This window comes from Rhinolophus sinicus, chromosome 2, assembly GCF_057876585.1.
Source record: "Rhinolophus sinicus isolate RSI-liver-muscle chromosome 2, RSI-T2T, whole genome shotgun sequence".
Lineage (NCBI taxonomy): Eukaryota > Metazoa > Chordata > Mammalia > Chiroptera > Rhinolophidae > Rhinolophus > Rhinolophus sinicus.
Genome location: NC_142502.1, coordinates 50796901 through 50868989, shown reverse-complemented (window position 1 = coordinate 50868989; position 72089 = coordinate 50796901). Strand labels below are relative to the sequence as shown.

Sequence of the window (72089 nt, the reverse complement as noted above, 5' to 3'; positions counted from 1 at the left end):
GAATTCATGAAATTAAGTTGAGTAAATGAATTTTTAGACATCATTTTTGAAAGATTTTGAAATATGAGTAATAATAATAGGCTCAATTTATTTCAGCCTTTTTTTTTCTACTTTAATCAAGTTCTTTCATAATGCAATTATTTTGTCTTGGACTGTCGTGCTTTTTACTCTTCCACTGAGCTAAATTTTATGTCTCCTTTGAAAATCAGATCATAATATCTTTCCTAGAAACTTTTCTTCACCCTCCTTGCTGACTTATATGCTACTGTCTGTACCTCAATAACAGTATTATATACCTACAGCATTTATCACATTTTAGTGTTATTACTGAATTGCATCTCTAGTTTCATGTTATAAGCACTTTAAAGATAAAGGCAATGTTTATTTATTTATTTAGGTATTCATTCATTTATTTGTTCATTCTTATTTAATTTCTAGTGCCAATCCCATTGCTGGCAGCCTAGCAGATGGAGACTCTTAACTAAATAATGAATGAATGAACACATGTCCCCCATTTATTAGGCTTTAGATTACTTGATAGAATTTATAAATTAGTGGTATGATAGAATTTATTAAGCACTTGTTTCACAATTGGAATGTGAGCTGTTTGAAGACAAGGACATTGTCTTATTTGTACATGCATTTTTTAGGGCTCAGTTAGAGTTATAAGTAACAGAAATTAATTGTGATAACTAATTTACAAATTAAAAAAGTGTAAAGCTCACAAATTTGAAGGCAAATCTGAACAACAAACTTTGATTTAAGACAAGGGGTAGCTTAGCTCTATGGATCTTAGCAATAAGAATGTGGGGCTATATTCTAGGCCACACTGCTAGATGCTTTTGACCCTTGTCTTTATGTTGTTTTATACTACAAAAGTTAAATTCCTCTTATAGACAACAAGCCTGTGTGTGTTGGGGATTGGGGCATTGAAGGTGAGTAGGGAGACAAGGTAGTGAGTACGGGAATCAGAGAATAAGCAGTTCCACAAAACTAAGATGATTATCAAAAGGGAAGAAGATAGTGGTTAGCAAGGAAAGATGATTGTTACCGGACTCCATCCCTTGGCTTGTTCACAGACACGTACCTTATTTTCACTTATTGAATTCTAATAATTCCAAATTTGAACATAATACAACTTCATGATTAAAAAAAAACAAAAAACAAAAAACAAAAAAACCTAACACTTTCCCCAGTGGGATACAAAAGAAAGCTGTAGTCCCATAGTGTCCACTCCTGTCTTTCAATATAAGAGTCACCCATGTTTCCCTTAGTGATATCATGGCCTCGGTTCCATATTCTGATACTTTGAAATGAATACTAAGTTTAACTATTACTACTAATGATACATACTCATGTAATGTCAGGGAATAGAAAAAATAATTTTTGTTTGTATTTTTGTTAAGTGGAACATCAGTGATAGAATGTAGAGGTAGAGACATAATTTTCCATCTTGTTACGGCAGCTTGTAGCTGGGATTTATGACTGTATTCCTCCATCACTATTCCTTATTCATTTTGTTTTGGTTTACTACTCAAATCACTGGTGTGTTAAATCCAGTGAGTATTCCTTCTCCCTGATATGTAGATATCTGAGACTTCAGAAGCCTCCCTCTATAGAATTGCAGTTGCCATCAATTAAACTTTAGTATTGGTCTTTGTTAATATCCATCTGAAGTTCCTTGGATTTCCACCGTACCATTTTTGGTCCTCAGTGTGTAGCTACAATCTCTTTAACATTCAGTTAGTTACTACAGGAAATAATATTTCCTGTAGTAATGTTTCCTGTAGTAACTAACTGAATGTTAAGGAGATTGTAGCTACACACTTTTTGGTCATGCCCAGAATGTCTATACAGTCTTCTTAGATTCTACCCTAATGGAATAATTATAGGTTCATGGTACATTCATCCTTTGACTATTTAAATATTTAAGTTAGGGTGTGACAAACTTTTTCTGTAAATATCCAGATAGTAAATATTTTAGGCATTGCACGCTATGTGGTCTCTGTCATAACTACTTAACTCAGTGGGGTTGGGGCAAAAGCAGCCAAAAGGGAAATAAATGGGTGTGACTGTGTTCCAATAAACTTTATTTACAATCTAAGACAGGCAGAAGTCTGGATTGGTCCTAGAGATACAGCTTGCTGATCCATGATTTAAATCATCTGAGATAAATCAAACCGAGCGGAAACAAAATATTGAGTGGTCATTAGGTATAATCAGTATTGGCATCAACTGTAAATATCCCCTTATTTTCTCAGGCTCTTACAGTCTTGCTGGCAGGGAAAAATATAACCATACATCGATCGTTTGTTCAACTTCTAAACTACCTCTTGCAGGACTGCATCCTACACTCATACAGGATTATATCTAAATGGGCAATTTCTGTTTTAACTGGGTTTCTAACTCAAAAGCAATATTATAGAAAATATGAGGACATTGCTTAAGAGTTGTAGTAAGCCTGAAGTCATTGTTGAGGAACAACAGGTTGAGAATACCAATTTGAACAGAAAGTAAGTTTCTGTACCACTATGGATAAATTATTGTTTCTTCTATATCTGATGTTTACTTGCAGTTTCATTTTTTAACTAATTTTTCATCTTAGAATTGCCCCTCCCCAACTGCAGTGGTTTTGTCAGGCCTACCAATCAGTTAATTCCACATTCACTATCACATTGCTAGATTCTCTCAGTCTTGTCCATCAAGGAATCACATTTCCTTGGATATTTGTATTCAGGGGTTGTTACCGTGTTTCCCCGAAAATAAGACCTAACCAGAAAATAAGCCCTAGCATGATTTTTCAGAGTGACATCCCCTGAACATAAGCCCTAATGCTTCTTTTGGAGCAAACCTTAATATAAGACCCGGTCTTTTTTTTTCGGGAAAACACGGTAGTACATGAAGACTCAAGGAAAGAGTCCTGAGACTGAAAATCTACCTCTGTAAACGGAGAGCAGGGAAAGACAGAGAAAGAATCTGGCAACTCCATCTGGCAACCAACAGAATTTATTAAGAGAAACTTATGTACCAGACATATTGTGTGTGACTGCCAGATGAAGTGGATGCCCCATACCACTTGACAGGAGCCAAAATTATATAGAATAAAATGTGGGGACAGTCATAGTACTAGTATGTGAATGCTACCGGGAACAGGAAATTACTCTATATGCTTGACCAGATCAGGGCAATGGTGTGTTCTGAGAACCAGCATGTAGTAGCAGTCAGGGATGGGTGTTGATTTATTTATGTCAGAATGAACATGATTACAATCAGTCTCCAAGGAGAGTGGGGTGTTATCCAAAGCAATCTCCCCCTTCTGGTTTGTGTCTAGCTGAGTGTCTGGCAATGATAATGTCTTGAAACAGTAACTCTCCACAGGGGCAGAGACATGACACAAGTAGGGAAACAGAGCCATATAAATCAATGCCACAGTGGGAAGAATCTCAGTCCATCGCAGTGGTCTTCAACTTTAAGTACTGTCGGTGTAAGCTGTCACTGACCACTTTTAGTTCTACCTGTAAAGAAGATGCCAAGAATGTACTCAGTAAAGAACTATGAGATTAAAATATATAAATATCTGATGACATTAACTGAGTGCCTGGAAGAAGATATACTTGAAATGACATGGAATTTTCAATATCTTGAGTGGATAAATTGTATCCGGACATATCTAATTGTGAGGGACAACTGAAAGAGTTCTGCTTAACATATTCCATAGTAAATATCACACCAAAATCTAACTAGTTGGTCTTTTCCTGGTGAGGTACCATATTGGAAGTTTAGGCACAGATGCTTCCACAAGCAAACTGAGCACTCAAGCAGTGGTAGCATCAAGTTAGATACAGAAGAGTAACTTGACATTGTTAAACCCATACATGATCTCTATCCTTAACACATTGATGGCTTTGTTTATGAGGCAAAAAATAATCATTGGGCACTCATGGAATATGGATGCTTGACATCTACAGAATTGGTCATTGTGACATTCTAGTTACTAAGAAGCCTTTCTGCCATAGAAGACTTCTGTGACATTCACATAAGAAACAATATCCTCCTAACTTGGTATAATTAAAGAGTTAATTTCACAAAAGCTTCCCCAAATCTCCTTTTTAAGTATTTTCCAATTTTGTATTTTAATAACACTTTCCTATCTAACCAGAGTATTGGGACTGACCAAGAATTAGTAGAGGTGCTAATCTCAATTTTCCTTGGTGAATCTGAAAACTAGACTCACTGTCTATTGGGTTGACTTCTGGGGGGATTTTCTTTCTCTATGGCCCTTCAGTCCCAGTAGTGAGAGGGTATTAATATCATGATGACTTACTTCTTTCTGGTGTCTCCATATTATTTACAGCTTTCAATATCAGATTTTAGTATTTTATTTATTTTTCAATGTGTGTGTGTGTGTGTATACATGGGTGCTGTGAATTTGCATCAACTGGTCATAGGGACTAGCCATGAAGTAATACATACTGGTGAAAGAAGAATAGCTGTGTGATTCACCAAGAGCTCTTTCTTATTTTAGTGGTAGAGCAACTTTCCCTTCAGTTTGTAAGCAATATTTTATCCCTAGATGTTTGGACTCCCAGATCCCTCACTGGTGTGATAAACTGTATTTTGGTGGAACATGTCTCCCATTATTAGATATACATGGATCTCAACAGGACATTTAAGAGGCCCTTGCTACTTCATGCTGTCCAGGTTTCTTGTACCAGCATAACCAAAACCCTTATATTAGTTTGAAGCAAAAAGGCAGAAGTACTACCTTTCAGAGAAAATGTTCTTAGTTTAAAAATATATATATATACATATATATGTGTGTGTGTGTGTATATATATATATGTATATGTATATATATACATATACATATAAAACCCTCAGGACATTTCCTTGAGGGCTATGGAATTCAGGGTTATGGAAGTTCTGTAGTAGCTTTCCTCACAGATATATATATATATATATATATATATATATATATATGTATGTATATGCATAATTATTTATTTATATATAATCATAATACATATAATTTTATCAGCATGGAGAGATTTGCTTCATCATATCAATAGCTGCACATAGGGTCAAAATTTTATTAATTTTTTTCTGATAAGCATATTACCTCTAGAATAGCAGTTCAAATTAAATTCACGTTCCAGTTAGATTTAGAATGATATCATTTTATAAGACCCTTAATTGTTTTTTGTACAATATCAATTGAGAACTTTATTTTAAACCCTTCATGTTGGCTCTGCTCTCTGCCGTCTCGCTAGGGATTCAGTCTTGCTCTTGAACTATTTGGCAAGGAAGGGGGAGGTAAAATGACTTTCAGTTGGGTTTTCCTACAATAATAGTTCTTACTTCATAGAGTAGAAAGGCATTGTGGGAATTGTTCCAGTTGCTGAGGACAGCAAATCTAATCTTAGACTCAGGAACTAGGGAAATAACTGCATGATGAGTTCCAGGACCCAGTGGACCTACTGTGAAGTCAATTCAGATAAAAATACATTAATCATCTACATTCCTGACCCCCACTCTGAATACTGTAGTGTGATGCTTCTGGGTCATTAGAGGTAAAACTTCACATAAACAGGGATTTAGTAGTCTCTAAAAAGTTGAAGATTTCCCTTTCCACTGTAAATGACCATGGATACCAATAAGAGAGACTAGGCTAATGTATGCTATGAACTTGGGGGATGTTAGCCGGGAATCTGTCTTCTTTTCATTCAAGATGCCATTCTTCTATAAGCTGATTAGTTCTGGAAATTTGATGAGGTCAGGATCACAGAATATGAAAGTGTGCACATCAGCATTGGCCTGGAGAACAATGCCAGATTTTGTTCATTGAACCTGATAGGTAGTTGCCTAATTTTTTTATTATAAAGTAAGACTGATGTGTTGTCTATCAAGATTATTTCTTAGAACCTTATGATCTATTAACTTCAGACAGATTTTATTTAAGTGAGCTACTTAAATCAGGCAGATTTAAAATGAGACTTTAGGTGAGATACTCAAATCTATAATTCCATGGATATGCAGATGGGCATAACCTGGGAGCTAATAGAAATGCTGAACCTCAAATCCCACCTCAGACTTACTCAAACTGAATGTGCATTTTAACATCTTCCACAGGCCACTCATTTGCTTATTAAGCAAATGAGAAAGCACTGTATGAGACCGTTACATTTGAGGTAATTCCTATGCCACCTTGATGCTTATTTTAAGAAAACATTCCTAGTTTGCATATAATAATTCAGTTTTGACTTGAGTTTTCCTTATCCTTGCTGACTGATATCAAGACCATTTCATTTACAGCTCTTCCAACTAGCACCTCAAATCTAGAGAAATCATATAGACATTATTGTTTCTGCTGGTTGTTGTTGCTATTACAAGACCTTAGTATTCCATGGCATGAGTGAAGGCAGATCTTAGGACTTTGTGGAAGAATATATGAGGGAGTGAGTGAATCGAATGCATTAAAGGCAATTATTTCTCCTCTGTATTGTTCTGTGGACTTTCTGTTCCCTCATTATAATTATCCAAGGCCAAATTTTTCGTATTTATGTATGCTCCATTCAAGTTAAAATTATGTTTTATTCTCCTTGGCCAAGGACCTTAAAATGCATTCCCACAATTATTTTCCAAATCTTTGCTATTCTATTTGAGTATAATACCTCTCTTCTTTACATTAATTTCATAGTATACTATCTAGCTAGGTTGAGTTTGCATTCTGATTAACAATTTGAAACAGTAATGTGTAGGACAAAGGAACAATTTTTAAAATTGTCTTCTGTAAAAAAGGAAAAACTTTCTTAGGAAACTGAGGCATATCGTGAAATATTTCAAAGATACTGGAGGTTTCAGTCCCTCATTTTTTCAGTCCTTCCTGTTTTTCCAGATGTGCTTACTCTAATTGTTGGATACAAATTATTTTCTTACCAATACATTTACTGTCACATAAAAGACATGACAAAGTCATGCATTCAACTAATGCTGATTATTCAGTATCACACAGATTAAATTTCTAAGCTTAGTTTTCAGCACTCAGCTACAAAGAGTAAAGCATTATCTTGTGAAGACCAAGATAGAGCTTGCATATTACATTGTATTTTGATGAATTTTGAAATGAGAGTTTTATTCCTACACTTTAAATTATCAGTGCTACTTGAGGTCGTCATCCTCCTCTCCAGTGCTTGCATTCTTCATTTCCCGTATTTTTGTCTTTTTTTATGACAGCAACTACTCACCTCCAGAAGGTATTATATTTGGTGGACACATAAATGTCCATAATTGATAATTATACATTTTGGTTCATTAATGCATTGATTGCGTTGATAATATTCTACTCAGATTTATTCAACTGTCACTCAACAAATGTTTTTTGAGGCACTATGTGCTAGATACTATTTAAACATGCAGAATTTATCAGTAGACAAATGAACAGATCCCTTTCGTTAGAGGAATACAGAAACTAGTCACAAGGAACTATAATTAAATAGTGTATAAAGGAAACACTATTGGAGTAGCACAGGGCATCAAAGAATTCAGTACACAACAAAGTTTTGGGAAGGAAAGGCTCTCAAACAGCTGGAAGAAATCTCAGCAGTAAGAAGTGATAAATTGTTTGTTCATAGGGCTTCTGTTTAATAATTCAGCAATATCTACTTTCTTTGCTGTGTGCTTCTGCTCAGGAAAAGTAACACTTAGCATATAAAGATGATGGGTTTGTCAGATACATATTATAAACTAACATTAAGCTTGGTTTAAAAATGTTAATTCTTTGTAGCCCTTCCGCATGGCTCAAAGACAACTTGTTTATAACAAGCACTTTAAAAAGAGAAACAATTCAATCACTTCTTCAAATATTTGGTTTTCAGTCATTCAATTCCCTTACTGTTCCATCGCAAGACTCAGAGACAACAATGGAGGAGTCATCATGAATGTAGAAATATTCACTATACACATATGATTATTTTTGGTCACTTTTATATTGAGGAGTTGTAAATGATTTTGAGCTAAAATAATTTATCTTTGAAAGGAAGAAAAAACCCCACAAAATTCCAGTAAAAGAAAATTCCCAATCACAAGTTAACAAATATTATCAATAATTTCAATCTATTTCTCCATAGAAGCAAATGTATGATGTTTTTCATGTCCAGTCATAAACTGAGATATAATTTTTCTCTTTCTTTACAAACTAATTCAAAAAATGAAAAATCAAAATATATTATACAGATACAAAATACACGTTTCACTAAAATAATTTGGACATATTTGCTTTATTCTTTTTCTCTCAGTATCTTTAAGTAATTAAATAATACAAACATTATTAAATCCTGCCATCCAGCAGTTCTACTTTTCTCTCACCCTCCCAATAGGTGATCATAATCATTACCAGAATTGGTGTATATCCAAATTGTGGTTATTTACAATGTTATATGTTTTAATCCATTCAAAAATATAGTACTATCATTTATTATGTCTTTACATATTAAATAATTTGCACCAAATGTAGCATCATGCTGTGCAATTACTTTTATAAAGTTATATTTCTAGGATTTATACATAAAAGTGTATTCACACAATATTCACTTTCTTATGCGGTATCCCATCTCATGGATAATTTATGGGTTCATTATATTCCCGAAGAATAGATTCTTTCAGCATGTTTAATATCTACAGTTATTGCTACAAAGAAGATACTTCATTGCAACTTTTTTCGTATGTACAATATTTTCTCTAGAACAGAACCAACAGTTGCAAAGTTGCTGTGGCAAGTTTTGGGCATCAGACTAGTATTATAGTCATGTGTTCCTCCAAAATGTATTGCCTCTTTCACAGATCTTTTGATGTTCTCTTCACCACTAAATTATTATTTTCTTCTTTATCAATAGTTTTTGAACTTTTACACTGTATTGATTAGGAAATGTAATTGTGTGTTTAATTTTTCTAAGACCAATTTCACTTTTTTTCCCCTGGCCTATTATTTTCCATAGTTATGAAATCAGCTAGGAGCTTCAAATCAGCCCCTTAAATATTTTCTAATCCTGGGACTCAACAACTACATGTTTTATTTTTACTTAATGCTATCAGTAAATCTACAGTCCCTTGTTCCACCTATAACCCAATCAATTAAATTAATTTTGAATATACCATGGATTATATTACAGTATCGTTTTTATTCCTTTCCAACAGAAATACCTCTACCCTACTTAACACCCATACTTAATGACAAGGGATGTAACTAGAAGATATTATTCAGTAAATGTTTTATCCCATTTGGTTTATAAAAATAATTATACCCCAGATATCATAGTACATGATTTTAGTGACACCAACTTCCAAATATCATTATGTAATATTCTCTTCACCCCGAACAAAGAGTGTGTTGATAATTTATTTGCTGTTCCACACACAGGAAGCACATATTCCCATTGTATCCATGGAGTCCAAGTCATTAGAGAACAAGAATGAGGCCACACAGTCCAGTGGCATCTATCTCACACATGAACCCAGAACCCTGATATCTTGAGCTTCTAGTACTGATCTATAGGGACATTTGTATTGTTTTCCAAGTAGAGATATTTGAAAGGAGTCTCAGCAGACCACAGAGTACATAAGGCTTTCATTTAAAGGTGAGGGACACAATTCGGTGAGAGAGAGAGTACAGGCACATCAAATGTCCTGGAGACATCCCACAGCACAAGCGCCACGTGAATCCAACTTTTGCACACCTGGACTGCACAGAGTCTCTGGTATAACCTGCAAAAATCTGTGGCAGGAATCTTGACTTGGAGAAAATACCCAGAGAAAGCCTTCAGTGGTTCTTAAAACAGCCAAGTCAGGGTTTTGTAACCCACTGGCCCAGAAGCAAGTCATCAGTAAAGAAGTTGACGTTGCATGTCAACAAGGAGTTTCAGACTTCAAAAGCACATCATAAATCCCTCTGCACTTTTCTTGGCCAAGAATGAAAACCAGATATCCAGACATCCCTAGAGATAAAGAGAGAGCATTCCTACTTCAGCTGTAAATCAACTCTGTAACTACATAAAATTCTTGAATAATCAAATGTGCATTCAATCATCTTTTCTGGGTGAGCTTACAGCCATCTTCAGGCACTGGTGACAGTTGTGGTATTAAATTAGCTTGGTAACACATTCAGCCCTCTTGCATTCCTTTAGTACTCTCCCAAGCTGACTGCCAGTTGTGGCCAATATCTTGGAAAATATCTAATCAATGCCAAAGACTTAGTAATTGCCATGGGGACATGGGAGGGGCATGAGAGTTTCTTCTACAATGGCTTTGTTACCTCAACTTCTAGTACAGCAACAGGAACATAGTAGTCACTAGACAAATATGTGTTTACTTCCATACCAGTGAATGTCCCTGTTTGTTTAAGCAAGCGTCTTTAATTATAATAACTTGTCTCTAAGAGTGTAATGTTTGGTTGACATAGTTAATCTGAGACTAGATCTAAAATTTTGGCACAATTGTACCTAATGTGTCCTCCATGTAACAGTCAGTTGGGGATACTCTAGCCTCAAGTAGAACTTTGTCTGGGTGTGATGTTTCCCATAAGTGGCCCCTTGGAAGCTTCAAATGAGAGTCAGTAATGTTATGTGGCCACTATACCCACCCTCAGGTTATTTCCTTCAGGGCTATGGAAGTTCTGTAATAGCTTTCATTACAGACACATTTCATATGTCTGGAGAAGTAAATAAGCTCTGATATACTGGGCTAGGGCAGCAGCAGTCTGCTTCCCATTCTACCCAGGTATCTGTCTCAGCAACAGTCATCATGATTCACAGCTACAGTGAACATATGTTCAGCTGCAAAGCAACCTCCTACCTCTATGCATTTAGTGGTAGTATTTCTCTTAGGATACCTGGAAGAGAATCAAAATATGTGAAAAATGTCAAATGCTGTAAGTCAAATGGTAGTTCGAGCTGACCAAATATTGGTCAACTGAATGCAGATATGTCTCATCCCATCTTTCCTCTGTATTACCCAGGTGGAGTCCTTATACCCAGTTACAAATAAGAATAAACCCAACTTGCCTTCTCTTTAGAAAAATGGTGAGGTTACTCTCCCAGCATTAGCCATCTGCTAGTACCAGACCTGAAAGGAATAGCTGAGAGTATGATTTTATTGCTATGAGATGTACTGTTGGGGATACTTCTGCCTATTTGTAAGCCTTTTCAAACTTTTCCATGATTTCTTACAATTTTGGTAGCATTTTTATTACTATTTAAACCATACTCCCATAACTGGTAATTTTTTTTTATTGGTTTGACTTGGCTCATCTGTACTGTTTGGACATGAATACATGCAATAGCATTAGATTCCAGGGAGATTTAATAGCATTTGGCAGACAGAGTTATAGAACTGTCTCTTCCACTTGGTAATCGGACTGCATACAGTTAGCCCTAATATGTTTATATGGGGTAAGTTTGACATTGAATGTACAGTGTCAAATATTTTGTTATAAACGTCTTTTGTATGTTGATAGCTAACTCTACTAAGACCTTTAATTGCAATCACAGTTTCTGGGAAACTGGATCAGGAAAGACAAGAGACCGAATGTGTGAGATAGAAAATATGACCCAGCAATCCCTCTCCTGAGTATCTACCCAAAAAATCTGAAAACATTTATCCATAAAGACATGTGTGCTCCAATGTTCATTGCATCTTTATTTACGGTGGCCAAGACACGGAAACAACCAAAATGTCCTTCGATAGATGAATGGATAAAGAAGTTGTGGTATATATACACAATGGAATACTATTCGGCGGTAAGAAAAGATGATATTGTGACAACATGGATGGATCTTGAGAGAGTAATGCTGAGTGAAATAAGTCAGACAGAAAAAGCAGAGAACCATGTGATTTCACTGATATGTGGTATATAAACCAAAAACAACAAAAGAACAAGACAAACAAATGAGAAACAGAAACTCATAGACACAGACAATAGTTTAGTGGTTGCCAGAGGGTAAGGGAGGCGGGGGGTGGGGGGTGGGAGATGAGGGTAAGGGGGATCAAATACATGGTGATGGAAGGAGAACTGACTCTGGGTGGTGAAAACACAATGGGATTTATAGATGATGTAATACAGAGTTGTACACCTGAAATCTATGTAATTTTACTAACAATTGTCACCCCAATAAATTAAAAGAAGAAGAAGAAGAAGAAGAAGAAGAAGAAGAAGAAGAAGAAGAAGAAGAAGAAGAAGAAGAAGAAGAAGAAGAAGAAGAAGGAGAAGAAAATACATAAGTAATGTACTTAGACATCCCTCCCTACCTCATTCAACTTTCCCATCCTAGAAACTTTTTCACTGGAACTCCCCAAACACTTCACTTCCTCTGTTATTTAGTGTGAAGATACAATTTTTAATCAAATTGCCCAGCCCCTCCAAACTTTTCTCACCACTTACTTAAGTAGCAGATATTTTAATTATCCATTCTAGTTTTAAATAAGACTTCTATTCTTGGAATGACAAAGAATGTAATATGTCCATGTCATATGCTTTCATGTCAATTTTTTATACATTCATGGCAGTAAAATAGTAAAGTGGCAAATAAAGTAAAAATATACAGTGAAGTACTTCATCAGACAAAATATATCCAGGTAGCCAAGATGATAGGCAATTTACTATTTTAAAATTTTAATTGCATCCTCTCTGGTTGCTTTTGTCATACAGTAAGCAAAGCTTAAATGAAATTCACTGGAAATTTCAGTCGACAGCCATTCTTAGCAGCCTACCTCACAAGCCTACCTTTAGGATTTCAGTGCAATCTACCTTCCTCTAAATTCCATAACAAGAGGAGCACATATGGGAATTTAAAAAAAAATGTCTAGTTGTCCTGAGGCTGTTCAGCTGACCGTTCTATCTCTCCACAAGACTATAAGCTCAGGGTCAAGATCAGGTAAATACCTAAACACTGCTCTGAGCATATAAACTTAATACCTACTAAATAAAGAAATAAATAGTCCACTGCTCCACCCATCACATAAATTTGACTTTGCTTTCCTCTACCAGACTTCAAAGCCAATTTCAAAAAAGTACAGGAAGCTTCCATCTAGGAACTCTCATCCAAGTACTCCCATCAAGCATCTTGTTTTATCTTGAGTAGGAGATAATCACAGGATTCAGCAGTAGAGTAATGAGTAGGCAGATTCTCAGAGGGCTTTGTCATAATCCTTCAGGCAATCTGTTCATGTATGTGGTGAATTCATCCTAATCTTCTCGATGTTTAATGGTTGTGAATACGATATTTCTATTTTATCAGAGAGCTCTGCTGAGAAGCTCCCTTTGCACGTGAATGTTTCCATTACATCACCCAAAACACTCTAGGTATTACCTGTCTCAGGATTACTTTGTATACTTCCATAGTGGGGGCATTTTCTACAAATGTTCAATAAAAAGCTAGCAGTTATCTTTCAAAAAGCTATAATGAACGGCTGCATCAGGCAGCTTTTGAGTCTAAAATACCAGTGGTCTATGCTGAGTAACATTATTCAATTTTTGCCAAAAGCTTATGTGCTTTCTAGTCACAGATACTTTAAAATCTGAAAAGTCAGGTCATAAGATCCCAATGGGAATTCTTGGGCTACCAATCTTTATAAAGAATTTAATGCCTATTTCTGCTCAAAGCCCCATTCAAATTTACATCTCTTTCTGGTGACTTTGTGAACAGAGGCGGACAGTATTCCTAAGTGAGCAATGGAGGTTTGTCCAAACTCATTTTACCAATCACTGGGCTTCCTGTTCAGAGGCATGGTCCTTAAGAAATCATTCATTTCTCACAGTTCAATGGATAATCCTAGTTACTCATGTCCATGTAGTTGGCAAACATTTCAGAGACTGGGGTGGGCCTTAAATTTAGTTGAGGCTGTGAGCCACTCTCTAGTGATGCTATGGGTTATTAAGTTCTTAAATCTTGTGATTCTTCCAACAAGGAATTATGATCAGCTTTGTAGTACATAGCTTTTTTTTTTTACCTTGATAGTCAAGTGTTTTTATTTCCTTGATATTATTTTATTTATTTATGTATTTATTATTAAGTTCAGGTGTACAAAACAACATAATGATTAGACATTTACACCCTTCACAAAGTTATAAACCCCCTCCCCAAGTCTACTACCCCTCTGACATCATACATAGCTATTACAATACCATTTTAAAAGTTATCAAGTCTAACTCCCAAGGAACTAGATAAAGACAGTATGCAGGTTAATTCAATATCCTTGTAGAAATACGTTCAATATTGAATACTATTCCTTAAAACAAGTTTTGCCTGACTGAACTGTAAATTAAAAATTGAAAAGAAAGCATTACCATTATCTTCTACCAAATATCTTTGGCTTATTCCAATTCCTGCATAGTTCTTACCATATCAGAAATGGCTGAGGTGATCTAGAAAACTACCTTGTTGAATTGCTGATGGTTTATCAGTCTCTATAAATAATCTGACTAGAGGCTCAGCCTGCCAGGGATATTAAAAAGGGAGCTAATGGAAATCAATGTGTTCTCTTCAACTATCCTTAATCAAAGCAGCGATCTTTGGTTGCTATCTAAAAATTTTATATTGCTTAAGGTTTACTACAGGTTAAGACTTGGAAAATTTCCAAGGCTTTCTTTAGCATATCCATTTAAACCTGGCAAAATGCAAACTCAGTTGACATGCTACATGAGGATGGAAAATGCCCAGCCTCCCATTTGCACATAATAGCCTTACCGATTATGCATCAAGGTAATCATGCTATATCTTAGATGATTCTTTACAGTTTCCAAATCCTATTAATACATTACCTATTACTTTTATCTATAACCATGTGTTTTAATCCATTCAGGGTGCTATTTAAAAAATTTAAAAAAAAATAAAATAACAGAAAATGGATAGATAATAGACAACAAAAAGTTACTTCTTGTAGTTTTCTGGAGTTCGAGGACCCCAAGACCAAGGCTTGGGTAGATTTGATGTCTGGTGAGAGCTTACTGCTTGATTTACAGATGGCAAATTTTTGTTGTGTCTTCAGATGGTGGAACTGACAAGGGAATTTTCTCAGGCAGCTTTTATAAGGGCACTATTCCCATTCATGAGGGCTCTGCCCTTATGACCTAATCACATTCACAGGCCCCACTTCCTAGTATTATCTTCTTATAGGTTAAGTTTCAACATGAATTTTGGAAGGACACAAGTATTTGGACCATTGCACCATGGCGTTTTCAACTTTGGGCCATTTAGAGTGTCCAAAATGTGATCACAGAAAGTTTTACACACTAACCTAATATTATTTGGCCCATATCATTGCAAAAGGCCTTACCTCCACCCCAAGTGTTGGGAAAATAGATCTGATTCTGTCTTTTTAAAATCTTCTTAAAATTCAATGGCTACTCAAGCATTTTGCATTATAAATTACAATCTTCATAATTATATATTTATTTAAGCTGGTATATAAAGAACTATTTTGACAGGGAACTTTAACAGGTGTGTTTATGAGTCTTGCTTTGTTATTCATGACCTTGACAGGTTTAAACTTATAACAGTTTAAATTTATACCTTGGATTTGTCTGAGTTTATCATTTTTAGTAATTAGACATAAGTTCCAGTTTTCTGGGATGAATACCACAAAGGTGAAGTACCCATCTCATTGCATCCTTCCAGGGAGTACATAATATCTACATAATATCTATTCCAAAGGTCAAAAAACAATGGCCCACTGGCCAAATCAGGCTTTCTACTGACTTTTGTACATAAAGTTTTAGTGGAACATCATCATACCCATTAATTTATGTATTATATATTATGGCTGCTTTCACATATTTTTACAACAGCAGAGTAGGCCCTACAGAAATCTCTGGCCTGCAAAGCCTAAAATATTTACTATCTACCCTTTAAAGAAAAAGATTTTTGGAGCCTATCTTTTCTATGGAAGCAAGTCACAAAGTCCACCATATCCTCAACGGGAGAGGAAGCATCCTGGAGAAATAAATATACATATAATTTGGAGGGAATTTTTTTATGAAAAATAGATTTGTTTCTTCTCCCTCATTTTTTCAATCATTTATTTCTATTATGGACACATAAATATTTATTCTATTTTTCGGGTTATAATCTAACACAACTGCTATTCACTTCACTGCTCAAATTATGCCATCTTTCATCATTGGAATGAAGTTCATTTAAGAACAGAGTAAACTGAAAACAATTATAATAACATCAAGTCAGATCAATTTAAGTGTGACTTGGTGGCATGGAAATACAGACAGATCCACTTCAGGTATAGGTAAAGTATATTTATGAGAAACTTATGGTTTGCCCCCAAAGAGCTGTATTTGTGGTCCAATTGGCCATCATGGGGACCATGATGTTTTTGAATATAGAACATTTTCCTAAACAGCATCAATTTCATCAATGCTCAGTGACAAATATGGGTTGGCTTAATCAGCATCATCTCTACCATGCCAAATATTATTTGGAGATATTAGTATCTGAATTTACGGTATTGAATCAGGTGGAAATAAAGTTTCTGGAAGCTTATCATTATGACCCAAATCATCATCATTATTTTAACCCAAATAGGGATACTTGATGAAACTGAATTCCAGGACAGTGATACAGCTGAAGATGCATCAAAGATCCAATTAAATGGCCCACTGAATAATGACTGTAATGTAATACCAATCCCATTACTGATGCTTTTTAGCAGGCTTTAATCCTTTCCCAGTAGACTATTAGCTATCTAATCACTATGAAATCTATGTTATTAAAGGCTAGTGGTTAAGTATGCTAGAGAATCAAGCCAAAGAAATGACTGTGGGAACTACTGTGGTAGTGTATAACTGAACAATGTGGTATTTTCCATTGTTCTCTAATGTCTTAGGTATGAGGGCTGAAAAAAGAATTTATTCTCACTGTGTAGCAATTGATTGGGATTGGAGAGATAAAGGAACACTACCATATAGAGTTATCTATGTGCTGCGGTATATCTGATACCTACAAGTGTCTGTAAAAACTGATACTATCATATCTGGATAGCTGGATACATTCACAAACCAGATAGTACCTAAAATTTACTAAATAATAACCCTTATTAAGCACACAGGACACCACAATTATATGGTAAAATGGAAAATCATTTTCCTTCTGTTATGAAAGAATAACACTGTGATTTTAACTGATGTATATGTTATGCTAGTTACTACCTCAGTACTTTTAATACTGCATTAAAAAGTGTAACAAAGGTTTACGAGATTATTGAGAAAATTAAATAAAAACAAACTTTTTATAATTGACGATTCCCAAGATGAGAAATATTTTGGAAAACTGAATAATGATTCTAATTGATATAAAAATCCATGGACACCAATAGTGAATATATTGCAAAAATTATATCTACAGCAGGTCCTCGACTAACATTGTTTCATAATGCAATTTCCTTACAATATTGATGAAATGCCATAGAAACTTAATTCTTATTTATGTTAATTATCATATGGTAAAATTGGTTAAAATCACAGAAGCTACCAATGACACTAAGTGAGAACTCACTATATTTAAATGTCATCGTTAGCACATATTAAAACGTTGAAATAAATCTGGATGATGGAGGAAAATTAATGGTATAGCTGAAAAGAGAATATCAAGGAATAAATGAAGAGATATCACAACTAACATAATTTTTAGATGGAATGTATACCCCCCTTGGAAATTTCAAATAGTCATCATGGGGTTATTTGTTTTTTTATCCTTTTTATATGAGAAATTGGAGAAAATGTGGTAGAGAAATTATAAAAATTATACCTGAGTAAGATGTAGCAAGATGATATTCACTGAAGTCACGGAACAGGTGAATTAAGTTAAAATAGCTGGACTATTATTCATTTCTTCATACTTCTAGAAATTCCTGGACAAGAAGTGGGGGAAAAGGCAGGTAAGTAGGGGTAGTCTCCCTATAAACATACTAATAAGTACACCACCTGATAAGTATGTTGATTTTGTCTTTTAAAATAACTCATATTTATAGAGTACCCTTATCAGGATGTCCCTCATTTAGTATTGTTTATGGTAGACAGTCTTAGGATCTATTGATTTATGTGTATGACTCTCCAGAGTATATAATGCAAATAAGAATCATGGGAATGAATTAGACATTTTTCATAAACTAAAATACATCTTCTATATAAGGCGATCGCAAAAAATTCAGTTAAAGACCTTATATTTTCTTCTGGGCCAAAGAGCACATGTCCAATATGGGAAAGAAAGACCTGCAAGCTTCTTCAATATCCCAGATCTCTTCTTGCTTCACTTCTGATTCTTAATTGCTTATATAGCTGCAATTATTAAAGCTTGATGGTGTGTAAGGTTATGGATATATGTTAATTTGATCTGATAATCAAATCCTGTCTTATCTCAGTACAATAACTAAAAATGATTGTTAGATAAGTCATTAGACATACCAGTATTGACTTTTAATATTTTAACATCAAAATTGTACCAAGTTTAACAGATTTAATGGAGATAATATTTTATCTGTTTATAATTACATTTTATAAATTAATTTTTATGTTTTCCTTACATGTGATATTTTATGAATATTTCAACATACAGCTATGATGATTAAAAGTCAGAAAACAGAACAATAAGCCCCAAATGGTATACAAATTAAAGGAAAAATGCAAAGATAATTAAAAAATAGATTAGTTAAAAATCCATCAAAACTGTATTTTTAAGATAAGCATATCAATAAATTAAAATTTAAAATAATTAAAGCTAGTAGAGTTGATTCTATTTAAATTTCTTATTCCACATGTTAAAAGTGTTGTATTTACTACATTATCAAATAAGCCCCACAATTTCAGCAGTTTAACAATAAAAGTTTATTTCTCACTCAAAATAACAAGGTAGAAGGCAGTTTTCCTCCCCACGATGATTCAGAGAGCTAATCTTTGATTTTGCCATCCATTAGGGGATCATTGTTGTCTGTATCCAGTTGGTGCAAGGGGGATATTAAAGACATACCTAGTTTTTAAAGCTCTTGACCGGGAAATAACATAGATTATAGTAATTCATAGTAGCTCTAACTGCATTGCTAGAACTCGTCAAATAGCCACATTGGGATCATGTGAGTGACTAGGTAGCAGGTAGCTCCTTCTCCATAGCATCTCAATACTATGGAAAGGGAACAGAAATTTTGGTGGACAGTTGGCCATTTCAGCAGCAGGATATGGTTCACTATGTTGTAAGTTCGAAGTTGTAATCCCAGCCCTATCACTAACTTGCTACATAACCCTGTGTACAATTTTAGCAGATTTTAGTCTGAGTTTCCTAATTTATGAATAAGAAAATATTAAACTACATAATCTCCAAGTTTTCATAGTTATACACTTAAATTATTAATTAACTATTTACCTCTCTAGTTACAAATAAATAATTTATAGCAAACATTTTAATTAGGTATGTGCTTATGCGTATTTTAACTACCATGTGATGCCTTCATCACTATTAATGAGGTGCTTAATATGAAGCAAACTGACTTTAAAACCATAGTCATGACATCAATTTGTTGATATTCTAAAATATAAATCCATCCACAAATCTTGGCCCAATGACAAATATTTGTAGAGTGTATTGTCTTCACAATTCAAGGACAATATATTTGAAGTATTGTAGCTAAAATATACTTTCAAGTAAATATATTTTTCTTTTAATTTCAAAGAAATTAGTGAGCTGCTTCTATTTTCAGAAGCTTTTACAGTTATCATTCTAAAGACTTATAAATTTGAGACCTTTTAAAGGAATCATCAATGGCAATGCCCTTTCTGATTAGAAAAAAGAGCTGTAAAAACAATCTTGTTTCATTAGCTGTTTCAGGTTTGAAAGTACTTAAATGTATAGTTCAATTGTAAAACCTTCATTTATGTAATAGCTAGAGAGTTAAAAGCTTCATTAGGTGAGGAGACTATACTTTAATGTTTGATAAACATTACACTTTTTACTATTTTTATAACTATTGTGAAGGAATTAAAGAGTTTCTGTAATTAATTATCTTCTTTAGTTCTATTAGTTTCTGCAAAGAAATCATGTTGTTTTTATTGTACTTAATAAAATCTAACCCTATGATACAATTTTAACATAATATATACAAAACTCATCCCTCCCTCAGGTTCCAAAACCAATTTACATGTAGATGACACAATTTTATGTCTTCTTCAACATAATTCAGTTTACATTTTCAGAAAGCGCAAAATGAGCACTTTTCCCTCATGGTGAACTACAAAATTCTGAGTAGGTACTTCTCCCATGGTACAAAATACATTTGGAAAACAATGATTGTGAAGTTCCTTAGGGATTATAATTGATCTAATGCATAGAGTTGAAGATAATATAATTATTACTTTCAAATAATAATCCATTTTGATTAAGTATCTATATATTACACTGGTTTTCTTCAATATAATATATGCATGTCTATATAATCTATTTAGTTACAAATCTTGTAATCATATAGAAAAATATTAAAATAGTTTTGTAGAACTTATATGAGCAGTATTCCTTATTTTCATATAATTAATTATTGGTACTATTTCTTTCAATAATAATAATATTCACAGGAAATAGAACCTCAAACAAAACATTTCCTAAGGTAATACCCTACATAATTTTGGTATTTTTTATGTTTGAAAAATAAATTGATGTATTTAAAACAATCCTAAATTAAATGCAAAATAAAAATGTTAAATTCTACAATTATTTAACTTTGTAGTAAAAGAACAGACGCTTAGTATCTTTACACAAATTGTTTTCAATATGTATTGAATATGACTCAGAAAATGTATTACAAATATAGAACTGCTTGTAAAACACAATGATAAAAATATATCATAACTTAAAATTGATATTTTAAATGTATATGACACTTTAGAAAGTATATGAGAGAATAAGCAACTATGATGCATGCTGACATTTATAACTCATTGAATTCTATATAAATAAAATGTTTATCATAAAACACTATTAACAGGATGATTACATAATATTAATAATTCAGTCCTTTGGTATCTATCCATCATAACTTCTTCAAAATTCTATCCCATACATTTTATTAATTACTTTAATTATTTTTATGGGATACATAATTATGGACATTTATTATTGATTTATACAATTTAATATTTTATTATTCAATTGTCTAAATATATGTGAAATTTATTCTGGGATAGCCTTTGAGCTAATGATGAATAAATAACAATAGATTTTAAAGAAGACTCAGATTTGTTGTTCGAGGATGAGAGATTAGGTAGTGCCAGAGCCTCTGTATATGATTATAAATTTCATTCCCATCATATTTATATTGCTCCATACCACCTTAATATTAAATGACAATATTCTTTAAAAATTATGAATTTTGTCTTTGGAATTTAAGAGCAAGTTAAAGAAATTAGAAAATATCCAAAAGTCTTCTAGAAAATGACCTTTAAGAATATTAAGATTTGTCACTCCACATGTTTTGCAAATAGACCAAAACCCAGTGATTAGAAAATTTAACACAAGATATATACAATAGAAAACATTTAAAAACAAATTATTAGATGCAAAGTAGACTAACAATAATGAACAAAAGTTTAGAATTTAAATGAACCTAAAATGAACACTTTTTCTATTAGGGTCCTAAACTATTAGACATGATAGACATTTCAGTGCAATTCTCAACTCTATCCAAAACTTCCATTTGTAACCATAAATATAGCTATTAATAACGTGGGCTGTATTTAGAGTGTCCAGATATGGTATAGTTGTGATTTCTGCAGTTTTTGTCATATATTTATAGTACTCTTTGCTACTGTCTTCTTTAATGTTCTAGTTACAGTGCTAACATCTGTATCTTCACCCAATTTTCAATTTAAAAATTATCTTAATTAGAAAAATGTTATTACATTAGCATTAATATATTTTAATTTAGTGATCAAATATGATTTATTAAGTATCATTGTAACCCATATTTTCTGCATAAAATATTTTTAAAATAACATTTAATGGTATATTGGTATGTAGAATAAATTTTTTAAACTGAATTAATCTGTTGATACTTATTAGATTAGTGTTTATGTATAGTGCTAGAAACTACACATACTCCTGACATATGCATAACAATATAACAATAATATATTATGCAATACAATGGTTAAGGCAAAATGTAATTTCTACCAAAATAATAAAGTTGTTTAGTGAAAAGAAAATTGCATGCTTCACTTTTTAAGTCTTAGAATGTGGATAGTGGTTATAATATTGAGTAGTGCAGATCTAAAAGACAAAATTGCACTGAAATGTGCAAAATGTAAAAAACTTAATTAAATGTAAATTACTATAAATGACAAAAACTAAATTCAAACATTTTACATATTTATAAATTTCAATACAATTAAAAGGCAAAGAGCAAGTCATAATTAGTGAATAAGTTGCAAATCTAGATTAGTTAAAATAATGTATTTTATGCAAATACTTGAAAAGTTATTGAAATATTATGTTTCTATGAAAATATTAACAATTCTAATATTTAACATTCTCTCAGTTGTTAGTGTAATAAATAATGTAATGAATGAACATACTTCACATATTTTATTTCTAAACCTACCTAGATTCAAATTTTAAGAGTAACATTTAATATAAACAATTATTTCTCTGCTGCTAACATGTATTTTCAATATTAATTCAGGAACTCTTTTAAAACCTGAATTGACAACAATAAGAGGATTAATAAAATTGATGTTTTTTTTTGTTAGAAAATTATACATCAATAGCTTAATCATGCAATAATCTATTGCATACATATCTAAGATGCAGGGTTGGACACAATTAAGCTCCCCTATTCTTTTAATCTTCCCCATGCTTGTAACTAGTATCAGTCTACAATGTCTGGTAATAGCACCACACAAACTTGTTTAACAATAGAGCACAATAGTCATTTATTTGTTTTAAAAGCACAGGGCTAGAGATGTCTAGATGACTTTTTTAGTCACCTCATGAAGGTAGGTATTTAGGTTTCATGTCATGCTATGCCACTATTAAGTGCCACATCCCAAGTGGCAGCAGTACTATTTGTCCATTAGTTCTATTTGTTTACACACACACACACACACACACACACACACACGTGCACACACACACAAGGTATAATAAAAAAATACTGTGAAAGTTTAAATAAATAAATAAATTATTAGAGTAAAAGACACATTCCTCAAAATACTCCCCCTCGCTTCAATCATGCTTATCCCATCATTCTTGTCACTTTCTGAAGCAGTTCTGGAAGTCCTCTATCATGAGTGTCTTTAGTTGTGCTGTCATGGCTATCTCGACGTCCTGAATCGATTCAAAATGTTTACCTTTCACGGTCATTTTGACTTTGGGGAAGAGCCAGGAATTGCCCGGTGGAAGATCTGGTGAATAAGGTAGATAAGGACACACCGTGATGTTTTTATTTGACAGAAATTGCTGTGTACCAGAAGTAATGTGTGACACAAAGTGTTGACATGATGGAGGATGAAGTAAAGACCCAAAAGAGGACTTCCAGAACTGCTTCAGAAAGTGGTGAGAACGATGAGATAAGTGTGTTCAAAGTGAGGGAGAGTATTTTGAAGGGGATTAATGACAAAATGTCTTTTACTGTAATAATTTTTATTTTTTTTTATTTTTAGACATTCACCGTATCTTTTGATCATACCTCTTAGTTTTCTGATATCTGGAATCTTTTAAAATACAGGTGCTAAACAAATCCTCTTTCCTATGTCTAAGTATATAAGTATATAAGGCAACTGAGTAAAATAACTCCAAGCCAGGTTAGAAGACGTTCAGTAAAAAAAAAAAAAAAAGAAAATATATGAAGAGTCAAGAAATAGTCCACAGAATAAATTGAAATATGAGGAGACAGGTTATTAATGAAATATTCCCTTTTATCTAGTATTAAAGCTATGAGAAATGATCAACAAATTGCAAAGTAAACCAAAGAGTGAAAAATACAGTAGAGGAACCTCCATACTAACTTGCATATATATATAGTTTGTTTGTTTATATATATTTTGTTTTGTTTTTCAGCAAGTCTAGAAGGGTGTGAGTATGCTAGTATATTCAATATTCTATCCATTTATTCACCTAGGAAATTCATAGAATAAATGATATTTCTGCTAATACAAAAATCTCATACAGTTATTGTCCCTGTGGTTGTGGAAGGTAATTCACATTTTTGATTGCTTCAGACAGGCTACCATGACTTTCTAACAACCCCTACGTCACCCTTAGATGTCTCTACGGTTTTTACACATTCAGTGACCTAGAAGCTAAGATTTAAGACCTAATTCTGTGGTACCCTAAATTTTTATTTGACCTTTCTGAGCCTACTTCACTGTTCTGTTGCCTATTTTCTCAGGTGATAAAAGAAGCTTCAGTTTCTGAAGGCTACACAGCAGAGTAAGGTAAATGATCAGAAAGATTAACCTTTGAATAGATATCGCACGTATTAATGCTTTCCTTCTTCACGGTCTAGTGTACAAATGATTATCACCCCTGCAATGTCCCTAAATAGAGCACATGAGCCTCACCACCTAAATTAGCAGGATGTGTTCTCTCCTTAGATCTTAGGAGTACTTACAGCTATGCTATGGCTAGTTCTGCTTCAACCTCACTATTAGAAATAGAAACCCATTTCTTCCCTTCTGACCAGGAAGTATAAGAAAATAGCTTGTTCTTCTCATCTTCCACTACTGAAGCACATCATTACCATCTGGGGGAGATATCTGAAGTGATGTTAATGGAACAGACATGATTCTTTGTGCAAAATGCACCTTATCACAGAACCCATCTGGGAACTTGGGAGGAAGACTAATAGCTTTCTCTGCCTCTGTTTGGGCTGTATCAGTCAAACCTCACGCATACCAAAGAAATCCTGAGGCCTGCTTTTATTATTTAAACCGAAAAGGCTCAGGAAGGCAAGCAATTCACTCATTGGTGTAGACATTACAAAGTAAGTGTAAGATAAAGCGTACTAGAAATTGCCTGGGAAATAACATGTAATATATAAGTGAATAGATACCTCCGATGGAAATAAAACTCAGGCAATATATTGCTTAACTACTCATAGACTGTTGATGGAAAGTATTCTTTGATTTTAAAGCAGGCATTACATATTTTAAGACAAAAAGACAAATATGACTAATTGACTAATAAGCATAGAAACTATCTTTGACTCTCTTCTAATGTAAACATAGAAGCTCCATGTCCAAATAATAATTTAAATTCTTCACTCACCTGAACTCAGCTGGAGCTATAGTACAGCCCAGTAAAGCCTGAAGCACCTGCTTGAGTACGCAGATTACACATGGGGAACTTCAGGAGGATCATTTCCTGGACTAATGCAAATTGTATCCCCTCTCCTCCCCCAAGCGGGGTAATTTTATACCCTTAAGTCTAGTGTATCTCTGTCCCAGTCAATTGCTCTATTACCACATCTGTTCAGAGGTACATACTTAGCTCATGGAACCGTAGAGGGAAATAGTGAATAACAGATTCAAGGACAGGCACAGATGGCAGCAGTAAGACAGAAACATGCTTGGAATCAGTGACTGTCAGTAGAGTATAATCTTTAATCAACTGAAGTATATTTTAACAAGTTTCTTCCCATTAGTTTTTAGAAACAATAAGAAAGAAATGGCTCTTCTCTACTGTCGTAGGGAAATTTAGGAGAGCAAACTATTGTGCTAAATTTTTGTTGTACGTTAAGAATTTATTGAGAGAGAGAGAGAGAGAGAGAGAGAGAGAGAGAGAGAGAGAGAGAGATTTCAGAAACGAATCCAACATTTTTAATGAATATTGAACTAATGCTTTAAGTAGTCAGTTACCCTTAACATTTGACCAAATGCCTGTTTGTATTTTACCTCATTTAGAAAAGTAGTTTTTATTTTATTAAAACTTCTTTGAATTGCAAAATAACCTATCATCTATAATTTAGTCTTTCATAAGCCTTTAAAAAAAGTTTTAATTATTTTCTTTATTAATCATACAAATTTGTTAAAATCTGCTAAGTTGTTAGCCATAAACATGTTCTTATTAATCACCCCTGATTACTTGAGGGCTCATTCCATCTCTTAAACTCTGTCCTTTAATTGTAGAAAAAGAAAAAAACATATTGAGGATAATATTTCCTAAAAATATCTTAGAGTAGACAATTCATATTCCTTTTATCAAAAGCAATTAGAAATGTAATGTAATATTATGTCAATACTTAAAATAATGTAATATAGCAATAAATAGTAATTTTCATAGTTCCTTTATTTTTGTTTATGCAAAAGTCATACAAAATATGTCTGATTATTACGAATTAAAGTTACAATGACAGGAACTATTCAAATACCTGTTAAAACATTTTGGAAGTCATTATTTATGTTATAATAGATGACAATCTAAGGAAAAATATATAACACATTCAGTTCCAATTATTAGAATCATTTGAGAGCTGTGTTATTGGCTTTTTAATGTTGGGAACACTTGCAAACCAATTTCAATTCAATTCACAAGCAATTACCAAACACATCCTATCTACTAGGTACTGTATTAGATGCTAGGGAATTAAAGATGAATAAGGCATGGTCTTTGCCTTTGAGGCAATAACAGTCTTGTATAATGCAAACACATAAACAGCTGCCCATTATGAAAGATGATGAACACAAGAGAGGAGATAAGTATAAAGGTTTTGGGAAGACAGATAAGGGAAAATTGTTTGTATGAAAAGAAGATATACCATAGAAAAGAGATAGTTTTATTGTACATGACTTATTTAATGTTTTAAATACAAGGTATTTTTAGTATACATTTGTATGTTGCAATATGAGCGTTTAAACAATTAAAGTTTTAATAAATCACATATAGTACTAGGTGTATTATTATTAGGTTGGTGCAAAAGTAATTGTGGTTTTTGCAATTATTTTTAACCTTTTAAGCCACAATTACTTCTGCACCAACCTAATATAAACAATGCCTGTTAAATTTGAATTTAGATTAAAAGTAATAGTGAAGTATATTTTTGATGAAGTGACTGACACGAATGCACCAGAAAGCCTAATCAGAGAATTATGCAAGGAGTGGTAGAACTTATAATTCAAAGTATTAAAGAGTATATAATAATCTTTGCCTTTTTTAAATAAAACAGAAAGGTGTCAGATGATATAGAAATAAATCAAGTAAAAAATGAGGAAGCTCTGCTACTGTTTATAGCGAAAATCTAAATGGATAGTATATAGAAACTTTCAAAAAGTAAATTAATAGATCTTAAAGGAGTCATAGAAAGATGACCAAAAGCAAAAATTACTAAAAATGATTTATTCTAAGACAATAGAAATAAAAGATGAGACGATCTGGAGAAATCATAAATTTTGTAAGAGTGTGGGTATGGATTGAAATCAATTGACTTGATGTTTAAGCACTGATCAGATATTACCCAAAAACATCTGTATAGGTTACATAGAATGAGAGTGCATGTGAGAGCTCATTAAATACAAATATGTGGAAGTCATCAGGTTATATAACTAGATTGATTTCTAGGCATTATAATTAGTACCATGTTTGAGGGACTGAGTATAAGGAGAAAGCAGTAGGATACCAACATAAAGGATTCACACCTTATATACAACCTTTAATTAATGTATTCTTGAAGAAAGAACTATAAAAATAAACAAAGGTAGAACATAGATTATAGTGTAAAAAAACAGATAAACTTATATGAACACTTAGCTTTCCAGAATTCAAATATGGCCCATAGCCATGCATAAAAACAAAATAAAGTAAAATTAAAACCAAGAATGAGATAATCATCCTAATTCCACTAAATTAGCATAATCTTGAGAATGAATTAGGCATAGGGAACTTGTGAATCTTTTGTAAACTCTATAAACTCACTGTGCAAATTTTCCACCAATTTGTGTGATAATTTAGGGCATAAAGATAACTAAATTCCATCAAGGCCTGAAGCTCCTGTCCAATCTATCAATCTGACACCCTGATAAACAATGATGGTATTTTTTTAATCCTAAAAGTAAAGCCACTGTGCTGCCTTAATTGAAAAGTGATTAACTTTAATCATAATTTATAGCCACCTTAAGTCATTTTTAAGGAAAGTTTAATTTTAAATAAACTTTGCAATACCACCTCTATAAAATTTAAGACATCTTCCCAGAGAGAGAAAAGTTGTAATTCGACATGATTGGTTCCACCAGCCATCTCACCAAGCAATATGATTTCAGGCAATTGACATAATCAAGTATAAGAATGTTAATGAAAGTTATGGAAAAACTTGCAAATAATCTGAGAATTCTATTGATGTTTTCCTAGACATTGATAAAGAAAATGAAACCATATGTTTTTAAGTGGCCAAACAATGACTACTAAGGCCTTCTTAGACATTCCTAAGAAAGAAAATAAAAAGACACTTAGAGACATACTGACTAATAGAAAGATAGGAGAATGGAAAAAAAAAACAATAATATGTAGTTGTCTAGATGCCTAGTTATCAAGTTGAATTTCTCAAAAAGAGCTCTCTAGGGAATTAAATATTTTTATTACTATCTCTGAGTATTATTTTAACTGTTCAGACCAGCGGCAATGGAGGGCACTATAGACAGAAGATATTGAAAACAAAAATATATTGGAAAGACGCTAAGTTACTGGCAAAATAGATTAAAATACTTTAACAGATGACTGTGTTAGCAAAAAAGTAATGGAAATTGTTTTGCATCATAAGCAGCAACAACACAGTCCAAATCCATGAGCATAGAAGAGCAGTGGAGCAAGCAGTTGTCTTTTTAAATAGTGGGTTTTAATAAACTTCAGATCTGGGGGGAAAGAGAAATATCCAGGAAAGTGCAAAAATAGCACTTTTTCCTCATGGTAAACTACAAAATTGTGAGTAGGTACTTCTCCAGGAAACAAAGTGAGATAGGATGTAGGATTAGATGTTTCACATAGAGCCCAAACATCTGTCTTCTCTTGAGACTTGTATTCTCTCCAAAGAGTAAACCAGGGAGAAAAAAACCAAGAAACAAAAACAACCTAATCCAGGGATAGAAACTGAGGTGATACATGCCCATCTTCAACTTTGTTGAATAAGGAATGTAATTAAAAGGTAAAAATTCTCCATTTATACTTTTTAATGCAAACCCACATATATAACATCTATAATTGGAATTTAAACTTAAAACCAAAATTTATAGCTGAAATTGTTAGCTAAAATAATCAAAAAATGAGGATTACACCTGTTAGGATTTTATTTACTCACAATTCAAAAATAGGCAAAATAAATCAATCTGTTATAAATCAGAAATGTGACTACCTTTTCTGATGTAGAATCAGAGAAATGCACAGAAGGGAATTCGGGGTGTTGGTAATGTACTATTGCTTCATCAGGGTACTTTGTACCAAATTGAACGTGGGTTCAATTTGTGAGATGTCATCAGGCTGTAACCTATTATCTATGCATTTTCCCATGAGTGTATGTTACTTCTAATGAAAAGGTGTTTTTGTTTGTTTGTTTGTTTGTTTTGTTTTGTTTTGTTTTGTTTTTTCCAAAAGGGCCAAGGAAATTATGTCCCATATCATCATTTCTTTTCAAATGAAAGTCAAGGTTCTGTGTAACTATAAATAAATATATACTTACAAAGATTGGTAGAAAAGAAATAATTTTTTCATTATTTGCAAGTGATATAATATTCTACCCAGGAATCAAAGATTCTACAGAAAATGTTTTAGGATTCTAAAAATTAATGAATTTTCATGCATAACACCAATATGCACAAAGCAATTGCATTTACATGCAGCAGTACTGAGTTGGGTGATCATAGAGCTCAACTCCTCTGTTACCTGACTTTCAGAGTAATTGGACTTAACTTTACTCAGTCCTAGGCAAATTGTCAGAACTTGGTTAATATATTTAGTATTTAATTGACTTATCTGAATAAATGAATGAAAGACTAAACTAACCCTTAAATCAAAACATATCTTTCAATTAAAGTAGTTTATCCCGTTTTCCTTGTCTTCCCTGTTTCATATAACTAATCACATTGTATCTACTTCCTGAAATGGCCTCTCCGCTTCCCTGATATTTTTCATGTGATCATATTACAGTCTTTGCATTCTTTCAACTCCGTAAGCACTTACTATTATGAAATTCAATTGTTTAGACTTAGCTGATGATGCTATTGACATGCATTCCATTATGGTTATATCACCTTAATTAGATGGGGAGATGACTCTCTGGGATCGCTACTATATAACACTACGTATGTCCTTAGTTCATTTTTTAGTGTCAAAGATTAACTTGATTTGATGAATATGAAATGGTTAGAAAAACAAAAACAGGCAGTTTAAAGGGGGAGAAATTAGTGAATTATCAAATTCTTGGTAATTTTTAATTTAATATTTTTATTAGGAATTGATAGCAATTGCAAATTTTTAAATTATTTTTAGATATTTTGATTTGAAGAGAAGTTGAGATAGAAAGAGGATTATCCCCATACTTTAGAGGGAATAATAGGTTGGCTATAAGACCCTGTTCACAGAAATGCAATCATAAATATGCCAGAAACTGCAAACCACACACTAGAAACATATGACAGATTTTATTATTTCCTGAACCAAGGTTTAATGTTTGATTAATGTTCTTATGGAGACTCAACCGGGCTGGGGAAACAGTAAATTATTATTAATTAGATATGTGTTATTGGATTCCAACTTCTTAGATACTGATCTGTTTTCATAGAGGAGGGAATTTACTAGGTATATGTAAGTAATATTATAACATTCTACCCAGCGAGGATATCCTATTTAAATAGTTACTGCAATATGAAATAAAATATTTTTAAGTAAAATGACTACAATGAGAGAGGCAACTGACCAAGGGAACATAATTCACAGAGCAGATGGTGCATTGTAGGGGCATCTTGTGCTTAAGAAGTCCCATTTTTATATAACATTAAAAAGTGGTGAAATTATTTTTCAGCTCAGTCTGGCGTAAAGTTTTTCTAAGGTACACGTCTACATTTATTGATAGAAAATGTTTCTCTGAGATGAATAGTGAATCCTGATAAAAAATATAATAACCAACACAACATTATAGCAGAAGAACAAAGGTGGAGAACTAACAATATCCAACTTTAAGACTTACTATAGAGACACAGCAATGAAAACAGGATAGTATTGTAAAAAGAATAGACAAATTGAACAGAATATGTAGCTCAGAAATGCACCAATATAAATATAGCCAACTAATCTTTGACAAAGGAGCAAAGGAAATACAATGGAGCAAAGCTAATCTTTTCAACATATGGTGCTGGAACAACTGGACATCTGAGAGAGAGAGAGAGAGAGAGAGAGAGAGAGAGAGAGAGAGAGAGACAGAGACAGAGAGAGAGACAGACAGAGACAGAGACAGACAGAGAGAGAGACAGAGAGAGACAGAGAGAGAGACAGAGAGAGACAGAGAGAGAGACAGAGACAGAGAATCTAGACAGAGACTTTATACCCTTCAAAGAAAAAGTTAACTCAAAATGAATCACAGACCTAAATGTAAAACAATAAAACTCCTAGAAGATAATAGAAGAAAATCTGCATGACCTTGATACGGCAATAAGATTTTAGATACACCACCAAAGGTACATTCCACTTCATTAAAATTAAATGTGAAAAGCAATATAAAGAGAATGAGAAGACAAATCATAGACTGGGAGAAAATTTTTCCAAAAGACATATCCTGTATGGACTATTATCCATATATACAAAAAAGTTTAAAACTCAATAATAAAACAAACAAATGTTTAAAAATGAACCAATGACCTCAACTGACACCAAAGAACATCTGCTGATGACAAATAAACATATGAAAAGAAGATCCACATCTATTCCATTAGATAAATGAAAACTGAAGAAGCAATGCAATACCACTACATGCCTATTAGAATGACCTAAATCTGAACAATGTGAACACCAAATGCTAGCAAGTATATGAATGCAAAATAGTACATCCAGTTTGACAGACAGTTTGGTGGTTTCTTACAAAATTCCTTGCTATTGACCCTAAGGAGTTGAAAACATGTGCACACAGAAACATACACATTGATATTTTTAGAAGTTGTATTTATAATTACCAAAATTTGAAATCATGTATGGGGATAGAATGTATATAGAAAATCCCTATGTCCTCCTCTTAATTTTGCTGTAAACCTAAAATTGCTCTAAAACATAGTCATATATATATAAATTATTATAATAAATACATGATAAGTATACTGTCATGCGGGGGTGTCATGCGGGGTCTCTGCTTCCGCTCCCTGCACAAGAACGCAGGACATGGTGAGGCCAAAAAGGAACACCCACGGAGCCATAGATAGGGGAGTCATACCACTATACTCTCGCTGGTGGCTGGGTTGGAGACACAGGAGGCAGGAGCCACACTATCCGCAACCCGCCATCCACTTGTCTCTGTCAACCAACCTCACTTGCTAGCTGCAATCCGCGCTTGCCAGCCCAGCCACCATCTTCTTGCTAGCCCCCATCTTTTCTGCTAGCGTAGCCACAGCAGTTATATTAGTGGCCAATGGCTCACTGGTTACAGCTGACGGCCAACTAGCCACAGCTGATGGCCATCCAATCATAGTTGATGGCCATTTACTACCTGAGCCAGCACCTGTCTATGTAAGGCCGAGAGCCTGGAAACTACTTTCTGGGGCTCTGTCCCCACATATACAGTAATTTACATTATAATAAATTAATTTAAAATAAATAAATAAATAAATAAATAAATAAATAAATAAATAAATAATATATACCACACGAGGTCTGAAAATTAAGTTTGCGAACTCATCCTAGAAAAAGTGCTACATACCTCATTGCTGAATATCACAACAGTCACCGTCGATGTATTCCCCTTGGGAAGCTATGCACTGATGCCAGTGCCTAGTTCACCCTTCAAAGCAATTTTGGAACTCTTTCTTGAATGACCATCAGAGCTGTCATCATGTTACCCTTGATGTCCTGAATGTCATCAAAATGTCTTCCTTTCAACATTTCCTTTATCTTCAGGTAGAGAAAGAAGCCATTGGGGGCCAGATCAGGTAAATAGGGAGGGTGTTCCAATGCAGTTATTTGTTCACTGGCTAAACACTGCCTCACAGACTCCCTGCCATGTGAGCTGATGCATTCTCGTGATGCAAGAGCCATGAATTGTTGGTGCAAAGTTCAGGTGGTCTAACTTTTTCACACAGCCTTTTCAGCACTTCAAAATAGTAAACTCAGTTAACTGTTTGTCCAGTTGGTACAAATTCATAATGAATAATCCCTCTGATACTGAAAAAGGTTAGCAACATCATTGCAACGTTTGTAAACTTAATTGTCAGACCTTGTACTATATGAATACTGTATATATATTTATATATATATATATATATATATATTTGAAATGGTGTTCTTATGAAAAATAGTGTTTTATTAAACGACTTTGCAATATGCATAATTTTAATAAAGAAGAAACTCTTTCTATAAAACCCCTAAATTATTTTTTGTAACTTAAAACTATTTCAAATGATATATATATATATATATATATATATATATATATATATATATCCTTTCCAAGAATAAGAATAAAACAGGAATCAGAGATGAGAATGATTGAAACTGACATGATTAGAAATAGGGAAAATTGTCTAATCAAGTATGGCTAAAAATCCACATATTTCCTAGAAAGGGAAAATTATAAATTTACATTGTATATTAGTTTATATTATTTATGCATTAGCATATTTACTCACTAATTTAACAAATGCTTAAAGTTTACTAGGTGTCATATTTACAGAAATATTAGTGAGTAAAAATATACACCATTCTTACCTTTATGGAGCACATTTTCTGATCGGGAAGAAGACTAATTGAGAAAATATTATAAATGAATGTAGTTGTAACAAATGCTATGAAGAAAATACACAGTGCTATGGAGGATCACCCTTGGGAGAGTAACAGTATTAGATGGCTTCCTTGACTAACAGACACTGGGACTTAAAGGATGAGGGAAGAGGGGAGGGAAAGCATATACTGCCAAGGTCGGGGAGGTGGCAGGACAAAGGCAACCCTATTTACTGTGGCCCAACTGTTCTGAAGATGGCCAAAGGCCAACTATATTGAATGGTAATATAAACCTCTTGAAAGGAATTGAGGAGTATCCTTGCTGTAAAACCTGAAAAATTACTGTTATCCTCATTTGTAAAATATGCATTTAATGGGTCAAGTTTCACTTAAAAATCCCTGTGTCTTGAAGGGGCATGGGTGATATGAGAGACTTTAAGAGGCTATGGGGCGTGGGGAAGTGCATGTGGTATAGATGAAACTAGGCAGGTCCAGATGGTTCCAGGCTTGTGGACTATCTACAGGACGTTATTTTGTCTTATGAGAAATGGGAAGCAATTATAGGTATTATGGTCACATAATTTGGTGTATTTTGTAAAGAGTCAGTGAAGGATTCATCATAAGTATGCGTAAGCTGATATGGAGTGATCAGTAGGTTTATATACGAGTAGTAGCCCAGGCCAGAAAGTACAGTAGTTTGACTAGGATGTAGGAGTACAGCGAAAGAGACGTGGAAGGAACCGAAGTCACAGTGGTTTGGGAGGCGCGGGATATGGGCATAACAAGAATGATTTCTACTTCGTAGCTTTTCTAACTGGATAGATGGTGGTGCCATTCATTGAGAAATGGAAACCGAAGGAGGATCCAGTCTATGGGGGAAGATCGTGTGATTTCGTATGGCCAGATTAAAATGAGCCACCACCTCCTTCCACCCTTTTTCTCACTGAAAGTGCTCCAGCAGAGTTGGGTGAATAACTCAGACAAGTTGTTTGAAGGCAGGCTGCAATGTCTGTGAGATTGCCCTCATTGACGTTACAGTCTTTCCGACTGTTCATGATTCTATAACATGTCTTTTCACTGTGTAAAAATGACATAAAAAGAGACTGAGAAAAGAGAATGGGGATGAATAACTAACTATAATTGTATGCTGATTTACTATATATTTTAAAATCAGAAGTTAAAAGTCTCTCATGTAAGAGTGTTTGATCTGGCCCTTTACAACTTCATTTTGTTAAGGAAATGTATAGCAAGCAACATGCTGAATGAAAATCAAACCATTAAAATAGAAAAGGACTTGCTGTCGGGGGAGCAGTCAATATCTTTTTAAAATACTTAAGCTCCATATTTTGGTGAAAAGAAAAAAGTAAAGAAATAATCAAACCAGTTCTTTGCAACATTTTTCTTATTAAAAACGGTGTTTTATTGAATTACTTTGCAATATACATAATTTTAATAAAGAAGAAACTCTTTCTATATAATCCCTAAATTATTGTTTTAACTTAAAACTATTTCAACTGGAACTTAACAACTTGTTTAAATTACACAAAGCGATGAACTATAAAACTATTTCTGGGTTCTTGCATTTTTCCTAACATGAATACACACACACACACACACACACACACACAGACACACACACACGTTATACATACATACATACATACATACATATATAACATATATAAAACATATATATATAAATATATATATATATATATATATATATGTTACTTCACAATTCTATCCTTGGCAAAAAAAAAAAAGATAACCAAATAGAACAGCATTACAAAAATTGATTTACAAATTTGAGTATTTGAGATGGCCTGGACATTTTGTTAGAGGCCAACTTTATCTGAGTTGGGATAAGAGTGTATCTGACAGTTATTTTAGTTCACTAATTGACAAATTAAAGATATATTATTCAATTTGAAGTCTGGCTCCTGTTACCTGCATTCTGTTTGCTCTTTTGCTTTAACTTACGCTCTAACAATCACTAAGAGTACTGTTGTAAACCAGAGAAGCATGTGCAGCTGAGAGCTTCAGTTATCTTGTACGACTGAACCACTGCCCTTGCTGACTGTGCCAGTCATATCTTCAGGGCAAAGGCAGTTGTAAGATTCTGGAAATAAGGATTTGCTCCAATTTCTCCAATTCTTTGGCCTTTTTTTTTTTTTTTTTTTTTAAAGCAATAAAGGGATGAGTCTTTCTGTTCTTGTCATGGCTTAGTGGCTTTGGAATCAGTTTGCAAGATCAAATAAGACTTGGCAAAAACTTTGCCTCTATCCCAACATAATAATTGTGGGAGGAATAATAACGTTTGGAGGAAAGGTGTCATCTTAAAAACTGAGATCCTTCTGTCGAGTGAATGTCATTTTTATACAAATGTTCTTTTGCTCCATTTAACACTTTCTATATATTTCTCTCGAAAAGCTTTTTTGGTGTGAAAAATGCAAATGAGGTTTATATTTGTACAGTGCATGGTATGTGCTCGTTACATTTAAATGTCCCTGTAGCCTACCTAAAGATCTCAATGAGCTGTCTTAATACAGTTATTTTCTTGGAATATAGCTACAGGTGGAACATCTTGCTGTAAAAAAATATTTAGCTTCATATTATATTTTAACACTCTCCTGTCACAATATACCCTCAAGGCCAACTTTTGTAGATTTTGTCCTAAAAAAGAGTAGAGTACCATGGGAATTTAAATAGATCATTTAAAAGTAAATTATGCTTATGATCTCTAAGTGATTTCTTAAGATGCTAAAAATGTATATAAGAACCAAAGTGGTCACCTCAATAAATTTAATTTTTAAAAAACTGTAAAAAAAAAAAAGAACCAAGTTGGTTATGATATTAGAAAATAATATTGAGAGTCTTATTTTCTCTTTTGAACTGTTTTTTGTGTTTTTTTTTTCTCTAAAATTTTTGCGCCCATTTCAGAAGCTGAGAAACTTCTGCTAGAAAAGCAATATCAGAATCATTCGGGTAAGAGTGCTTGGTTTGAATACCAGCTCAAATATCTAGAGGTTTTCATAGCATTAACCAAGTTAGCTAATTGCTGTAAATCCCCATGTTCTGTAAATGGGAATAAAGTGACAACTGCAAAGGGTTACTTTAAGGATTAAATGCGAAGCTCTCTGAAGGGTTCCTAAAAGAGAGTAAATATGAAATATGTTTCTTATTATTGAAAGAGTGGTTGCTACAGACTAAATCAGTGTGTTCCTCCCCCCACTCCTGCCACCCACACCACCAGTCTTATGTTGAAACCTAATCTCCAATGAGATCCAAATCCTGCTATTGCTAAAAGAGTTTGCACGTGTGAGCATGTGCAGGCGTTTTCAGTTGAAGGAATAATTTGAACTAAATGCTGAAATTGTTGACTATTGGGAATGGAAAACATTATCCAAGTTACTTTTGGATTTGATATATGAATAAAATGTATAACCAAATCATTTAAGTGCATTCCAAAATGTGTAATGTTATCAAATTTAACTGCTATCTAACTTAACTTATAGGATCTGTGATAGTTTGGACTTGAAGGGAAATAGTTGTACCTCTGAAAATAATTCTGCAATTTAAAATGCATTGGTCTTAGTCATTTTCAGGCTTACATTTATTAAGAAATTGCTATAGATAAGCATGATTTGTTTAACATCAATTAATTTTGATTAACCACAATACGACATTTTATTTTGCCATTTAGATGCCAGATGTTTAAAGCCCAGAATTTATTAACCTACCTACTATTTACCAGCATTCAAAGTTTTAAATAATAGTTGGATAGCTGGATAATAATAGTTGGATAGATGGGCATAAGATTAAAATTATATTATATTAAGCAAAGAAGTCTAAACTCATCCTTTTATGTAAAACTAGTTAAAAAGTTTGTAAAATAATTTATTTGCCTTTCTTTTTGGAAATAAATACAGTTGCTTTCCTTTGTTTTACCAGGCCTGACATTTAAGTTCGCAAACTTGTTGCAATGATGTTGCTAAACTTTTTTGATATCAGAGGGATTATTCATTATGAATTTGTACCAACTGGACAGACAGTTAACCAAGTTTACTATTTGGAGGTGCTGAAAAGGATGCATGAAAAAGTTAGACGACCTTAACTTTTCGCCAAAAATTCATGACTCTTGCATCACAACAATGCAGCAGCTCATAAGGCACTGTCTGTGAGTCTGTGAAGGAGTTTTTAGCCAGTAAACAAATAACTGTACTGGAACACCCTCTCTATTCACCTGATCTGGCCCCCAATGACTTCTTTCTTTACCTGAAGATAAAGGAAATATTGAAAGGAAGACATTTTGATGACCTTCAGGACATCAAGGATAATACGATGATAGCTCTGATGGCCATTCCAGAAAAAGAGTTCCAAAATTGCTGTGAAGGGTGGACCAGGTACTGGCATTGGTGTATAGCTTCCCAAGGGGAATACTTCGAAGGTGACTGTAGTGATATTCAGCAATGAGGTATGTAGCACTTTATCTAGGATGAGTTCGCGAACTTAATTGTCTGACATCATATAGTCAAAACTATAATAGGTATATTTAATTTAATTATATCGAATATAATTGAATTTCATTTAATTGTTGGTAATTATAATAGTAGTTCACAACATGCTCATATTCAAGTGTGAATTGATTCTGTCATAAAAATAAAATTAAAACATTTGAGGAAAGTTACATTAGTTATATGTAATTTTTCTTTTTAAAAGAAAATTATGCAGAAATGTCATTTTATAAAGAACCAGCTAAACTTAAATGTGCTTCAATAAGTCACTTATACATGAAATCTGAAAAAAAGCTGAACTCATAAGAATAGAGAATAAAATGGTGGTAACCAGGGGATGGCGTGTAGGGGAATAGGAGAGATGTTGTTTGGCATGGAGGTAAAAACTTGCAACTAGTAGATAATTAAGTCCTAGGTAGCTAATGCACAATATAGTAATTATAGATAATAATGTTATATTATAAATTTCAAACATGCTAGAGACTAGATCTTATTTATTCTCACCGCAAAAAAATGAATCATTATGTCATATGATGAGGGGCTAGCTATGCTACAATGACAATTATACTATCGTATATAAATGTATCAAATTAAGAGGTTGTACACCTTACACTTACACAATGTTATATGTCAAATATATTTCAATAAAAAATAAGTCTTTACTGAATCATATGAAATGTATAATTCACATGAAAACAGCATGATAAATACAGAGTTGAAAATAAAAGCAGGTTAACTTTTTCTGATAATATTCCATGAGTAATATTTGTGTTTCCAACAAATATCTGTCACATAATATAATTATATACTTCATAGTTTACAAAAGTGCTTTTTTAACCTCATTTATGTCAAATCAAGCAAACAAAAATATACCCTGAGAAGCGGGAAGAGTAGTAAGAACATGGAGCTCAGTGTTAAGTGAATTCCCAAGGACTGAAAAACAAAAGCAAAAACAAAACAAAACAAAAAATCAAAAACACCACTTTCAACCTGCCAGAGATTGTAGAATTTATGGAGGACATTTATGCAGGCAAAAGTGCTAATTCTTTTATAGTCCAAATTCATTTTGCATTCCCGTTCTCCAGTGTAACTAGCTGTGTGACTTAGGACAGTACTTTAAATATTCTCATGGTAATTTTATCTTTAAAATATGTAGTTTTTAAAACATGGACTCAGAACTTTTAGAGACATTGAATATTATAAAATATGTAAATGACTCATGCATTATAGCTCAGTAAATATTATTTCCCCAGTCACGTGTGTGCAATTTATTTTTTCCATAACCTTTCTAAACAAGGCTATAGTAAAACATTATAATAAAACTCATTATAGAATGTGATGATGCTATTGAGAAAAAATGCAGCACTAAATGACAATATTAATTTTTAAGGCTGGGTCTATCTCCATCATGTATTATATTAAACCAGTTATCCTTTTAAGTTTGTTTTTTCATATGTAACATGTGAATAATAAAATCTACTGCATAACGCTATGTATGTGAGAACGTATTTGAAAAAAGATACAAATTTACATTCCTACCAACAGTGCATGAGGGGTCCTTTTTCTCCACAGGCTCTCCAACACTTGTTATTATTTGTCTTGTTGATGATAGCCATTCTGACTGGGGTGAGGCGATAGCTCATTGTGGTTTTGATTTGCATTTCCCTAATATGTAGTGAAGTTGAACATTTTTTCATATATCTGTTGGCTGTATGTATATGAAAACAACAAAGAAACAAGACAAACAAAGAAACAAAAACTAGTAGACACAGACAACAGTTTAGTGGGTACCAGAGGGTAAGAGGGGAGGGGGGATGGTAGAAAAGGGAAAAGGAGGTCAAATATGTGGTGATGGAAGGAGAACTGACTCTGGGTGGTGAGCACACAATGTGATATACTGATAATGTATTATAGAAATGTACATTTGAAATCTATGTAATTTTATTAACCATTGTCACCCCAATAAATTTAATTTAAAAAAAAGACATAAATTGAAATTATTAAACACATATAAATTGTAAAGTATTTTACACGGAATTGATATTAATATTTATTAGTTGTCTTTTTAGAGTATAATTTGTAAGCAATTTAATATACACTTTCCTTTAATCCTTATAAAACCTCCGTTGAGGTGAAAGCTTTACTTTTATTTCTCCTTTAGTGATAAAAAACAGATTTCAAAAGGGAGAGTGACTTGTACAAAGTCTCTCATACACTGGCATGGAGGACTTGAATACCAGTGGACTCCTTTTAGAACTGTGATAAAACTGTTTGTTTCTGTGGAATCCCAGCTTCTGATTTTAAGAGATACAACTAACACTACTGAATCATTTGTTCTGTTTTACACCCCCCTTTGTTATGTGCTACCAGAGTCAATGTTCTGATTCCAAGGGATAATAAGGATCTTTCAAGGGCAATTTGCTCATGACTGGATGCAATAAGCATGCTTCACTTTTCTTTTACTTGTTTCTGTTCCTCCATTACAAAATACTTCATTATAGACATAGCAGAGACAAAAGATGTGTAAAACATAGATTTCTTGTTATCTCAGTACTGTTTAGAGACAAATTGGTTGGGTTCCACCTGGAAACAGTATAAAGATCTGCCACAAGAAATTGCAAGGGTCAATGCAATATATATAGATGACGTATTATAGAATTGTACACCTGAAATCTATGTGACTTTAATAACGATAGTCACCCCAATAAAGTTCAATTAAATATACATAATATGATATACATAATATATATAATATATTTTATATATAAAAGAAATTGCAAGGGCCAACAAGTTGGTTACTTTTCTAAGCTTATTACTCTTACATTGAGATACTGGGTAAAGAATCATTAATTTCTTGATTTTGGGGATCATAAATAATATTTATATAAGCTTCCCTTTGAACGAGTTCTATTACTTCTAACGCATGTTTTCTAACTGCACATATTTCATCAATTAATAGGAACTATAAAATAAGTACAATAAAATCTAAATTTATAATCCCAAGTATAATCCCAGATATGTATAAACCATACATATTTAAAATTCTGATAATTACATAATGTTACATTTATTATAATACATAATGAAACATCATTAGAGAAAAATTAAGATAAATCCTCCTAAATTAAGTCATGTTTAAAGCAGGCATATATTTTTGTATTATCCATACTTTGTGTTTAAAAAATCACAAGATGCAAGTTAATGTAGAGAAAAGTAGAGGTTAAAGAGTAAAATATGGTCCAAAATAGATAGTTTGTGAGAATCCGAATTGGTATTCAGGCTTATGTTGTTTGCATTTTACAACTTCTTTTTTTTTTTTTTTTTATGTGAGGAAATAGCATTACTTACCAATATAAATGTCTTCCAGTCTCTTAGTCAGGAAATCTAGGTCCTTAGAAGAGTGACTCAATTCTAAAAAACAAAACAAAACATAAAAACATAACCCAGGGTATATTATACCATTTCATAAACTGCAATAGTCATACCTCCCTTTTAGAGAGAACCTCTAAATCCACTTTTTAACCATTTTTAATGTAGATAGCACTTTGAGAATCAGATATGATATGGGTCTGCTCTCCAGATAAATACTATGTATGCTGAACAAACCCTACTTTGTTTGCATAAGGTAGCAGGAAGATACTTGTATGCGTGAAAATCATTTAAGTCTGCAGCACTCAATATTTAATATGGAAAAGAGAATATATGTCACATCCACACAACTTAAAAATTAGATAAATAAATGCTGACAATGAGAGCCTGTGAATGTTTAAATTACTTGGTTTAAATGTACATTCCCTTTAGAACTTTCAAAATACTCAAGAACACCTCACTTTGCTCTAACATTACTTTCACAAACCTCACAGTACTCTGTGGCTCTGGAAATTGACTCCAAACTCGGAGTGAACAGACATCCTCCCAAAGCCATGTCCTAGTGAGCTCTGCCATAGTCAGTAGTAAAGTTTGCAGTCAGCTACGGAAGAACAGAGATCCTCACCACTTGCATTAAAAATTGGCTTACGAGGCGCTTGGCCAAACTTTTGTCCCACATTGACAACATAGCAGTGCTCTTTGTATCATAAGAGGATGGATTCCTAGATATGGGAGAATTACTCCAGTTCTCTAAATCTCTACAGATTTCTGGATGTGAGTGTTAACTTGTCACTCAAAAAAAATACCAAATTCACTCTTCACAATAAAGAGTCAGAGTGATAATTTTTAAAAAGCCTATACAAGCTTATATTGTTTCCATTCTGTAACCACCTCTAATACCACCGAGTGAGATGATGCACAGTACTTAAGTGATATCCAAGTTTTGGAAATATATACATCAATTATGTTTTTTCAAATATTGAAATGACACTTTCAAACTGGTCCACCTTAAAATTCTTAACATCTACACTTAGTATCATGCATTAATAAAAAATGTAGTCCAAAAAATATTTTCCTGTGTTCAATGTTAAGACAGGGAAAAAAGTTATACCAAAGGATAAAAACATGTGCCCAATAATATGTCTTAGCAATCAAAAATTGCAAAAGTAAAATGAATAACTTACTTGACTGTATGTTACTTAAACACTCAAGCATGGATTGTCCTGACAGAACAGTAAAACGAACCCTCTCATGAGACAATGTGCTTGATAAGAAACTACTTGCAGTGTATCAGCAGTGGACAATCACTAAGATACAGACTGAAAGAATGTATTGTTTAGCTACCCACAGAATATGCCATTCTTCCTATAAAACATTAGATTAAAGGAGTAAATAAATAAATAAAAACACAATATATGTACTATTATTCCTAACTCCATAGTGTTTGTGAAATGATGTATTTTAAAGTAAATGAGGAAAGTTTCTACGTAAGTAATGTGGTAGTTTCTGGTAAGATTTCCTCAGTCTTGAAATGAAATATGATTAGAAGATGAACATTAAAATGAATGCTGTATAGCAATTTTGAATTAAATAAACATTCATAACATAATCTTGCAATATTAACAGGCTTGCTAAGGTCTTTTTTTGTTTTTAAAGGCAGTGCTGTCTCTAAGTTTTCACCTGTTACATGTATCTATGCAGCATTATCTGTTATTAAGATGATAAGATAGAACACTTAGGTATTGATTATTCACATTTCTCTCTGTTTATTTCTGAATTTGCACTAAAAGAAAAGCAAAGGAACAAAGAGTTATAAATCTACAGGACTGTAGAGAAACTGAGAACAAATCAGAGAAGCAAATGCAATTTTGGAAGCTAGAAACTGAATGAACAGATGATAGTGGTATTAACGACAAAAGCCAAAGCCTGTTTATAGAGAGAGATATAAACAAGAAGTTACCTCTTTGTTTCTAAGAACCCCAGAAAATTTCACTTATTTGAGCTACCTCAGAATGTAAGGGCAGAATTGGGTATAAAATCAGGAGGGAAGGTTAAAAATCTGCATAAAGAGGTTTACACTTCATCTCTTTTCTACTAAATCACTCAGACAGATCTTATGCCTCCACTACACAAGCTGGAAAGAGGAAGCTCAGTCTGTATGGATGGGGGACCAGAAAGGGAAACCAGACACAAGAGAATGTGTGGCTTAGATAAAAGGCAGAAGCTGAGTAATTGGGTGAACATACTCGAATGCTGATGAGTGGTGAGATACCTAGTCACTTTCCTATGCTTAGGTTCTAGCTAAGCTTACAATCCCCAGGAAGGAAGTTGAAAGATTCTCCTCTAGAGATGTGGATTATCCAAAGAAAAAATATGTGTTAGTCATGCTGTTTTGGGGGATATCAACTGAAGTGCTTGGTTCACACCAAATCAGACTACAGTGAAACATAGCCATAGATAAGTTTCACCCAAGACAGGAAAAGATCCCATCAGTTTTTCAAAACTTTATTTTAAATATGTGTTGTACTCTGTTTTGGTTAATTTTATGTGTCAACTTGACTGGATTAAGGGATGCCCAGATAGCTAGTAAAACACTATTTCCATTATTTCTGGGTTTCTCTCCAAAAGAGATTAGCATTTGAATTTGTCTACAGAGTAAAGAAAGATGCTTGTTCTCACCATTATAGAATGCACTGAGGACCCACATAAAACAAAGAGTAAGAGTAAGGGCAAATTCCCTCTCTCTGTTTGACTTTAAATGTCCATCTTCGCAGCCCAAGGATGTAGACACTCCTGGTTGCAGGCCACTGGCCGCTGACTAGGATTTATACCATCATACCCCGGCACTCCCCCACCCCCATCTCATTATCAGGTTTTTGGACTCAGACATACACCATTGACTTTCCTGGTTTTCCATCTTATAGATGGCAGATTATTGAATATTTCAGCCTCTATAATAGCATGAGCCTATCTCTTATAATGAATCTCATTCTATATATCTATGTATCTCTCTATCTTGTCTCTATCTATGTCTATACAGATATATCCTACTGGTTTTATTTCTATGGAGAAGCCTGACTAATATGTAGTTCTAGGACTATTTACCCTGATTCATTCCTCACCATTTCCACTCTGCTGGGGTCCACATTCTGATCCCCACAGACTGCAATTACTAGGTCACTATGCTGGCGGACTTGGCTGGATGAAGTCAAAGCAATGCACTGTTCCCTGATCGCATTATCAGATATTCCACGATCTATGTAACTAATTCCTGAACTACTTCCTTCTGTTTTAAATAATTAAAGTATTTTGCTGTTTCTGGTTGGAGTTTAATTAAAACCATATGAAGGAATAGGCAAGGGTGACCAAAAGCAGAGAAAATTAATATGAAAGACAAAGACAGAGGGGAATTTCAGAGGAGACAAGGACAACGAACAAAATAATATTTCAAATGAATTAAAATTAACATCCATTAGAAGATAAAATACATTGCATTTATCAAATGATACTAAAGAATTCTATACATAGGCTATTTCAATAAAACAAGAAATTGTCTTTGTCTACAAAAAGTGTGACTAGGAAAAACTAAAGGAAAGCTTATAAGACTAAAGTTGAGAAAATCATACAAAATGTAGAAAAAAAGACAAGACAAAATATATATGAGAGAAAAGATGGCAATATTATATGGCCAAAAACAGGGCAGAATAAGAATTACAGAAGGAGAGATAAAGAAAGTTGCTGGGGAAAAAAATGACTGAAAGAAATTGGATAAGAAAATGTACAAGAATATTAGTACGAAAGTCTTCAGTTTAAAAGAATCCAAATATTACCCAATAAAATAAATGAAAGAAACAGTCTATATCAAAATAAATTATGCTGAACATTTAGAAAACTATGAATAAAGAGATATTGTAAAAGTTTCCAAAGAGACCAAACAGGTCCTATACATAGAATCAAGAGTCAGAATGTCATTTGAACTTTGTAACAGCAATGGTGGAAGCTGAAAGACAAAACAGGGAAAAGCCTTCAAATTTCTGAGGGAGAGTGGATTCCCATAGAAAATTTCATATTCAGCAAAATTTCTCAGGAAATGTGGAGATAAAAGAAGACTTTTGTGAGATGTTCAAGGTCTCAAAATATTACTTTCCATGTACCCGCAGGTAGCCACTGCAGAATTCTCCATAATAAAGAAGTAAATGTAGAAAGAGGAAGGGACCAAGTGAACAACGACAGAGGAGCAGTGAGGAGAATTTATGAGAGGAATTTCCAAGTGGACGGTAAAAGGAAGTCCCAAAATGAGGGTGAAGAGCAGCACATGGACAATTTGTCTTATACTCTAGCCTGAAGCATGAGGGCAATGTAGCAGATAGCTCATGAAGGTTAGGAAAAGGAAAATAGAAACACTATTGGATTACAAATGCATTTGAATTTACTGAATTGAGAGTTCTGGTGATATTAGGTGTCGGAACATGAAAACCTAATGAAATATTTTTGAAAAGAAGAGAAAAGAAGAGAAATTCATTATTTGGGTCCTGAATCAAGCAGCCAGAACCATAGGTTTTTATAATGAGATGGACAAGAGACTTTGAAAAAAGTTTCTTAATGACACTATACCTTAGTCATTGCTATTTTACTACCACAGTAATATATACCATAGTAATACACACTGTAACATATAGAATAATATACACTAAACATATTGTATATATGTTTACATATGTAGTCTATAAAATATGTATAGTATACCACAAATGTATATAAAATACACAAAAGTATAGTGTATATTATTATATAATAATAGTATTTTACCTCAGCAAATATCTTATTTATTCAGTTCTACAACAACATTGAGGTTTTTGGATTTTTTTTTCCCCTGAGATAGCATAAGTAGTATTAAATACTTTTCTTAAATAGGTAATCCTTAATGTCCCTTCCAACCTCTAAATTTTAGGACTCCATGAATAATTCAAATATAAACATTATAAAATATAGCTATTACAGATAAAAAGTACATTTTATTTTAAAGTTATGTTGCTTTAAATGTGTTTTCCCCATAACTCAAAATTAAAGAAATATTTCTAGTTAAGCATAAAATTCATTTCATGGGTGAAAAATGTTTTTCAATAATACACTAAAATAGATAGCTTATGATAACAAACTGTTATGCATATTCAGATGAAATAATTAGATTTATGCTTATAGTTTATAAAAATGAATGTAGTAAATTACACCAACTGTAGTGAATACAGAAGGCTTCTACTGATGGAATAGCATCCTTTAACAACCACAAACTATTAACAACAGCTATATGCAAAATCCCAACACTTTCATTCTGCTCATGGAAAAAAACAACAGTGATTATTCCATTTCTTTCCTATGTTAAATACACTCTTACTCTAAAACACATCCTTTTTCATTACTATATATTTTTTGTGGTTATCATCACAGACTCATAATTATAAAGTTAGTGTATTTAAAAATCTACCACAACAATTTGATATGAACAAAAATTAAGACTTACTTATTTTCCTGGGGAGCCGGGTGAGAAAGGTGAAGGTATTGAGAAGTACAAATTGGTAGTTACGAAATAGTCACAGGGATGTAAAATACAGTATGGAGAATATAGTCTATAATATTGTAAAAACTCTATAGTGTCAGGTGGGTACTAGACTTATCAGGGGGTTAACTTCCTAAATTAAATAAATGTCTAATCACTATGCTGTACAACTGAAACTAATATAAAATAATATGAAATGTCAACTATAGTTTAAAAAATAGTCACAGGGATGTAAAGTACAGCTTAGGGAATAGAGTCAATAATATGTAATAACTATGTACAGTGTCAGACATGTAACAGACTTATTGGGTTTGTCACTTTGTGAGGTATATAAGTGTCTAGTCACTCTGTTGTTTTGTACACCTAAAACTAATATAATATTGTATGTCAACGGTAATTGAAAATACTTTTTAAAAAATAAAAACAGACTTATTTTCAATAACCTCTCTGAGATAGAATGCACAACATATTCTTACACTTTGCAATCTTATGTGATTGTAGTCTCATGATGTTCCTTATTTCAAGATGTCCATTATGTAAATGTAATGCTTTTGCATATAATTTAATTGTTTTCAAAATACTCTTCATTACACAGAGGAAGACTCAAAACACCATATTTCCAGTGGTCTAGATAATGTAATGACCATGTATAGTCGATATCCTTAGTATGCATTGTGGGAGAGCATTTTATCAGAATTTAGTACTGGTTGTCAAACACTGAGAAGTACTATAGTAACTTTGTTTTGTTTTTGATTTATAGGAAGTAAAATTTAAGGCCCAATATTATTTATACTGGTATCTGGTTATCTGACAAAACAATTTTAACAGTAAGCTCTCAGGAAGCAAAATTTGTTTTAAAATTTATTATGTTATTCATCAATAGATATTTTAATTTAAGTAAGAACTATTTTGCATGTACAAATATCCACATAATAACGGTGTTTATCTCCCAGCTAACTTAGAAAGAACGCCGATTTTAAAATCAGGAGAGCTAGATTCTTATGGTTTACTAGAGTCCCTGTCAATAAGTTTGTAGATTCGCAATGGAGAAGATTGCTTAGGCTATTTGTTGCATGGCAAGGATTCAGGTCAAAGTCTGTTTATATAATAATATCAAAATTTCAGATAGTGGGTGTCTAGCATTAATAAAATAACATTTAGTTATTCAGATCTCTGCAAATTAACTCAAAGTGACAAACTTTTTATTAAATGGATATGAGCAGTTACAGTATTGTGATGGGAAGGCAATGGATTTGGTGAGAGAGGACTTGAGAATCATAGTGAATTCTCTGTAAAAATATCTCTGTCTGGATCAGGCATATTTTGTGATTCCTGAGGCATATTAGAGATCACATGACATTAGAGAATATCACTGACAGATTCTGTTTACAAGGTATTCCTACTCCCACCAGGACCTAGACATCATTAAAGCAGGGGTGATAAACCCTCATATATATAACCAATTAAAATGTTTAATATATAAAGCAGTTCTGATATTCATCAAAAATAGATTGAAGCTCTAATATAATGGGTTCCAATAAAGGCTCTGTGGCTAATATAATAAAATACAGACAATCCTGTGTTATCTGTTTTAGTATGATTATTTTGCAGATAAAATTTAATACCAATTTCCTACTCGGAAAATGTCCCGCTTTCTCTTTTAAAAAATGAGATAAATATCTATATCTGTATCTATATCTATCTATCTATCTATCTATCTATCTATCTATCTATCTATCTATCTATCTATCATCTATCTATCTATCTATCTATCTATCTATCTATCTATCTATCTATTCATTCAAAGCAAGCACTTTGAATGTGGGAAATCCTTGTGGGAGTAAAATGGACACACACATAAAATACATGCACACATATATAAAAAAAAAAAAACTTTACTAATGTTATTGACATATGGAACATCAGATGAGATAAAGAATGAGGAACAGTAGGAACAGTAGTATAGCCAATTTATGGAGAGTTTAGCTATTTGTCCTCTTCTAAATGGATAATAATTGAATGTGGGGGGATATTTGCATAATGTAAAAAAACATGAATTATATTAGTATTACTTGAAGAAAATATCAGAAGGAACACTTGCCAATATTTTCCTGTTTTTTATGTTACACATTTAATTAGATAATTTTACTTTTAATTATTATTATATTTGATCTAAACTCAAACCAAAGAAAAAGTATTATGGGATGACTGATAACTTCTTGTAGCACCCATTGCAATTCTCACATGTTGCATTGGGAATTATCAGTGATATTGACTTATGTAATCTGAGTTTACTTAAGGAATATATTGAACCAAGAGAATGAGAAAAAGTGGTATATAAGTGCTAGGATAATGGTTATAGAAAGCATACTTTCTTAAACTATTGAGAGCATATATTTGCAAAATCAAGTTAAGAATTTAAAATGTATTTGTTAAAAGAAAAGTAATATTCGATTTAAGTAGGTATATATTTAAACATTGGCTGCAAGAAGATAAGATTTTTAAATTGTTAATAAAAATTATTCATACAATATTACCCAGACTTTATAAAAGTATGAAGTTCGAGTTAGCACAATACCTGTACTTAGTAAAAAATGCATTTTAGAAGGAGGGTAGGCAAACAGAAGAGGCTGGTAAGGTTTGTGTTCAAATGCTGTATGTTATGTTATAAGAAGAATAGCTCATTTAAGATTCATGGCCTGCTATAAGCTAGCATAAGGAAGTTTAAGGTTTATAATTCTAGATTTTGCTCATCTCTTAAATGTTCACTGATATAGAAAAGCAGGGAAATAAAAGCAATGGCAAGCCAACTAATAAGGCAGAAGTGAGACGTCTAATCTGAAAGAAAAGAAAATGGAAAACAGAAATCCAAGGAGCTGAAGCAGCTGAAATGAAAGAGGTAGACCAGAGTAATTCATATAAGTGTCAGCACTAAAACAAATAAATAATGGATAAATACATTAATAAATAAAAGACAGAAGTGAGATAGCACAAAGATGAACATACTCATACTGTAAAGAAGAAAAAATAAATTCATAAGATATAAACCATATATATCAAGTAAGATTATGAATCATAATGAAAATAATTGTAAGTTTAGGTGACAGAGCTGTGTGTGTGTATAATATGTATATGTATACTTATAAAAGTTTGAGAGTTCACTCTATCTCTTAAATACATGCACATACTTATGTATACATATATATATATATATATATACACAACATACACATATAAGTAGATATACATATATTCATAAAAGTTCAGGAGATAGAGTGATATGTATATATGAGCATATATGTATATATTAGCACATGCACACATATACACATAAGTGCAGGTGTATACATGTGTGAGTATACACACACACATTTCAAAATAAAATTGACCTTTTGATATAAAATTTAACATTTTCCTTCACTCTGTTTAACTCTCCCAAACTTTCTTACACAGCTTTATTTTTCCACATCAACTACCACTTTTTAATTCATTGTATAATTTATTTAATATTTTGTTTTCTTTCTTATTATCCACTAGAATGGAACCTCTATGTGGCTGAAGTTTTTTTTGTGTTTTATAATTTATGTATCCCCAAAATCTTGAATGGCATCTGGTAGTGAACAATATTTGTTTTTATGAATTAATTACTTAATAACTGAGAAGCAGGTGCCAGGGTTATGGAAATAAAAAAGACACAGGCAATGTAATTAATTTGCCATAATCTTATATTTATACAGTTTAGGGCTTTATTTTACTATAACATCAAGTTTCTTTTATCTTTTATAGTAATAAAATACTTGTTCTTTTTGAAAATGTTAGTTATTGTGAGGAAATGATGACAGTTTTTTATGGGCATAAAGTTATTAAAGAACAAAATGTTTGACAATCGTGTATCTATCAGCGCTTTTAATTCTACTGACTTGCGACATAGATATCATTTGCACCTGTGTGATCCAAGGGTACTTTTCGTAGCTTCGACAGTAACTATTTACAGAAAGGTCATAGGGTGCCATTCAGCTATAAGACCTCTGAAGAGCTTGTTGGCAACTACAAGGGAAGTTTTTTCTTAACTTTACTCAATCTGCACACAGACCAACCCATGCATGGCGAGACAGTCTTATGGCACAAGGGACTTGAAAATGAAAACAGGAAGTAGGTAGAGAAATTCAACAAAACTGAAAACTGATTATTTGAAAAGATGAATAAGATCAATAAACCAGGTTAAGGAAAAGAGAACAAGAGAAGAGACACAAATTGCTAAAAACACAAATGAAAAAGGGACTTTTACTATAGAGCCCGTGGGCATTACAAGGTTAATAAAGGAATATTACGAAGAACTCTATGCCCACAAATAGAACAATCTAGATCAATGTACCAATTCCTTGAAAGACACATTCCATCAAAAGTCACACAAGAAGAAATAGATTATTGGAATAGGCAGATATCTATTAAAGAACTAGAACTAATAATAATTATCTTACAAAACAGAATGTACAGGCTACCATGAGTTCATTAGTGAATTCTACCAAACACTTAAGGATGAAATTATATCAATTCTCTACAATCTTTTCCAGGAAATAGAATCAGAGAGAATACTTCGTAACTCATATTATAAGCCAATATTACCTTAATGTCAAACCAAATGAAGACATTAAAGAAAGGGAAACCACAGACCAATATCTCTCATGAAAATAGAATCAAAAATCTTCTACAAAATATTAGCAAATTGATTCCAAGAATATATAAAAATAATTATATAGCATGACTAAGTAGAATAGATATGCAAAACTGTTCCAACACTTAAAAATCAATTGATACTCCATCTAATTAACAGGTTAAGGAACAAAAATCATATGATCATATCATAACAATTTATAGCTCAGTAACCTTGAATACATTATTTAGGTGAAAGGTTCTAGTCACACAATACTATATAATGTATAGTTTCATTTATATTAAATGTCCAGAATAAGCAAATCAATAGAGACAGAACGTAGATTAGTAGATTCTTAGCCTGGAGAAAAGGGTGCAGTGGGAACTCACTGTTAAGTTATATGGGATTTCTTTTAGTGGAAATTAAATTTTCTAAAATTAGACTATGGTGATGGTAGAAAAGCTTTGTGAATATGTTAAAAATGAATTTAACATGTTTAATAAAGAAATTATGTGGTATGTGAATTATGCTTTAATCAGGCTCATTTAAAAAAAAGAATTATTAGAAAGTTATATGTTTTATTCATTTTTGGAAGAACTTGCATTCAATTTTACTTTATATTCTATTTTTTGTTGTTTTTATTTAATTACTTCAAATTTGTTTTAATAAACTCCTTTTCACATGTTTATTTATGTTACTGTTATTTTACTACTTACTTTAAGTGCTACTTCCTTAACTTTAAATTTACTACTTACATATTATTTAAACTCAAGATTAGTTATACTTTTTATTGAAGTATGCTCATCCATTTTATTCTTTAATTTGTCCTTAAAAAATAGTATGTATTTTCTTTTGAGTAGGGTTTTGTCTATAAATCATATTTTATCTCAATTTTTCATTGATTCTCTGAATAATTTTAACTTTTTTAATTCAATAATTGTTTAAAAAGTTATATTTTTAATTAATTTTCAAGTGGATAGGTTTTTTTAATCACAGTCATTATCAAATTTCCACTGCACACTGAAAATATTGTGGTCTATATTGTATATTCTTCCCATCTAACAAGCTATCCTTTGCAGTCAAGTACATGAACAACTTTTTAAATAATCATGGGACTCACATTATGTAATACAATTATATTAAAACAATATTTTAAGAAAAACAGATTGGGCTAATCTGTAAAAACAATATAAACTCACCAGAGATTAATTATTCTATGCAAAGAACTGCATTATAATAAAAGTGAAGATATGAGAGATTAATCTGTTGGTAATTATCCAAGACGCTACTGTATTTTGACTTGGTCATGATAAACCACAAGTAAAACTCTTATTAAAAGTTTTTGGTTAGTTAGATAATTATTTTTTCTGAATTATCAGGTTTGTGTACATTTTAAAATATAGTATTTGAAATACAGTCACTCTCTAAGTGTGTTCAAGAGCGTGTACATTTACAATATCTTCTGTAAATGACAGATGTGCACCTTGCTCCTTATATGTGGAATCTTCAGAGAGAAAGTGGTATCTATGCCCTGAGGTATTCACCCCAGCAGCCGAGCCATCAACTCAGCTCTAAAAGGTGGTTCAGAGAAGAGTGTCAGGTTCGTCAATCATTAGACTTCCAGATATCTAACAGTAATTCCTCTCCTGGATTTCAGCAGAATACTTTCTACCTTACAATAGAGATTCAGATTCATTAGGAGTATAAAATAGAACAGATTTTAGTGCAAGCATACAGAAAAAAAAAAAAAGGCTAGCACTCTCAGTACTATTTTTATACCAATTTTAATTAGAAAATCAAAATAAGCAGATTTTTGACCAAGTTTTGTGTCCCTTAAGGGGACTAGGTTGGCCAGGTTTTTTTAAAAGTTTCATATGATGAAGTTTTGTATTATAAGTCAACCAAGGAAATTGAATGATTATTTGTTTACATCTTAATTACTATATATTTTAGTATCCATTATTTTCTATTGATAAAATTTTGTGATATAAAAATTATGGGACACAAATATATAAACGTTTAACTATGTATGTTTTATGATAATATATGATCATTATATAGACTATAATATCCTTCAATTAAAATCAAGTTTTCTAAGAGAAACAATATATATAAATAAGAACAGCAGGAAAATTGTGCCTTTACACGGAGATACATTATACACATCATTCATACAAGAACTACAAGTAAGTATGAGTATGGCTTTTCTTCATAATAGAATTATAAATCAAGGTTATTTTTTTTTAATTTTTATATTTTCCAATTACTTTAACAAGTATTTTTGCTCACAATAAAACATCCATTAAATGTAATTTAAAAAAATAGACACAATAAAAGATGAACTACATTAGGCTTTTATTGTGAGAGATTTTAACTTTAATTGATTAATTAATTCATATATTGATTGATTTTTTTCAGATAATACTCTAGGCTCTGCCATTTTTCATGCAGATATTGCAGACTTTGGTAAGACAACTCTTAAAATGGTTCCTCCTACATTTCTATCTGCTTCTTCTCAGCCTTCTTTGCAATTTCCTACTCACCACTCCAATTTGTTAATATTGGGTACTCCAAGGTTCAGTCCTTGAACTTCTTTTCTTTACTATCAATGCCCACTCTCTTTGTGATTTCATCCAGGATTATTTATTTATTTATTTATTTATTTATTTATTTATTTATTTATTTATTTATCTTTATACTCAGTTTAATAAATAGTTATAAAGCAAGCACGTGGGTAACCATACCTATCACATTTAAAAATGTTGTAGTTGGAATATTTTCCATGTTTTTTTATGCAGCTTTCGTTAACATAGGTTTTTGAATATCCTAAATGAAAAGTTGAAAACTATTATGTCATATTATACAGAGAGTCATATGCATTCTTGAAAAGTAGGATTAATTAATCAGAGATGTAATTTAAGAAAAAAAATTCTTTAAAACATAAGAAAGTATAGTTTTGAGTCATGGAAAATATTTAGAACAAGGTGAATAATCCAAGTAAAATTTATTGAAGGCTTGGAGTGTGGCAGTAGTAATAGAAATAAAAAGTTGAAACTGAAAGAATATAAAGAGGTAGAATTGTCAGAAAATGGCTCTTGATCATGTGAAGCTTAGAGGGTGAGTTCGGGGTCAAACCTGACTTTTAGGTTTTTATTCTAGTGTGACAATGTTATTAACAAAGATCAAGAATAGGAGAGAAGCAGACATGAACAGGAAAGAAGAGGTGAAATACTTAAAATGTAACAATATAATCTGTCACTAGATCTATCTTACTGTTGAAGAAAATGAAATCTGAAGACTGTTAATATAGATAAAATGAATTTTTTAAAATTGTTTTGACACTTTAGGGGGAAATTAGTAATAATTACTGAGGTCTGTGACAAGTTCCAGAAATCTGAAATTCTAAGAGTATGTTTCATAACCAAATGAACTATATATATTGTGTTTCCCACTGTATTATTTTAAAAAAAAAGACTGCATTTTTTTCTCTCTCTAGGAGCAGGAGGTAAACTGACACTTTGGTATGTGCTCAAAAGTAGAGTTGTTACAGAATTTCTGCTCTCACTAAAGAGTAAATACTTTAGGAATTCAGTGCCAGCTGTGTTATGATAAGCCATAGTGGTAAGCTCACCATTTGAAATCTTAAAAAACAAGTACCATGCATACAAAATGCTTAATAAACACTGTGAAATAATTATATTCTTATGTATAGTTAGGCATGAAAAAGGTATCATCATCAAAAAATTTTAACTAAGTCCACACATGCATTTCATTGTCTTACGTATTTTGCAAAAAATGTTAGCCTACACATCTATGATTTATACCTGCCATAGCCTAACACAAATAAATTGCAAGCCTTATTCTTTTCAAAAGAGGATAATTCAAATATCTCGGTAATTGCAGAGAGAGAGTTAAACATGAGATTGGAATGAATCTTGAAAAAATAACCAGGGGATAATGGACAAACTGAGTAAAGAAAGAGGAATCAATTCAATTTTAGAACAAACATGAAAATGAGTCTAGGAAGAATTTTAGAGATAGTTACATATATCTAATGCTTGGCAGCATTGCTAAGAGTTGATTTCCAAGTAATATTTGTAATGAGAGTTAACACACAAATTATTTTTTCTCACTAGTGTAAAAGCCCATTCAGAAATGAAAGTGATACTATATTTTAAAATGTACATGAACCTGATAATTCAGACAAAAAAATTACCTAACCAATTAAAAACTTTTAATAAGAGTTTTATTTTTGGTTCATTGTGAAATTACGGCAAAAATTAATCAAGAATTTATAGTACTTATTTTAAAATGAGAAAGACCCACATTTCTTCATAGGATTATAACACATTCACCTACTCTCTTACTATGAATATAACAAAAATGTTTTTAAAAAGCAATTGATGGTCATAAAAATAAATAAATAAATAGATAAATAAATAAATAACCTGAATAGCTAAATGAATTGGAGAGATGAGTAATTAATATTCTGTTTAATCTTGGGTTTTAGTGCATATTATTTGTTCTAAAGTTTTGAAAAATCAATCATTTAAATATTGCATATGTGAACACATTCTTTTAGTTACTGAATTCCTTCATCATTGGGGCAAACTGCAAAATGGTAATTTTATTCTTAATCTTTTTCCCTTAACAAGTTGTTTAAAATATATAAAATTTAGCCAATCATTTAAAGTCTTTTTTTCACTACTAAGTAAATTAAAGTTACATTTAAACATCTAGAAAGTTTCAATTATTTCTTCACTATTAAACTATGGACAGTGAGAAAGATTCTATAATGTTTACTTCAATAACCAGTGCAAAGTCCATTCTAGGAATTCATAAGGGTTTATATTGAATAAATGCATACTATAAAATACTGTATAATATTATATTTATTGTACTGAGGGAATTTACTATACAAATGCCACCTTATCGATTTCCCTCCCTAGTTTTATAAGACAATTAGAAAACAGAACGGACAGAATTTTAAGGAATGATTGCCTCATTGGTAGCTGTCTCTCCATATTCATTTTTATCCCCACTTTGGGAAGAACAATACCTATTTAAATTAATACAGCCCATTACTTTTATTTTCAAAAGCAATACATTTCTGATGCAGATCTACTCACAGTCCCATCCACTTATATTTAACAAAGTAACCATTTTTTCTAATGTTTTATATATGTTGAAACTTATGTTACCATAGTTACCTTCCAAAATGCTTCTCTGAAACTAAAAATGTTTATGGAAGTACTTGAAAATTTGAGAAAAAGGAAAAAATAGCTAACAACCAAAACCCAAATGAAACAAAAAATAAACAAGCTATATATATATAGCTTGTTTATTTTATATACATATATACATATATATGTACATATATACACACATATAATATATGTACATATATAGACATGTATGTACATATATACATATATGTGTATATATATATATATATATGTGTGTGTGTATATACAAAATAAAACACACACACACACACAATATGAAAAACTGAAAAGAGCAAAACCAAGTGTTGATGCTCTCCATGTGAAGAGTGGGTGTTCCACTAATGCTGCAGCATGAGCACCCAAAGTATGTGGGCAACAGGACCTCCAGAGGCCTAGGACCTCCTGGCTTAACAGTACACATGGAGAGGTAGGCTGCTCAGATCTCCAACTTCTGGTATGAAAAAAAAAGTGGGCTGGCACAGAAACTGCAAAACCAACTGAAATCAGTCTAACCTTAGGCCCCTTTGTGGTAACCCGTGTGGATTTGAGATTCCTTCCCCCTTATTTTGTTGTATCCAAGACTGAGATTTTGCATGATCTGGTGAGATAAATAAAACCTCATTGGCAACTGTAAGGAAATTTTACACTGTTTAAACTTAATTTGGTATTTTGACTCAAACCGTGACTTTGTTTTTGGAAATACAAGGTAACATTCCTTGCACATACAAGACTGTGCAGATACAATCATCTGTAAGGATTAGAATGGTATTATGGTTAAATTGCCTCCTATGGACGATAAGCATTATGATTAAAATGAAAAAAATAATTGCAATAAATCCCTCAATTCACTTTAGCCAATAATAATCCAATTGACTTTATTAGAATTAGTAGTGCATTTTTAAAAAGATGTACACCATATTGTTTGTTCAGTAAACAATTCTTGGTTTTGTTCCCATAAGATTTGGACAGTAAACACAGCACAGCCTGTCTCAACAAGAATAGAGCCACATGTCCAACCTGAAGGGGTTCTGCAACCATTGAGGACCTACAACGCCCTTCTGATCCCGGACTTGCTAAGCAAAGCTGACTCCCCTCAGCAGCTTCAGGTACTGTTGGTGTCCTTTCCTACAGTGTGGTGTCTTGATTATTCATAGCTATGTTAGTGACCTAAAGTATTTGATTCAAAAGAAAAATTAAAAAGTAGCAACTCCTCCTGACCATAGGCTCTTTTACTACTGCAAAATGAAAAAGAAAAAAAAATAGATACAGTGAACATTATTAAATATCCTTAAATGCCATTTCTTTTCCCTACCTCTTAATGTCATTGAATATATAGAAAGTTTCATTTTTCTTTGCCCCTCCCCCACCCCATAATGGGGTGTAAAGGGCTTGAAGGTAACATTTTGATCTGTGCAGAAAGTTCAAATATCTACACAGTACTATTCAGGCCTTATGACATCAAGAATTCTGGTTAAGGGACATATATATATATATATGTTTTTAACTCCCTTTTTTTCATAATTCACTCCAGATTTTTTTCAGAGGCCAGTTTTGAGAATGGAGTCAAGTTCAGGTCCATAGCTCTCCCTGAGGATTGCAATTTGAAAGCTTTATTGTTTGATGGATGCCACAGGAAAGGGAGCCTGCTCTGTATAATGATTCACCTCCAAATATTTATCAAAAAGGCTAACTCTGAATTTAGGAAGAAGAAAAGCACAATTTCTCTGGAAAATTTGTTTTATTACTTGAGATTTAGTTTACATTGCCCTGGAAATTCATTGAAGGCTTCAATGTAGCAATGTCTTTGGGTCTTGAAAGCATTTGAGAGATTTGAATCAAGCAGATCTGATTCAAATAAACCTTGTGTTGGCCACTTAAATGCCTATGTAGCTAATGACAATTTACACTCTAAGCTTTTGTTTCTTATAAAACAAGGGTAAGAATATTATCTTTTTCATAGGGATTTTGTGAGGATCCAAGTGGTACTTATAAAATCCTTAGCATGGTTCTTGCCCCACCCCCCCAAAAAAAATAATTACTATAAATTATGAGAAAGATCCAGGTAAATGAAAGAGGTGAAATGGAGAATGTCTTAGAAAGATGTTGACTACCTGTAGGGAGTGGGTGGGAAAGGATGGAAAAAGGAAAAGAATAGGGATGAGTAGTAGGAACGAGTAGGCAGTGACATTTCATCGAATATATCCTTTGAATATTTCTGACTATTAACACATAATTAAAACCTACCAGGATATGGTGAGAAACTATATTAGAATACAAGACTAAAAAATGCACCTAATTGTACTATTCATCAATAACATAACCATACTGAAAGAAATGGGGAAGGCAACATTTAACCTAGTTTTTAAAGGTAAAGATCCCATCAATAAATTCTGTAATCTATATAAAATTATTTAAATAGATATCCAGGGAGTTAATAAGAATTTCTGAAAATATCTATATGCTAGCATTAAACAAATACATAGATATAGACAATTATAACAAGAGACAGTCTTCTAACTGTCTAAGAAAGAAGTTGTATATAAGTAAAGGAGAAGCTGAAATCGTGGAATTAGAAGTGTCAGTATGAACTCATGGTGACAGATTAGATAGATGACACATAGATGGCTATTAGGTTAAATATAAATGCAGATATTTAGGTATGAATGCATGGATTAGTATACATACTTGTATTTTCTAGCTCCGTCCACTGACAAGAGTTGGTATTAATAATACCCCAGTAGCAATGAGCATAACTAGTGCTAAAATCTTTTTTTCTAAACACCATTGTCCAATTAAAAAAACACAAAAAAAAAACACACAACAACAACAACAACAAAAAAGACTAAAGAAGAAACTTAGAACCTAAGAAGAAGTTTAGGTTCCATGTTTAAATAAATGGTTGAGTCCAGGGCTGGGGCAAAGAAAAAGAAACATGAGCCTAAAACATCTTCAGGTGCCAGAAAGTAAGAAAGTTCTCATAGAAGAATGGATGCATGGAAAAAGGACACTGGAGTCAGCCTAAAGTAGAACCTAATGGTCAAACAATTTCAACAATAAAATAATAGTGCTGCATTAAAATCCATACAATTAAATATCCATAAACTAGTCAGAATGATATAAATGAATATCTAATAAATAAATGGGGGAAAAGAGAATTCTACAGAAGAATTCCAATTCAAAATTTTAAAAGGAAATAGGAAACCAACTTTAGCGAAACACCATAGTTATAACTGTTGCATACAAGAGTCACCAAAGCTTGTTGAAATTAGTGGGTGGAAATTTGAGAGGAAAGAGACACTTTGCTTAGTCCCAAAGTATCTACCCCAACATATATATTAATTATAAAGGGAAAAATAGTAACCTTAACATGCATAAACCTGGCAGATACCAACTTAAGCAAGTTATCAAAGCTAACATCACCAGTCTTAAATTATTTTGACATCATGAACTTTCTGATACAATACCCTAAAAAAGCATAAGCATTTTTTGCAGTAGTCTCTTCCAACAGGTACAATCTCAGTTTAAAAATGCGAAAATATCAATCAAAATCAATTAAGGAGACATTTTTCCAAATAACCGGCTAATACTTTGCAAAAGTGACAAGGTCATGAAAGAAAAGTAAAGACCTCACAACTGTTAAAAAAACAAATAATAAAACTAAGGAGAAATAATAACTAAATACAAGTAACAGAATAAAGGATGTCAGTGGAAAACCTGGTAACATCTGAATGAGGTTAGTAGCTTATTATGTCAATGTTAATTTCCTGGTATTGGTGACTCCATTATGGTTATGGGAAATCTCTCTATTTTTTGCAACATTTCTGTAAGTTTAAAAATATATGAAAATAACAAATTACATAAAAATCCACCTAGGGAGATTGTACTATGAGCAGTGGTTAGGATTCTTTGCTCTATGTGTCAGAGTGCAGCAGTATAAGATTGAAGGAGTAGGCAAGAACCTAATCATGAGGTTTCTAAAGGTTGTGATAAGCCACATAAAATAGATTTCAAGTGGGGAAATGACAGTCTCATTTTTACATTTTAGAAAGAGTATTCTCACAAAGTGCAAACAGGAGCTTGACAGATTCCAAGAGTTGAGGACATGGAGCTGAAAGTTTCAAGAGAGTTTAAGCAGCTACAGTTTGCAGCACAGAGTACCACAGAGGAGAAAGGTGCACAGAGATAAAAATCCAGAGTTTTAGAAGGCCCCTCCTAAGTAGTCTGCAGAAGACTGATCAGTGTATACATGTGAGAAAATTAACTGAGGCTGGGTGAAGAACTATCCAAAAGGACTAGATAGAAAAGTGCCTGGTGTTCAGTAGGGCCAGGAATAGCATGTGTTTCCACCAGAAGGTCTAGAAAATTCATAATTCATGAGACAACAGGTTGAAAACTCAGGAAAGCTATACTTCATGAATGGGAAATAATTTGCTGCCTGAGCACTGCTCTGCAGCTACCTAACCAATTATAAAATCAAGACCTAAAGGAACAAGCTATGTGTTATTAACTTCAATGAATTCCAGAGCAAAGACCCAGAACATTTATAGGAATATGAAAATATCTAATATACAATGAGGCAAAATTTATAATGTCTGGAATAAAATCAAAGATTACAAGGCATTCAGAGAAACAGACATATGGTCCATAATAGGAAGAAAGCCAATGAAGTGAAAGTATCCTAGAAGTGACACATTGGTTAGAATAAGAGGGAAAGTACTTTAAAACAGTTAATATAACTCTATTTCATATGTTCTATAAGTGGAGAATTTAAAACATAAAAAGCTCCCCAATTAAACTTTAAAAATAAACATATCAAAATAATAAATAAAAATAAGTGGAGAGATAATTTTAAGTTAATGTGTAGAAAGATTCAATATATTTAAGATGTCAATTCTTCCCACATTGGTCTGTAGATTTAAAACAATCCCAATAAGGAACCTAGTATAAGTTTTTGTAAATACTGACAAGCTTGTTCTGAAATTCACATGAAATTGCAAAAGTATGTTACCATTCAAAGCAATCCTGAAAATAAGAACAAAATTGTAGGATTAATGTTTTCAAAACATAAAGCTCCAGTAATCAAGACCATGTGATTTTTTCATAAAGACAGAGAAATCAATGGAATAAAGAGTCAAGCAATACACTCACATATAAAGATAACTAATTTTTAATAAATGTTCAAAGGCATGACATTGGATAAAGAATAGTTTTTCTCAACAAATTGTCCAAAAACAATTGGATATATATATATATATATATATATATATGTAAAAACAAACAAACAAACAAAAAAAGGGAAAACAATTTTGACACATACCTTTTGTTTTAAACAAAATTTAACTCTAAAAGGAATATAATCCTCTTTAAAATATCTTGGGGAAAAAATAGGACTAAAATCTTTGTTTCCTGGGCTTAGTGAAAAAATTCTTAAATATACCACCAAAAGCATGATCCATGAAAGAGAAATTAATAAATGGGCCATCTTCAAAATTAAAATAGTTTCTGCTTTTAAAAAAATCACAGTTATAAGGAACAAAAGACAAGGCATAGACTAGAAAGCAATACTTGCAAATCATGTATCAGATAAAGAAATTGCATCCATAATATCTAAGGAACTCTCAAACTAAATAAGAAATCAAACAACGAACATAAAAAGAAAAATATGAGAAAATTTGGACAGACACCATAGAAGATATGCAGATGACAAATAAGCACCTGGAAATATACTTAATATTACTAATAATTAGGAATGCAAATGAAAAGCACATATTAGCATGATTTTTGGTGAGGATATGGAGGAACTGAAGCTCTTATACACTGTTGGCTGCAATGTACAACCAATTTGAAAAATAGATTGATAATTTGTTACGTATTTATCCAAGACAAATGAAAGCACATGTCCATGCAAAGACTTCTACATGAATATTCATAAGTTATTTTTAATAGGCAAAATTAGAAATGACCCAATGTCAAAGATAATCAACAGGTTAATAGGTAAACATCTGGTGCTATAGCTACACCATGGACCACTACTCAACAATTTAAAAAAAATAACTATTTAGATATTCAGCAAAATGAAGAGATTTCCAAATATGCAGAATGAAAGATATGCAGAATGTACTCTTTTCTACATTCCATGTAATAAGATTTTTATTAATTTCTATAATATGAAAAGTAATCTATAGTGACAGAAAGCATTTTAAAAAGATCAGGAAAGAAAGTGTGTGGTGAGTGGTACTCTGGCCCACAAAGATTTAACCCAGGAATGACACACATCAATTGTGCTCATATTTCATCACCAAAGCAAGTTATATTGCACATCTAATGTGAAGGGGCGACAGTGTGACCATGTGCCCAGGAATTGAGGAGAAACGAAAATACTTGTCAACCACAGCAGTTCATGAACTCAGAGGAAGATTTTATACTGAATATCGAGGAAGACTGCATACTTAATTGAACTGATATAAACAGGACAGGAGATGCTCTTGTGAGAAGAGGGATGATACACTACTACTGCATATTGTTCCTTTGGAACATATCACCAAAGAGAAATCCTTTAAATTTTTCTGATTTTTTTTTTCAACTGTGTCTCTAATTCCAACATGGAATATTTTGTTAAAATAAGAGATGTATGTGATTTTTGTTTTAGCAGTTGGCACACATGAACTTAGAATTTTAACCACATGAATTTACAAATTAATGACAACAGGGAAATTAAACAGGGAAGTTCATGTTGGTGAATCTTGGTTTAAATATCTAGTTAGAAGTTGCTTCTGAGATAATATTTGGATTGCTATGCAAACTAAGTTAAGAGCTTTATCAGCAGTATTTTGCAGTCAGTGATGACTAAATTTAGAGTCATGCCAGGGGCTGCCTTGGCACAAACTTAACCAACTTCTGTCATGTCATTGTCAGTCTGCTGAAATCCACATGTGTATATTTTCTGATTTGAGGCAGAAGTGAATATTACATTCAGAGAGAAGACCATTTTACTGCTTTATTATTGCATAATGTCCTGGATATATTTCATATTGCTTATAGCTCCAATACACCTGTCACTGCACCTCACTGCTAATTTAATGACAGCTCAGTAGTCACATGTTACCAGCCAGTATAATCCAGTGCTGTGTTTTTCTAGTCATTCTGAGTTAGAGTCAGCATTAAAAGCCAGGCTCAGACTCAGTCTGGAGTAGTTGTCTCCAGAGATGCACATCACACCGAGTTTGCTTTTAAGAAGTTGTAAGGAGTACGCATTTAAGTACATCTGTGTATGGTATCTTCATTATTTGACATTATAATCTGATGTATGGGGTCTTGAGTACTGGCCAGTACCCAGAGATTAAGGCTTCCAAAATGTCATGGCTTGATAATATCCCAGTTTCTCATGCTTACATTATTACTAGAATTTTATAATCATTAACTATTAGAGCTAGAAAGTACCTTAAACAGAAAAACACTAATATATGTGGAGAATATACAGAAATGAGGTGCCATGATTCTGTGCTTTTCTAATCCAATTGAGTATGTCTAATAACCTTCATTTTGCACTTGGAAGAACTAGTAAGTGGCAAAGCTAGGATTAGAATTCAGGATTTTAGCTTTCTCGGTTTTGTATATCCCATTAATTTTAGAGAGATATTCTATTATAGAGTAAACACAATCATAAACTTAAATGCTTCTGATAAATATGAGAAAACCAGGACAAAGAAACCAAGTAAGTTTATAAAGCTTACATAGATTACTAATAACAAAACAAGGGAGTCTCTTGCATTCCAGGTAAATACTCCTATGTCCTGGAATCAACTCAATATCCTGCTTAGAGTATTCTTTTAAAGTAATCCCTCAATTAATTCACTGTTTAATCCATCACCTAATGTTAATTGAGCATCTACTTCCTGTGAGGTTCTTATTTTTTATTGAAATATATTTAAGGGGGGTGGGGGGTGGGGGGTGGGAGATGAGGGTAAGGGAGATCGAATATATGGTGATGGAAGGAGAACTGACTCTGGGTGATGAACACACAATGGGATTTATAGATGATGTAATACAGAATTGTACACCTGAAATCTATGTAATTTTACTAACAATTGTCACCCCAATAAATTTAATAAAAAAAAAAAGAAAAGAAAAAAAAAAAGAGACCAGAATATTTACATCAAAAGTTAAAAAAAAAAAAAAAGAAATATATTTATTGAAATATTTCTACTATAAGACCAGGTATAATACAATATAATATAATATAATATAATATAATATAATATAATATAATATAATACTAGATCTTATATTAATTTTTGCTCCAAAAGACATGTTAGAGCTCATGGTCCAGCCACATTAGAACTGGTAGTCCTGCTAGGGCTTATTTTCGGGGAAACATGGTATAGTAGACTCTAAATCACACAATCTGGCTCAAGTGAACTTTGCCAACTTGACCTCCTGTCACTATTCCATATTCTACACTATGCTTCATCCACACTAATCCATGGTCGTTTAAAATACACTATATTTATGTGTCTATGACACAAGCTATCATTACTTCCTAAAATCTTTTATTCTCTTCTTTACCACATGCAAAGTTTCTACTTTTATGTATTGTACTTTGTATACATCCCTATCATAGCCCTTCTCACAAATTTTGACTTTTTCATAAGTAAGACCACTATTCTCAAGTAGACTATAAACTCATTGAGGGCAGTGACTGAAATTTAAGTATATTTATGTCATTATCACTTGACAAGTTGCCAGATATATTACTGCTTTTCCTCTGTTATCAATACCACTCAGCCAGTGAACAAAAACTGCACATTATAAGAACTCTGCAACCCCAAGCCTCATTTATTGAGATGGGAGCGTCTAGAACACATACAATGCTAGGTTTACGACTTCCATTATCCATGATAACTGAACATTAGTTTTAACTGGGAAACTTTGAAAACTGCACTAATGCTCAGTCTTTACGCAGAGCAATAAAATGTAATTCCAGCCTCAGGGACTATTAGCATCTTGGGCAGAAATACGTTCACAGACACCAACTTTTTACACCATGTGAAACCACACATACGGGGACACATTTGTTTCTGTAAGTTGATTTACACTGGCTTGGTGGACCTTGGTCTTAGAGAGGATTTTATGAATTTGACCCCAAAGGCAAGGGAAGTAAAAGCAAAAATGAATGAATGGGACCTTACCAAACTAAAAAGCTTCTGCACAGCAAAAGAAACCATCAACAAAACAAAGAGGCGACCAGACGAATGGAAGAAGATATTTGCAAACAACATTTCCGATAAGGGGCTAATATCCAAAATATATGAAGAACTCATAAAACTCAACAACAATACAACAAACAACTAATTTAAAAATGGGCAGAGGACCTGAACAGACACTTCTCCCAAGAAAATACATAAACAACAAACAGATAATGAAAAGATGCTCAAATTCACTAGCTATTAGGAAATGCAAATCAAAACCACAATGAGATATCATCTCATACCTGTTAGAATGGCTATCATCAACAAGACAAGAAATAACAAGTGTTGGAGAGACTGTAGAAAAAAAGGAACCCTCATATACTGCTGGTGGGAATGTAAAGTCGTACAGTCACTATGGAAAACAGTGTGGAGGTTCCTCAAAAATATAAGAAGAGAATTACCCAGCAATCCCTCTTCTGGGTATCTCTACCCCCGAAAATATGAAAACATTTATCCGTAAGATAATGTGTACCCTTATGTTCATTTTCCGCATTTCTTCATAAAATACTACACACTATTGAAGTACTCTGTCTATTTAAGACACTTTTAAATTTAAAATAGTAAAATATTTTTCATATTAAAATTAAGCCATAGTATAATTGAATTCTGAAATATATGGCAATGTATGAATGAAATATCAGGACAAGAAGCTTCTTATTAGTCCAGGCCACTGTTTTGAAAAGCAGTTTCACTGAAACTAGTCAGGAAGAGCTCAGAAATTCTGTCTACTATCTTACTTTAACCCATTTCTCAGAATCTGAACAGACGGAAAGAAATTTGAATGTAAAAACTGGAAACATTTTTACATAAATATAAAAGTCAGGTTCTGGATATTTATGTTTTTCATTAAGAGTCTGGAATAAAAATATCTATTCACATTGTCAGAAAATAAATCAAACTATATGATTTAAAAGCATTAAACACTATATAAATAATGGTTTCAGATTTTCCAGTGTGTGATCCACTATATAATATACTCTTGAACAATGCTAAGGATATTCTCTAGCTGGAGACAACCATTGGTTTACATGTCCTGAATCAAATCTCCATCCTATCTCTCCACCCACATTGTCAATTTAGTCTTTGATCCTTGGTGATTATAGGTTAGTAGAATACGGAAATAGTTGTCTTTCCTCAAAAGGACTTTGTAGCTCTTATTGAATGGATATACTGTAGATGGTAATTCAAAATAAGATAGAGCAATCTATTATTGAGTCATTAAGCAAAATAATAATTTCATATAGGCTCTATCAAATTTACACTAGAGAGAGAAACAGAGAGAGAGAGAGAAAGAGAGAGCGAGAGAGAGAGAGAAAGAGAGAGAGAGAGCGAGAGAGAGAGAGAGATTAAATCCCTTTCTACAGTCAAACTACTTCCCAAGAATGATCACAGAGCTGAAACTGTCACCAAATTGTGCTCCCCTCAGCAATTCAAAATAAAGGTTCAAAAGCACTTTGTACCTTTCAACCTATCATTTAGTATGAGATGTAAAGCTGTCACTGATGTCACAGTATTAGTGTATTAGTCTTGATGCCACGTTGACACTAAACTGCATTTAAAAGCTTCCAAAAATATGCAGGGTGTCTTGTTCTGACTTTTACAGCCCTTGATACAATCATCTTTAGTGATCTTTTAAGAAGCAGAAATCAGTCATTTTAGTAAACTCCATAATGCTAGGAAATCAGGCAGAGACATTTGCATTCTGATGTTTTGTACCACAAAACACAGAAGGTAATAGTAATAAGACAAGTTGGGCATATGGTAATGTTCTGAGTGAGAAATGGTAAGTCAGGACTGAAACTAGAGAAAAGGGAAGAGATAAGAAAAATAGTTAAAAAGTGATCTGGACCAGCAGGCCTCTTTGTGATAGGGAATGGGAAGGGGAAATAGAGAGCAGCTACAAAAATCTCTTGTTTTTAGACTAGGATGATGGACATGCTGTTCATCATTATATGCTGGTAGGCTAGGGTTTAAAAAAAAAGTCTAGAATTATTGCATTCAAGAATGTCTGGGACAGTTGTCTGAGTCCACCCCATGCCTTAAGAAAAAAAGAAAAAAGTTAGAATGTCTATTATCTATAAGACAAGTAATAACAAGTGTTGGAGGGTTGTGGAGAAAAAGGAACCCTCATACACTGCTGGTGGGAATGTATATTAATAAAGCCACTATGGAAAAGTGGCAATATGGACATTCCTCAAAAAATTAAGAATAGAATTACCGTATGACGCAGCAATCCCTCTTCTGGGTATCTACCCCAAAAATCTGAAAAACTTATCCATAAATATACATGTATGTACCCCTATGTTCATTGTAGCATTATTCACAGCGGCTAAGATGTGGAAACAACAAAAGTGTCCTTTGATAGATGATTGGGTAAAGAAGATGTGGTACAGATACACAATGGAATGTTACTCTGCCATAAGATAGGTGAAATACTGCCATTTGCAGCAACATGGATGGATCCTGAGATTATCATGCTAAGTGAAATAAGTTAGAAGGAAAAAGTCAAGAACCATATTACTTCACTCATATGTATGATATAAAACTGAAAGCAACAAATGAACAAGACAAAGAAATAAAACTCATAGACACAGACAACAGTGTAGGGGTTACCAGAGGGTAAGAGGGGAGGGAGGATGGTAGAAGAGGGAAAAAGGGTCAAATATATGGTGATAGAAGGAGAACTGACTGAGTAGTAAACACACAGTGCAATATATAGAGTATGTATTATAGGAATGTACACTAAAACCTATATAATGTTACTAACCAAAGTCACCTCAATAAATTTAGTAAAAATATTTTTGGAAAAGAACAAATGTGGTTTCTTTCAACCTCAATTCACTTTGCTTTCTTTTCCACTGGCCCATGGACATATAATTTGTACCAGCCTTTTCTCTAATCAGAACCATGAGACCAGAAATTTTATCTACAAATTTGGCTCAAGGCTCTCAAGTCCAGAAAAAAATTCAATCCAACCTAGCTTATTGACGAACTTCACTGAAGTTTTCACATGTAGGCTTCTATTTTATTGTAAAATCAAAAAACAAAACAACCACCAAAAATCCATGTCATTATTTGAGAGTCCATGAGCTAGAGATGAACTAGAACAACGTTTTAAAAATATATGGTAAATAACTGATTATTTTGGAGAGAAAAAAATGTAACATAGTGCATGCTAAAACTTGCACAAAGTACAATAAAAGGTGAATTACTAAAAAATTAAATGAAAAAACTAAACATACAAAATGCAATCATCCAATTTTACATTACTAGTACATTTACTTGACATAAAATTACTGTGCCAAATTGCTATAAAGTGTTTAGTATTTTTAAATACTTTCAGTTGTACCTCTATTTAATAGTACATGGTGGCAAAGAGTTCACAGACTTCTGTTCTGTCAAGCACAGTCCAGGTAGGATTGGATTTGAGAACCTGAATTCAAAAGGAAATATTTAGATAAGCACTACTGAGATAGAAAGAGATATGATTAGGAAAAGTACATAAAATGTGCAATAGCCCTGAATCAGAGCTGAGATAAGAAAATAAAACTCTAATGTCATTTCATTATTATTATTATTATTATTATTATTTAAATGAATAGCTAGACCTCAGAACCTAGGGAGAAAAAGTGGATACAGCTGGAGTTGAGAATCTGTCTGTTTTTGATTAGGTAGACAGAAAGGTATGCTGGAGAATAGGAGTAGGAGAGATTGAAAGACAGGAGTGGGATTTCTGAATCTAAGATTAGAAGTTTGAATTTCCTGTCATACTTTTAGATCCTCATTACACAAAATTTTTAGAATGATGCTATTTGGAGTCTCCTAAAAAACCAGATAGCAATCTTACATAAATGATCACCTGCTCCTCTTTTCAGCATATAATTTTATCAGTTGCTGCTAGAAAGTCATCCAATAGCAAATACCTCCTCAGTCCTCCATTCAAAGAGTGGACCCTTTCTTAGATGAAAATATTTACAAAGAAATTATATGATGTTGCAGAATATTTTCATTTCTAGATGACACTTCATGGAGAAAAGATGACCTAAGATTATTGATCGACAATCATTAATCAAGTATTAAAAATGTGAGAGCTGAGAAGTTTTTGGCATTTCCACCTCCATTTAGGGGAAACTGTCTTCAGTATTTTTAAAAAATGGCAAGTAAAATTTAATATTCAATTGCGAAGAATTTGAATTCTTGATAAATTTAATGATTTTGAAAGCACCTAATTTAAATGGAGTTTCACAGACCTCGAGGGACCACAAGTTAAAGAAACAAATTATTCCAGTGATGGAAGAAGATCTCAAAATAGAGTAAGTGACCTTTATCTAACTTGCCAACCTATCCATGATCACTAAAGGGCCTCTCACAGAAGTTTCTCCTCTCAAACTATTACCACACATAGGGACCCCTGTGAAACAGCATCATCACAAGTGACAGCTAAAGGGGCAGTGCATACAATGGAGATATTTTAAACTAACGACTCCAGGAATTTCATGGGTAACTCTGTAGAGAAACTGAATATTTTACCTTAGCATTAAACACTGAAAACAAATTTAATCCTAAAATTTTGGTGTTGGCTTATTTTATGCAACCACATATACATAACCATGTATACCCATGGTGAAGAGACTGCATGTATAGGAGGAAATGGGATTTCCTAGATTTAGATATAAAAATAAAGTATTATGTTGTGTTTTATTTGAAGACAGTAAGTATTCCCTGATTATGATACTGATATCCCTGATACTGGTATCCCTGATTATCAGTATTAGCTTGATTATGCAAATCAGGCTAAAGTTAGTAATGTCACCAATAGGTGAAGTAATAGTAATAAAAATCTTCCAGGCATATTTACCAGGCACTGTGAAAGGCACTGTATCCTTTTTTAAAATTGAGATATAATTGACCTATAGCATTGTGTAAGTTTAAGGTGAACAACATGTTGATTTAATACACTGATATATTGCGATATGATTACCACCTTAGTGTTAGCTGACACCTCTGGTAAGTCACATAATTAACAACCTCAAACTATATAATACAGTATTGTTAACTATGATCACAATGCTGTCCATTAGCTTTCCAGAAGTTATTTATCTTCTAACTGGAAGTTTGTACTCTGACCAATATCTCCCATTTCCTCCACCCCACTCCTAAGCCCTGGCAACCACCAGTCTACTCTGTGTTTCTATGAATTCGGCTCTTTTACATTCCACATATAAGTGATATCACACATTATTTGTCTTCCTCTGACATCACTTAGCACAATGCCCTCAAGGCCAATCCATGTTGTCACAAATAACAGGATTTCTTTCCTTTTTTAATGGCTCATTAATAGTCTCCTGTGTATGAATAGATATCACATTTTTATCTATTCACTCATTGATAGACACTTAGGTGGTTCCATATCTTGTCTATGTGAATTATGCTGCAATAAACATGGAAGTACAGGTAACTCTTCAATATCCTATTTTCATTTCTTCTGGATATATACCCAGAAGTCATGGGATTGTTCGATCATTCAGTAGAGCTAATTTTAATTTTTTTGAGAATACTCCATACTGCTTTCCATAGTAGCTGACAC

General features: G+C 32.7%; 1 long non-coding RNA gene across 1 annotated transcript; it reads right to left on the bottom strand.

Moving 5' to 3' along the window:
• Nucleotides 1–15918: 15918 nt before the first annotated feature.
• On the bottom strand, nucleotides 15919–41865 carry LOC148758780 (uncharacterized). The gene is made up of 3 exons (XR_016019736.1): nucleotides 41798–41865; nucleotides 17805–17907; nucleotides 15919–15980 (listed from the first exon to the last, which is right to left on the bottom strand). It is a non-coding gene; the product is annotated as an uncharacterized LOC148758780 (long non-coding RNA).
• Nucleotides 41866–72089: the final 30224 nt, after the last annotated feature.